Raw genomic sequence first — 60,592 nt, 5'->3', positions numbered from 1 at the left:
TCAATTTGGCAAACGGTGATATAGATATGCCTCTGTCACAGACAAAACTCAATGTCTGTTTTATTGACACCTATGTGTCTGCCTGCCTGTCTGCTAATGACAATAGGCAATACACAACTTCGATCACTGACCACATGCAATTTAACCTTAATTGCAGGCTATATCCCAACACGAGATGAATTCGACGTTCTGGTGATTTCGACGATTGCATTGCACGCGCTATATCGGGGGAGTACGTGTGCGATCGGAGTGCACAAACAGTTTCACTTGTAGGGCGGGTGCCCATTCGCTGCCGTGAGAAGTTTTATTGACAATGGAAATCGGGAAGTAAAGTTATATAAAAAGCAAACAAACATCAAAAGTATTTACCCGAGATCGTTAATACCACTTACGATGCAAAATCAGTTCCCATTATAACAAAAAATATCAAGCGAAAATTCAGTTAGATCAGTCGTCTGCTGGTGACAGGCAATATATATATAGGAAGCCACGTGATCACAACGCTCCCTCGCAGTGCGGAGCAAACAGTATGGCTCATCGTCGAAAACCCACACAAAATACCCGGATGTTACGAGCGGCACAGTTTCGCCGATACGATTTCATCAACGCTATTTTTGTAGGGAACACTTTTTTGTAGGGATATTTTTGTGTGAAATAGATGAATATATCCTTTATCACTCGAGGTTAGTAAAATAAAAACTTTAAATGATATTACATCGTCATGTTATAATGTCTGTTGATTGCAAAATGTTATACACAAAAAATGAGCAACAAAAGCCATGTATTTACAAAACCCAACATCTCTATACACACACAAAGAGTGTATCGGCAAATAAACCAGCCAATGTCTTCGTTACACTGAAGTGCACGCCCACCCGCTCTGACTGGGTTCGGTATCCCGGGTGCTTCGTTTCGAGGGAAGTAAACCTAAGTACAAAGTATTGCACCTTTGATTTGCAATTGTATGCTTATAAGTTTGTGTATTTGTTTTTTCATAATCAGCAATGTGTATTACATGTCATGAATAAGTGATAATTGTGTTTTAATTATGTTTGTTTTTTGATTGCATGTGACCTTTAATGTTGACACAACTACCAAAATATGTGTGAAACCGGTCGCGTTATGTCAAAAGCTTGTTATCTTTCTACAAGAGCTAAATATACTTTTAATTAGTTATTTCGTTCGCCCAATCATGTTCTAAAGTCAGACATCAGACTCAACCATTTAGTAAGCGGTCTTCATAGCAAAAGACGGTTCTTCACTTCTTAGCAATCGTTCTCTCAATGAATAACACGATCCATAAAAGCAATCGTTATTCATCATTGCGAGTACACCTTGATACTTTAAGAGCGTGGACATTTATGCATGTGTCCTATTTGTAAAAATGTACAATAATGAACAAACGTTATGGATAACAACTTCTATTATTTCGTGAGTACGACGTTTCGATACAGATTCTTGTACCGTTGACAAGCAGGAATGAAAACGGTACAAAGATCTGTACTGGTGTAAAGACATTTGAAGTCGGTAGATATGTGCATTATGGCAATGCAGCTATGAATTTAAATGACACTATTTCAACAATGGTAACTTTAAGGTAATGAATTCATATTATGTTCATTTAGAGGTAGATTTATATTGGGCATGGTTGAGGCAAAACCTGTGTTAGATTTGACAGATTCTTCAGCATGTTTGTACTGTTGCCACTTCATGGTATCTTCGTGTAGAAGGTATCGCTACACCTAGAAGTACACTTGTTTTAATACTATCATGTACACATATGTACTGATCCGCTGGGGCGGTGGGTAGCCTGGTGCTTAAAGCGTTCGTTGGACATGCCGAAGACCCTTGTTCGATTCCCCACATGTGTACAACGTGTGAAGCCCATTTCTTGCGTTCCCCAGATACATAACCTGGAAATAAAGCCGTTAAAGCCGCAGCAGCTAATAATAAATCAATGAACAAATGAACAATGACTTTGTGTTACTGAACAAGACTGCTATCAGCTATCTTAAAATCAATACAGGTGGCTTGATTAATTCGGAAATAAGTCCGACTTTGCAGAGTTTTTAATCATGGTATCCAACCTGACATTGTTTCGTTGTCGCAACCCAAAATAGAGGACGCAACGTTTTACACAAGGTCAGGTGAACAATATTCATACATTTCGAATTTATAGAAACAATGTCAAATATTTGTTTATCAAATCCAGAATGTTTCACATTACATTCACCTGATAATTTACAATAATTAGCAAACTTCTGTTATCTGCACAACACATATTTGGTAAAGTATTATTCTAGCCAAATATAACACCAACCTACCACAAACACACAATATACTATTGTATATATGCATACAATATCATGAGTATTATGAATTATTTTAAAACAATATCACAGAAAACTCTTATCTTACATGAAAGAACAAAAATAACGGCGCAGTTGGTTAATCTGTCAACCTTTATCCATGATTCTACCGCCTTTTACTTTAACCTTAAGTGTAGTTGATTTTAACTTTTGTAATATTGATTTCGCGGTTTTTAGCAGTTGGATTTTGCCTATGTAGTATTTTGACATATTTCATATTCATATTCACTGCGTCAGTCTCATGCCATAGTGCCTGTAGCATTGCACATGTTAGTTTTGAATCAAAGCTACATAGTAGAGCATTGGAAACAATACATATTCAGTACAACTACACATTTGCTGGTTGATTTTATTTCATTTCTCCACCTGAGAAGTCCTCTGAAGTCAAGTTGTCCCGTCGTACAACAAAGACGCCGGTGGGGTAACCTTGTGGTTAAAGTGGTCGCTCGTCACGCTGAAGACCCGGGTTTGATTCCGCACATGGGTACAATGTACAAGCCCATATCTGGTGTCCCCCGCCGTGTTATTGATGGATTACAGCCAGGTGTACGTTGACAACACGCTGTGCTGGTAGCACATTACCAGTTAAACTCATACGCTAGTGGTTGGTGTGTGTGTGTGTGTGTGTGTGTGTGTGTGTGAGAGAGAGAGAGAAAGAGAGATGATGATTTTTATGGAGAAGCATGTACAATGTGAATGCCCCCACCCCCACCCCAATTGTATGTACAAAGTAAGTGATCCCCCTGCATGTTATGTACAAAATCAATGATCCATAATGTTTAAAACATTTCTATTTACAAATTTGTTGACGCCCTAGTACATCATGTGTACAAACTTGTTGACCCCCCTTAGAATCATCATTAAACCCTAAATTAAGAACGGTCCCTTACGTCAAACCGACACACATATAAGCCTCCTATGCAGGAAAACGCACCATCTATACACTTGAGACACTTAAGAGCCACGAAACAGGCGGTTATTAGTCGCGACAGCCTAGACATTGTTGGAATGCAGCGAGAAGCTTAGCTCTTCTACATTAGCAACGAAATCATGGTGGCCCAATTTATAAAAAAAAAAAATGGGGTATGAGCAGGAAAATAGTAGTAAATGTCCACAGTAAACAATTTAACATATCATTTACAACAAAATGAAGAAATGCGATATGCTGCGATGGATCTTTTCTCACTGATTAGCTTGGTTTGTTTTTAAGCCGACTTCTCATGACAGGAGTACACTTCTTATTATAAGTTTCTTGTTGTATGAGTGGGATGGCAAGGACATGGCGGGGCATGTTTGCTGTCACCTGGTTTCACCTCTGATTGTCAGTGATCCATTTATACATACCTTCACTGCGATCTTGCCTTTAATACCTAATAAGATGCATAATCGAAGCTGTATACTTTCACTGGCGTTGCCGTTTTACAATTGTGTGAACAAACATTCACATCTGGTGGAATTATTTATATACTGTTTGTATATATCAGCGGGTACACAGAAGAGATTGTCCAATCTTTTGATATCGTGTGAAGCTACACAGATTGCGTCTCTGATTTGAGCGTTAATATTTAGATGGATAAAATGATTTAACAGCAGAGATGTCTTATGGGTGTTCCGATTACCAAATAGCTAGCGGGGGCAGGTGCTGCCAGATGCTGAAATTCTCACGAGAAGAAAGTCAGCGAGATGAACCAGATCTGATATGTCGTCTACGTCATGAATTATTAGATAACTTTGCTTACTTTATAAAAAGGAAGTATAGAGACGATTCTCACATAAAGCTGTTATGGTAATTTATTACCGTTGTCAAGAGAACTGCTCTTTATATTACTTCCATATTATGTGTTGCGCCATTGTGTGCGTGTGTGTGCGTGTGCGTGCGTGCGTGCATGTGTGCGTGTGTGCGTGTGTGAAAGTATACCCATGCAGTTACTACGGAAACAGAACATACAAATCATCCAACATAAAGTAACATCAAAATCATGTTCATTTAGCATCTTGATGTATCTGGCTGTTTATGTAACTAGCCTTCACCTTCTTCACAAGAACATATGTCTCGATGTCTATACAAAAGAAATACAATCCGAAATCGTCACTAAAACATACTATATAAAGTTAAGTAATTTCAGCTTAGAATTGCTTGTTTTCGATGAGTGATGAGCAATGACAACTTGGATTACGAGTATCGTACATCAATTCCCCATAATACAATTGTTATTGTTGTTTTCATGTTAAGGCTCAATGTATGCTGACACTTCAATATATCAAACTTGACCTGTCACTCACGGTTGTGAGAACAGTGCAGCCCGCATCTGTTTCCTATATATCAACCATCCTCCTTGATAGCTTATTATGTTTATGAAAATTGATAAGTAGTTACATATCTGTGTCTTTGGACGCAATTCTTTTTGCGTCAGACTTCCATAATCTGTTTTGTAGCTACAATTCTCTACTCTCATATGCTCAAATGGGCAAGAACCTTGGCTTCTACACTTGACTTCAACTACATGCTGTTGTTAAGGTTAATTTGCTGTTTGTCAGAACGTTCCATGTAGAAATACTCCTTGTCACTTGGTTGTAGTCACGTTTAGATTGATAACGGTGTGAAAATCTACACCAAAATGTCGCTCAGTGCAACAAACAAGACGTTGTCATAAATAAAAGTTGCATGCTTCAATAGTGATTCACAAACTTTTAGAATGGCGATCAAACATTTTATAAGGTGTCTGATATGTTACGTCGGTAATTTGTGGATAATTCTAAAATGAAGTACTGCAGACACGACGTTCCGTCAGGTGTAGCAATCTGGCGTCGATGCTGCAACATTCTCGGTTCGATGGAGTGGTGTATTTAGTAAATTATGTCTGATTGGTATGTCTAAAAAACGAATTCAACAGGGACGTTCAGAATGAAAATAACATTTGTAGCTTGGTGGGTAATTGATGCATCCAATCGTTTCGAGAGTCACGGCATCATCACGCAGAGATGTATTGCATCAAATAAACTAGACTGATTGTGTATCAGGATGATAATGACCAACAACGATTCTCCATGCACCCGTTGACGTAACATCTGTGTTGAAAATCAGAGGTATATAATGAAATTTTCCAACTCAGTACATATTTCTCCATTTTACCATAACCGCGTTATTGAGATTTAAAACAAATACATACTGTGTTGGAAAATCAGAGGTATATAACGTGATTATATACCTCTGAATGTCTTTGCTTAACCAATCATAATCCAGTATTTACTGAAGTCATGGTAGAATCATGACTAATAGAGTTCCATTTTCTATCGAAGTTGTGGCTGCTGACGGCAACATAAACGTTTTCAATGATGCACATATACGCAACGGAAGCAAGGTCCTGGTTCAATGATAACCAATGTCATATGGTGGTGTGGGTGGGTGCATTATGATCTTGAAAAACACAATGTTGACATTTATGTTTGTGCTGTGACAGTCCAGTGGAAAACGTGTAATGCTCCTGCTCCCTATGGAGATATCTGATCGTGCTACTACTGAAACCTTAATATACGCATGATGCTGACTTGAAGTTGGCGTTACATTCATTGACAAGCATTATGTCTCACCTGGTTTACGATTTGTGTGGACTTTGTTCTCGAACATGTGAAACGTGTTCCTGATGGGCCAATCCTGGGCTGGTGTTCTGGCTGTGGGCGCACTAATCGAGATCGACTGTGAACATTTGGTTTTCTTGAAGAAATTGCTTATAACAAATTTGATAATCAATTTCATGTTTGTTTTCTACAGTATACACGCGTAAATTATTAAGCAAAGTTTCAGAAACGCATGTTTCAGATTTTCTTTCTGACAAGCGGTTTGTGATATATCTTGTGCGGCGTGTAAGAAGGATCAGATCATATAAAAACGAAAATAATGCATCATCACTGCAAAGATATCTTTAATTTCCATCTCTGAAAATGAAAGCTAAAGATAACGAAAGAAACGAAACAACATGCAATACCATCTTCGGAAAAAAGAAAGATAGAAACAAGATGGAATTATCTTGAACGGTATCATCATTAGAAAAAGGAAAGAAATAAACAACAGGCAAATATCGTCAACAATAACGTCATCAAAAAACAAAAAAAACGAAAGAAGAAAACAAGAAGGAAAGATCTTTAACGATACCATCATTAGAAATAAAGAAAGAAATAAACAAACAAGAAGAAAGTTCTTTAACAATACCATCATGATAAAGTTACCGAAATGACAGAAACAAAAACAGTAACAAAGATCATTTATTAGGTAAGTTCATGAATGCTTAATGTATTTATTTATCTGATCAAGAGCCTTTGGGAAAAGCTGTTACCATTATGTCCTAAAGATATGAATTCATATGTAAATCAAAGAATAGCAAACGACTGTAACTTCATTACTATTCAGTGCAGAAAACAATGTTTAGTTGTGGAAAGTTTTAGTTCTATCCGACGAGAAGGCAAAGATGTGTGATAGGGATAGTGAACAAACAGGTATAAAACAGGCATACATCAGATTAATAGTGACAAGTGATATGAATAGCGAGCAAACACGTATAAGAATAGGCATACATTACATCATTAATGACAGGTGATAGTGATGCAAGTGCGTATGATCATGCATACATTAGATTATTTGTGAATGAGTTAGTTTAGTTTTACGCCACAGTTTACTCCTGTGGGGGAATCGAACCCGGATCTTCGGCTTTGCGAGCGCAAGCTTTAACCACTAGGCTACCCCACCGTCTCGACATTATTTGTGCGATATGGCTGAAGTACTGCCGATGTGACCCTAAAGATTAACTCACTCACTCGCTACATTCTTTGTGATAATTGACAGTAAAAGTGAGCAAACACCTATAACAACAAGCATACAAACACTATTTGTGACAAATGATGGTGATAGTGAGCAAACACCTATAACAACAAGCATACAAACACAATTTATTTGTGACAAATGATGGTTATAGTGAGCAAACACCTATAACAACAAGCATACACTACACTATTTGTGACAAATGATGGTTATAGTGAGCAAACACCTATAACAACAAGCATACACTACACTATTTGTGACAAATGATGGTTATAGTGAGCAAACACCTATAACAACAAGCATACACTACACTATTTGTGACAAAAGCATGATGGTTATAGTGAGCAAACACCTATAACAACAAGCATACACTACACTATTTGTGACAAATGATGGTTATAGTGAGCAAACACCTATAACAACAAGCATACACTACACTATTTGTGACAAATGATGGTTATAGTGAGCAAACACCTATAACAACAAGCATACACTACACTATTTGTGACAAATGATGGTTATAGTGAGCAAACACCTGTAACAACAAGCATACTTACACTATTTGTGACAAATGATGGTGTAACAACAAGCATACTTACACTATTTATGACAAATGATCGTTATAGTGAGCAAACACCTGTAACAACAAGCATACTTACACTATTTGTGACAAATGATGGTGAAAGTGAGCAAACACCTATAACAACAAGCATACAATAGGCTATTTGTGACAAATGATGGTGATGAAACACGTAAACGATCAGCAATACATTGCATTATTTGCAACAATGACGATACTGTTTCATAATATTTACTGGATAAATAGTGAAACTTATTCTCCTTAACAAATCCAGTTAGCTTTAGCCAAAAGACATACATATACACACACACACAAACAAACAGACACACACACAAACAGTAGTATATAGAATAGCGGTACGAGATCACTTTTGACAAAAGCCTCTGTAAAGCTTTATTTCATAAATAAAGCTTTTATCAGGCCCTAATCTCTTCCGCTATTGTATATGCCACTTTTGAATCCCCAGCCAACTTCCTGGTCACTACGACCGCGAGCCAACACTTTCCTGGTCACGTGACGCTATTGTGAGTGTTAAATATTTTGAATCGCTACTTCTTGAGGGGTAACATTGTGTCGTGAGGTATGATCAATAATTCTTCTCTGACGAAACTTCTCGGTGGCCCATCTTTCAAATAGTACAAGTTCGGTTCGTCGTCTTTGATGTCCACTTTATCTATGTTGTAAGTTTTTACCAACCATGTCGGATCGGTTGCTCGTTTCCGAGTGTCTCCTTCGTGTTCTCCCGGCTGGTAGAGGTACCTCACAAGAACCCGGTCGTGTGTTTGTTTCTCCTTCCCGTGTGATGGTGCAGCCGATTCAGCGGCCACTGATTTCAATTTAATAGCGTCTGCCGTTTTTTTATTGGTGAGACGAGTGATTTCATGAGTGATAGCCGACACCACTTGCGGTAGCTGCGACCCATTCAGTGTTGGGTTTATTTAGACTTATTTCCTGCGCGTACTGGTGCCCGAATAAGCGCTCAGCCAAAGTCCTATTGAATCTGTCGACGATGGCTTGGCTGCGATGAGCTCCGGCCACGCCACGCCTGACTTGGACGCTGTGCTTGGTTGGCAGTTGTGACATGGCACCCATGAACTCACGTCCGGGATCAACTTGCAGCTCGGTGGGCCATGTCAGTGGACTGCGCTTCTATATGCGCTCGAACGCGTGAGCTACCTGGGTCTAATCTTTCCGCTTCTTTGTAGCAGCTGGCCACATCAACGACAGTTAGGGCGTACTTGTATGTTTTACGTCTCACCCTGTCGTGAGGTAGAAACAAGAGGTCGGCTTGGTGAACGCGATTGGGAGCCGAAACCTCAACTTTTCTTCTAGGTACGTAGCGCGGTGCCGGTAGGTAGATTTGCCACAGGGCTTGTTTTCCCAACCACGCTTTGGCTTCGTTTTGTGATAATCTTGCTATTTCAGCAAGCTTGTGTATGGTGCTCGCTCCTTTCCAGTATCCACGCAGCCTCATGGCCTCAAATATTTTCTCGCCGTTGTCGGCTTTCAGGATGGAGTACATCTTGGGCCTCAAGCCGATGTATTCCATGATCGGCGTGCCGGCACATTCGTCCTTCATCATGCCGAGCACTTTTTTGTTGACTTGGCTGCGCATGGGATGATCTTTGGGTGGTCGTACAGGTGCATGTGTTTCTTCATGTCCTCGGTTCGAATTTCCATCAGCATGGAGTCCGTGTCCGTGTACAGCACTTCGCACCTGTCACCGTACTGTTTCTTGAGCTCGTTGTAGTAAAAGTCGTACATCAGGTGCTTGGAGAGGTCGAGGATGCTCATCCCGGTTGAATTTGATGCAACTTTTCCTCATGTGCAGGGCCACCAGATCGTCGGTGAATATCTTGCTCTGGTTGAATGCCAGGCTGGCTGGTTTCCTGAGCTTGTCTTCCTCTTTCGACCGGACTAGCTTCACGGTCACGCATTTCCTCATGTTCTCCGTCGTCTTACCGAACACAGAGTTGTTCATGAGCTTGTAGAGGTTCTTCTTGAAGTCACTGGTGGCCCTCTTTCGCAGGTCCGTGTTCATTCTGATGTAGGGCTCAATCCAGGGGCTTTGGTTGAACTTGAGCACCCTATGAATTTTAGTCAGCCTCATCCCCAGCGACAGGTACAGCTGCAGGTTGCGATAGTGAACGATGTACTTGGTTTCGGCCATCAAGTTGGATACGAGTTTTTCAACGTTGGCCGGCTTATTACCCCCCAGCAAGTTCCGTTGGTAGTCAGACATCCAGTCTGGGTCCACCGTCAAACGTTCGGGAGCCAGGGGGTAGCCGTTGAGTGACTTGTGTAATACTGCTGGATACTCCAAGTCCACTTCGACTATGTAACCCTTCCCCGAATCCGGCGGTATGCTCATGACGTCTATCTCAGCCACCCACTCGAATCCCCGGTTGGGTAGATACTGGCTCATGGCCCAACCATACAGGTTGTTGGCGTCGAGGTAGAGGATGTGGGTGGTGGGCTTGCTAGAGTCGTAGCCCTTCACGTACTCGTTGTTGGCTTTTGCGTAGCGTTTGGAGATTATGGAAATCCCACCTCGCAATCCTTTCTCGATGAACAGGTACATGTTGTAATCGGTGAGGAGTTCTAGTTTGACCCCGGTCTTTTTCAGCAAGGCATCCCAAGAGAGACCGGGGCTGGTGTAGTACCATGCGGGAATCGAGTTGATACTGCTTGAAACATGTCTTTCTGAACGTCTCAAACACGTCGGCCAGCAGGAGTGCGTCCGTTCTCAAGTACAGGTCGTGGTAATCACCTTGGTTCCTGCAGCCCAGTTTCTCCCACATATTCTGGGCGTGGCCGTAATCGTCCTGGGTGATGGCAGAGTTCGTTAAGTTGCTGTAAAACCGGCCGATGGGGGGGACCAAACTGTCGAGAGATGACAGCAGGAACTGAACTGGATCGATGAACCTCAGGCCGTTCAGGGAGAAGGAGATGTATCTCTCCATGATGTTGGGGATGCACGTCAGGATGCCGTCGACCCTTGCGATGGCCTGCATGATCAAGTGAGAGTCGTACCCGCTCAAGTTGTGGAAGACCAAGGGGATGTTGATTGTTTTGGAAGCACATGAGAATCTTTTCAGTGGTGTCCGGACCCCTGTACACCACGGGGGCGTTCGTTTTCCCATCACATCGGACGACCACGTATCCGAACCCACAGGCCTCGTGCTCCTGCGTTTTGTGCGTGAAACTTTTATTGGGGGACGGCCCGATGGTGTCAACGTGTTTGACAAGGGCTTCGAAGTCGGAATTTGAGAACCATTTTTGGTTAAACGAGCGTACCCTACGGCTAGACCGGCGACCACAGTGGCCTGGTATGCGTCGTTAACGAATGTTTTTCCTTCAGACATTATGTATATAATATAAAATATATATTTTAATTGTAACATGATATGGTGGTTGACCTCTAATTGTGGTTGCGGTGTGGGTTTTGGTGCTGATTGTGGTTTATTATATAACATAAAAAATGTTGCCACGGCCGCCGCAGAGTATAATTTTTTTGGGTGGTGCTTAGCTAAACCACCTTTTCTACCAGCGGCGACTCTTTTAGGATTCTTCTACTTGGTGACTTGTGTCAGTTCCTGTGTTGGAGTCGGGGTCATTTCTTGCTTGGCAGCATCCATCTTGTATACTATTATTATTATTTTTTCCCTCTTTAAATTGGCAATGCTTTGCTGTGATGATCGCCGCGGTTACCGGGGCTAAAAACATACTGTATTTGTGGTACAACACGCAGCTGACAGCGCCCAAAGCGTGTTCGATGAACAGGTCTTTCTCGAGATCTTCCCACAGGTAAAGTCAACGTTTCGATGGAATGGAAACGAAAGTACGACGCTAAACTGGTGTAGCAGCCCAGAATAACCACCCACCAGATTATACCCCGGGGTAAACTATAGGCTAGACCAGTTTATACCCCGGAGGTATATTCTGGACCAGGCCAAAGTATACCCCTCCAGCCCAGACTATACCCCAGAGGACGGGAGCCAAGATGAAGCCACCCTGGACTAGACCATACTCTGTCGTCCAGACATTGACCAAAGGTCGTGTGAAGCTACAGAACGTGAAAACCAACAAGATCCTGAACAACACATACCACGCCAGTAACCTCAAAATCTACTCCAATGACCGACAACTCCGAAAGCCCGAGTGATTCAAAGCAACGAAAAAGACTCACAGATGAACTGGAGTCAGGTGACCATACAGACCTTACTACGAAATAAATCAAGTCAACCCGTTTGTTCAACCCTATCCCCAAAAATGCTCGAAGGAATTTGGCTGCTGCATTAGGCCTGAACTCTTCAAAGGACATTTATTACGGAAGATCAACAGACTTGACAGCACCCCGACAGACAGACAGAACCAAAGGCAATGGCAAGTGCTACTTCCGCTGCATCAGTTACAGCCTGACAGGATCCGAAGACAGTGACAGCACTATCCGAGATCGAGTGGTTCAGCATATGAACAATGAGATTGATGATGACCTAAAACATTTCCTGAACCAAAATGTCAATGAGTACATCACTAATTCGGGAATTTCACGAGATGGAATGTGGGCAACAGATGCAGAAGTTATGTCAACAGCCACTCTGTTAAAATGTGACATTTATATTTACAGTGCAGTTGGTCAGTCAATGCAATGGCTGATGTACCCTGCCAGCTTCAGCTTGAAAACTCACACTGATTATGCTTTGTATCTGGAAAATGTATCGGACCATTTCAATGTTGTAACCAGTGTTTAATTGTGTGAGAAGTACAATAAAATTAAAGTAGTATCCTTAATCACTTGTTTTCTGTAGGGGTATAATCTGGGCTAGGGGGGGTATACTATGGCCTAGTTCAGAATATACCCCGGGGTATAAACTAGGCTAGCCCAGAATATACCTTGTGTATAGTCTGGGCTAGCCCAGTTTAACCCGGGTATACTCTGGGACAGGGGTATACTCTGGCCTGTTACACTGGTGTAAATCTGTGTCATGGCCGACCCTATAGTTTTCGTCATCTCAGCCCTGAGCCGGGTTTTGTATCTCACGTACAGCTTATCGATCTCATCAGTGGGCATTTTCTGAATTTTATCTGGAGTGTGGTCACCAAAGTATTCTTTGGCTTTGCTACCGACCGCCAGCGCCACCAGTTTCTCTGGATTGTCATTGCTTTTATCATCCGCGATTGCCACAAGTTTCTCTCGCTTGTCGCCGCTATTATCAGCCTCCACCAACAGTTGTTCGAGCAGTTCATTGCATTCGATCCAATAAAGTAACAAACGATGTTTAATTCTAATAATATAATACCCGATGCACGCGAAACATAGCGAGATGAAGGTTAAGTTACACACGATGAGCACTTCAAAAACTGGCATTGTATAGAATTGCTTATCAATGCTTAGCAATGCTTAGCAATAGGCCACAGGTTGGTCGGTTTTCAACAAGAGTTTGGCGTGTTTCGTTTCGGCGAGCTGCTTCTTCACTCGTTCCCGTTCTAGTTTGCTAGGGATCATGTCGTTTTCTCTCAAGCATTCCTCGAACGAATCCCTGTCCTTGCAGTGAAATAAGGCTACCCATCGCATCTGTTCCCTGAGGTCTTTCAACCTGAGGTCATTGTCAGAAGTCAACGCGATGTTAAACGCCAGTCGAACCGTGGGGAATCAAACCAACAGCTTTTGATTTTTATCTATCTTGCTCAGATTATTTGTGATAGTCACCGACTGATGCACGGCTTTGGCGCCAAGAGGCTCTCTTAATCTTCGGAAAGGATCTAAGTTTTTTCCGTACTGTGACATTGTTATATACACGAAATATAAAAGTTTAATATAATTAATATAATGGATGATATTCCGATGGATGATTTGGGTGCTGGTTGCGCTCGATGAGGGGGATTATGATGAAGACACTTCGTTTGCCAGCAACGTCTTGAGTGACGAACTCGTCAAACAAACCATCAACGATTATTACGATGGTTTAAAACGCGATAAACATTTCGTCGAGCTGCCATACCGAGACTATTCCAAGTTTGTTATTGATAACAAGGGCACACTGCGATTGAGAGCCGATCCAAAGATCGATCTCAGGAACACACGCACGAGAAAACCGCTCGCTCTGTCGACGCTTGTCAGAAAACACGGAGTTAATTTTCTTCAGGACGGATTAAACCTGCAAGATTTTGGAGGCACACGACCCAAACAACTTTCACTCAGAGTAGTTCATGATCTGCAGAACGTCTGGACCGAACTCAGCAATGCCAGGGACGTACCCCAACGTGCTAAAGAAACGTCGGACAGCATTGAAAAACTGATAAGCACGTACTGGAACAAGCCTTTGCCGGGTTTCGCATTTCCTGTTCGAGAACTGCGAGGGCTAGACAAGGCCTTGCAAACCATTCATGGAGAACTCGTCAACAACATGGGGAAACTAAACGAAATCGACGAGCACATCGCTCGAGAGAAAATAAAACTCAGGCAGGTCCAAGACGACGAGTCTCTGAAAACCATCATCGAAAAACGATTGCGTGACTTGCAAGACGAGAGACGGACCCCATTGGAATCCGCTTCCTCGAATCGAGAACAAGGAATTTTTAACCAAATGAGCACAGTCCAACCGCGATACCCCCGACCACTAGCACTGTTTTACTATCGAGGTGTTCTTTATTTTCAACCGCCTCGCGTGGGGAAAGGGGCTGTAGTGGTTGTGGTCGAACCCCCCTAGGTTTTGGGGATGATGCCACTATGCCAGTTTCACCAGTCATCGTAGGCTCGATGGTTAAGACGTTGATATCTGGGTTGATACCCAACTTTTGACTGGTGGTGGCGATGACGATTTCGTTCTTGTAGCCCACCACTTTATGGATTCTCAGTTGCATGTCGCTCTGAGCCATATACAATCCCACACTGAACACGTAGTCGACTTTCGACCGGGCGTATTCCAACACGTTTTGATAGCATTGGATGGCACTCGGTAGATAAACCGGAGCATTAATAGCATCCTCAACGTTGGACACGAACTGTTTCTACGCATTGTAAGCAGTCCCTTTACCCACGATGCTGGAACACGTTTGCGCCTGAGCGCCCAGCACGGCCCACACGTACGTTCGAATCGATTCGTTCAATTGCATTACACCGGCACGAGTAAACCCTTTTGACATGTCCAACATGAACATTTTCCAATCGTCCGCGGGTCCCTGCTCAAACCTCCAAACACGGTAATACTTGCTGTTGTCAAAAGCGCGCCATGAGATCATCTCTCCACTCGTTACTCGTAACGTAAGCATTCTCATACGTTTTACCACCCCATTCTTTCAACTTCTTGCTGGCTTCTACGAGGGGCATGTTGTGAACGATGGGAATACCCAAACCATGGTTCGGACCCGGCAAACGCCAATCCGTCTTCGGATGGATTTCGAATTCGTTGCAAATTCGTTCGTGCGCACGTCCATCGTACGGATTGTTCACTGCATCCCATGCTTTGTCCTGTGGAAGCGGAGCTCTGATTTCTTGTTGAGGATAAACACAGCCCGACGTCTGATCTTGAATAGATTCTGCCAGAACTGAATCGGGTTGTTAGTACATCAATAAACTGTACTCTGAGTCCGAAACATGAAATCTATATCCACAGCCACGACCCTTATAAACTCTGGAAACCAACCCCTGCCGAGATTTCGATCTCAAGTTTTAAGACGACACAGCTGCACAGAATAATAACCAAGATGGGCATGTTTAAAATTGCACCATCTCACAGACACCAGTTTGTCGGGGGCGTCTTTCTCAGTAATTGAAATAGATTCTGCCAAGAACGGATAAGACGCCGGATTCTTTCCTGAATGGCTCTCCACTCCTCCTGCAGTGCAACGCCGAGCTGTTGCAGTTCTGTGGCGGCGGCTAAACGTACGCGTGCACCTGTTTAGGGTTGAGGTCTGGTGATTTAAACACATCAATAAACATGTTGCACTCTGTATGTCCGGGCGTTGTCTGGTTGATCCTGCATCGGGAGAAGGTGAGGCCGTGGTTGATGTAACGGTCTTCATGTTCGGTGAAATCTATATCCATAACGCTTTCTCCGCCAGATCTGTAAATGGGCGCAAAACGTTCATGACGTCTCCATACACACGTTTGTACATTTTAAAATTATTATATAGATGGGGGCGTAGTACAGGTCCAACAACTGGTCTACATATAGACGGTTCCTAATCTTTGAATATGTACGTCACGGTTGGTACACTTACGCAGGTGATGGACCCGGAATCTTGAACGAGTGGTGAATCTGTTCAACTGATGCACTTTCTCCGGCTTGAGGCGATATTTCGGTGATAACGTGGCACGCTCAGCGTCAACTCGAATGTCATGTGTTTTTTGTGCGAAGTCACTCATTTCATGCGTTGTGACGGAATAAGCAATAAAATACACTTATGCGTACCTTAATTACCGCTATGGACCAAAACATCACAGAGTTTATATACTTTAATATGTACAACTTCCAGGAATAACGAGCGGTGTTCAACTCAGAGATAACACGTCAGGTCAACTCGAAGTCACACTCTACGATAACGGACCAACATCAGCGGCAAAACACTAGGCTGCGTCATCAATCACCTCAACCAAATAACGGATGGCTACCACAGCGTGTGCTCGCTCATCGAAGAAATCTTCGAACCCATGGGGGCTGAACTCAAAATGAACGACTCGAACAGTTGTGTTAACTAACAACGGAAAAAACGACTTGAGATTCAGTCGGCCATTGGCTAAAACACTCGGGTTTACGTCAAACGACATACCACCAGAAACCACCGTAACCGGCATGAAATTACCTGATCTCGTTCCACATCGCGAACTATGCATTCATATCGATCAGCTGAGCACGATGGACAACATTCAAGGTGAATGCCCTTTTATACTGTTGAGAACCGTACCGGTGAAAACGGAAAAGTACAACGACGGCAGAACCGAATCGTTTTCTTCACGGCAGTACAAGAAATTAACGCAAGGTATCATCTCGGAATTAAAAATATGTATTTTAGATATAAAAAAACATCCTATTGATATAGGGTACCTCAGCATAACGCTGCACATACGATAATGACTGGCGCCCACGGCCCAGGAACGTGATTAAGAAAATGTGTCAACCTAGCGATCTCCGACCTCGGGGACACTCGTGGATTTGACGACCCAGGAATAGACGGTAAACTGTATGCCTTGCAACTAAAAAATAACACTTACAAACGCATTGAAGTCCCCGCCGGTGGACCCGACAGTAACTTAAGTGATATCGTCGATACCGCAGGAGCTAACAGCAACACTCGGTACACCCTAGTCCGCAGCATGAGGATAAATGGATGATATACCAAGCATTCAGTGGCAAACTGTTCGACCTAGACGACGTCGAGACCACGATCGTCACTCGAAACAAGCAGCACAACACAAATGGTGTTTGGTACTATCTCGAACTGACTGGTTTCTCAACATCACGCTCGGCTCTCCTACGTGTTCACAGAAAACAAAGACCACTACCTAAACGAAGTCGTGAACAACGGAACCCTGCTCGTGGCTTACATCCCGACGCGTAGCAGAGTGTTATCATCAGCGCAGTCTCGAGTATGGCACCCCACATGCTATCGAGTAAACCCAGGGAGCAAAACGTGGGGTTGCAAATAGTGTCTGAACTCGAGGCCGTTGTCAACATCCTGGAAAATCTACCGGATAATTCCACGCTGGTCATCCAAGTCTACCTTGGTGAACCATCATCACGTGAAGTCGAAATCGTGAAAGGAATCAAACTCCGGTGGACCAAACAACAACAATACCTCGTTTGCTCTGTTTACGTGCGGGTGAACGTCGATTCCCACACCAGTCTGCAGGGAGTCACCATTACCGTGGAAGACACGATATCACTCACCAAAATTTTCCTACCCGACAACATACATCTCATGGGGTTGAAGTGCACGCCTGAGACTGTATCAGAAAAACAAATGGAAACTATATTTTATAACATTTTATATAAACAATGAACAATCGTCACCCCAACTTCACACTCGGTGATCTAGGAGGCACGGAGGGATTCGATCGGTCCGGCGGGGAAAGCATTTTGTACGTCCTGCGTTTAAAAGACAACGTGTACGAGCGGGAAGCTCTGGCAGACTTTAAAGAACCCGAATGGTTGATCAACATGACCCTCACCGCACCTTACATCTCTTTAAACGAACATAGACGTGTCACCGAAATTAGAAACAATGGTAGATTGATCGGGTCTTTCATTTCGGATTTTGGGATAGAAACTCGTATAATACCAAATCACATGGGTAACATGTTAGATTCATACTTTTGTCAACGCGTGGTTATACGTCGACTGGGGAATTAGCTCATGTTTAAGATGAAGTGTACGTACATTACGTTGACAAGACGAAGGAATACGTTGAGCACAAACTTCTTTAGTTACATGACAAACAAATACACAAGACATAAAAGAGGTGAGTGGAGTACCTGCTCAACCCCAGGGCGTTTCCTACGAGGGGCATTATCCTGCTCGTGATCGACCGTCCCTACACAAACAGTCGGAATACTGGACTCGTACTCTTTCACTGTCTAGATGTGAGCATACTAAGGATATATATACAGTTTTTGACAACAATGGACAAGCGACGACTCAACAATGGACAGATAGAAAAACAGTAGCACTTCCTTGACCAGTTGATGTGATGGCAGACCCGGCCAAGGGGGAGACCAGTTAAGGTTATAAATGTCATATACAGTGATTAATTGCCTGACAAGTCAATGTACAATGCGGAAGTGATAAGGATTACAGAGAATACAGATTAGCGTCATTTTAATAATGACAATAAAGTCTCACATGTCTTGACTACATAGTTTTTTACTTTTTAAATATATGGACGATGGCTGTCCTGAATTAGTCCCTATAACACTTTGATTCAGAGTTAAGGTTTGACGTACCCGAATCCCAATTGGATCTTATGACTCCACACTCGCCATAGAAGTCTATCTAGGAGACGTTCCTGAGGATACAGAACGACAACTTTACCTGGGTTGACAATACACTGGGACCTCATGGCCAGTGACCAACGTTGCCGTACCGGCCTACAACTGGGGCCGACTCACTCACCGAGTTTGATATTCTCCGAAGTAAGCCTCTATGGAGTTCGTGTAGACACAGATTTACCTATTAACTCTCACCTATTTTCCTGTACGATAATCTAAATATTATCAGCCTCTTGTACACTGATAAAAAAATAAATGAAACACAATTAAAAAATGTCTTATAATATATATATATATATGGCAACTAGCATGGGATTAGGCGCGGTAGGTGTCGTGTTATTGTCCACTATTTTAGCCGCACCCATAGTGCTGGGCATTGAAATAACAGCTGGGTTGTCAGGGTTGGTAGGGTTGGTGTTTAAGTTTGCATCCCGCAGATTACATCGTAAAGCATTGAAACACAATGAAATTAGAATTCTAGCCGAAGCAAAGTTAAACACGATAAGCGATCATATTTCCACCGCACTCACTGACAGTAAAATCTCAGAGGAAGAGTTTCGTTTGGTACTCTCTGAACTCGCAAAATATCACAGAATGAAACAAGAGATTCGAACCAAGTCTCGTAAAAGCACTGCCATCAATGAAGACGAGAAAAAAAGGACATAAACCAAGGGATACAACAGGCCCAACAAGCCTTCATTACGAAAACCAAAGAAATCATACTAAATTAGGCGATTCACATTAAATTGTTTCCCGGAGATCAACATAGCGACCAGGAAAGTGTTGGCTCGCGGTCATAGGTACCAGAAGCCAGAGGTATTGATCATATCTCACGACACAATGTTGCCACGGCTCCAGAAGTAAACACAATAGTGTCACGTGACCAGGAAAGTGTTGGTTTGCAGTCATAGTGACCTGGACTTTGGCTGGGGATTCAAAAGTGGTATGTACAATAGCGAAAGAGATTAGGGCCTGATAAAAGCTTTATTTATGTAATAAATCTTTACAGAGGCTTTTTGTCAAAGTGATCTCGTACCGCTATTCTATACTGAACAGCAAAAGAAACGCAAGTTTCGAAAAACTGAAATCTCATGAAGGTAAGAGTTCATGTTTATGGAACGTTCATGGTAAAGTGACGTAATGATTCCAGATGAGATGATGTCATGCAACTTGACGTCCATACGAACCATTCACACAAACACAACAACAGTGCAACCAAACCATAATTTTAGCACGTACATCGACGGTTATGGATGAAAAGCATGGATTTCACTCTGAGGTATCCTTTATATAGGTTTGTGTCAAAAAACAGTTCAGTATTGACTCTAGGAGGTGTACACGCCACACAAACGATGCCTAGACTAACGACTGAGCAGAGGGGAATGGCCATTGGAAAGTTACACGGAGGTAGCTCTGCAACCGCTGTAGCTAGACAATTGGGTTGTCATCTTACCACAATTACACGACTTGCTCAATGTCATCAGCAAAGCGGGTCGCTGCTGATCGTCGCCGTACAGGACGGCAACGAGTGACAACTCATGCGCAAGATTGGTTCATCCGGGTCACTCATCTAAAGAACCGAACTCAAGCAGCAACAGTAACAACAGCCTTAGTTCTTGGGTCAAGGGGAGCAGTGCCAAGCGATACGATTAGGCGTCGTCTTTGGGCTGCTGGAATCCACTGCCGAATGCCATATGTGGGACCAATTTTGGCACGTCAACAACGCCGGCGACGTTTGCAGCCCTCACACAGCAAGGGTGTAGATGAATTATCTGGCTCAGAACAACATTAACGTCTCTTTCCCCGGATATGGCTCCCATTGAACATTCTGGGACGAAATTGGACGGCGGATAGCTGCAGGTAGACGAACACTCACACTTGCACAATTGGAATAGAGATTGGTGTTTTAGCGGAACCACTTGCCTAAGGCATTCTTTCAGACTCTAGTGAACTCAATGAGGCCACGTTGCACGGCCTGTGAGCAAGCTCAAGGTGTCTATACGCGCTACTAAACATACTGTCACTTTTCGCGTTCAGGGGTATCTCCATTTGACGGACTGTGATCAATTTGAACTTATTGCAATTCAATGTCAACAGCAACTTTTAGCTGTTAAATTGACAGTGTTTTCTATAGAATAAATGATTAGACATAATTTTGTTTGTATTCTATCAAAAACTTGACAAAAAGCCAGACTTTCTTTTGCTGTTCAGTATATATACTACTCAAACACACACACACACACACACACACACACACACACACGTGTGTGTCTTTCGAACACAATACAGTGTTAAGTGCCTTTATACAATATATTAACATAGTTAACATCTGCCTGGAAACGGAACGTCTTTTCTGCGTAGTTTCTGTTATGGAAATCAGCTCTGAATGTCCGTAATCCCTGCTTCTTCATGGCCATGACGCCTGCATAAAAGCCTAAGTATTCAGATTTGTTAGGATATGTCGGAAAGAGATGCCACTCCACACCAAACTGTCTGACTTTGGAGAAAAGTCCAGATGCCGCAATGTCCTTCACCGCCGGCCATTCGCTTGTTTCTATGTCAATCTTCAGAACATCAAGGTGTCTCTATAATGTATAATAGAGAACGTCAACGCCAGAGTATTGATTAATAGAGCAAATAGATTAGTCTAGATTATCGGCAAAACCGATTCGCGTGTGCGTGAAAAAGACACATTAGTGAAGACAATTGTAGATGTGATGTGATGACCCTAGGTAAGCAAGAGGCATTCACATTATAATGTCTGTTTTCTGTTCTTTGTCATATATACGGCCCATACACATACATTGTTCTGTATAACTGATTGCTGAAGCTCACCTTCCTGAAAGTAGAGGTGATATGGGGTTTTACGTCAACTTATGCCACTAAAATACACTTGAAGCGATGTCTGTGAGAGCATGCGTGCGTATGTGATCACCCTGCTGAGTACGGACACATGTGGGTTATTCTACAAACCCACTGAAATAACATGACATAGTTTACACACCACCCTGACACAGTATTCTGTCTTACAAAAACAGTACGGCATCCACACGCACTCACGCACACGCTCACGCCTTCCTCTCCATGTCTGATGACTTGACACGAAAGTATGATGTAACATGGTTCTGTTCAAGTGTCTGAAGATCGACGCGCTATTGTACAATACCCCATATTTTCATCGTTTCGGACATGTGTCACTTTGTCTTCCATGCCAGATGCGCCCCCGTGTCTATGTTATTGTCTTAAATATATCCCAGCACGAGCTGAATTCTACGTTCTGGTGATTTCGACGATTGCATTGCACGCGGGAGAGTACGTGTGCGATCGGAGTGCACAAACAGTTTCACTGTTAGGGTGGGTGCCCAGTCGCTGTCGTGAGAAGTTTTATTGACAATGAAAATCGGGAAGTAAAGTTATATATAAAGCAAATAAACATCAATAGTATTTACCCGAGATCGTTAATACCACTTACGATGCAAAATCAGTTCCCTTTGTAACAAAAAATAGCAAGCGAAAATTCAGTTAGATCAGTCGTCTGCTGGTGACAGGCAACATATATATAGAAGCCACGTGATCACAACAATCCCTCGCAGTGCGGAGTAAAAAGTATAGCTCATCGTCGAAAACACATACAAAATACCCAGATGTTTCGATCGGCACAGTTTCGCCGATACGATTTCATCAACGCTATTTTTGTAGGGAACACTTGATATTTTTGTGTGAAATAGATGAATATATCTTTTATCACTCAAGGTTAGTAAAATATAAACTATAAATGATATTACAGATAAAAAATACGTTTTTGTCTTACATCGTCGAAACCCCCTGACACCGGGGTACTGTAATCTATTCTGAAACCGGTTATCTGAATAGAAAGTACGTGTAAACGTTCATACCCGGCTTTGGTTCAGTTTTCAAACCAACAAACATTTACGGAAGATCAACCTCACAATGCCCAGGAATATGAGCAAAATCTAGATTTTAATAGCAATTACATGCAGTTACTCCTCCTCTAGTCTAGTAATGACCTTTCCATATTCTTATTAGTTTGCGAATGTCAGTTGTAGATACAGGTGTAGAACTTTGCTCTTGGGCAAACACTTCTGACCACCCGCCTAACTACCATGCCAGACTTCCTTGTTCATCATTAAATTTTAATATTTAAAAAAATATCATTTGTTATTACACAGAGTATATTGTTAGTACAGAGGCATTGATATAAACATACCTTTCACTGTGTTTGTTTCATTTTGTCTGTGTGTGCTTTAAGTTTGGACTGAGTTTCTAAAAACTCCCTCTAACTCGACATCCTCTAAACCGACATTTTTCCCCGTCCTGAGCGATGTCGGTTTAGAGGGAGTCCACTGTATAAGGTGTACGTACATTTGTATGACCAAGCATCTCCATGATAGTCTTGAGGCGTCTGATTTTCCAAGTTGTTGTCGTTTTGACGTATATGTCCTTAGTAGGAACATATGTATCGCTGTCATTCCCAGAGAGGCCCAGGTCATGGAAGTGGACATTCTTGCTTCTGTTGAACGACGTCTTTCCAATACTGTAAGACATGGTTTGTAACTGAAAATGTGACTATAACACGCCTCTCGATCATCTTCTTAAAGAGAGTATATTGGGGAAATGGTTATGAAAAGTAAATTGATTAGCAAAAACGAGCGAGAACACCGGGTGTTCTTCTAAAGATTACGTATGCCAGCACCCATAGCTACTAATAGCTCTGACATACAGCCTGTTGGTAATCGACTTTGGATCCTTAGACTAACTGACATTTTAGCTAACTGAGTGTCATTTAAAGACCTCTGCATAGTATAGTCTGTGTGCCGTGAAAACATACCGATGAATTTCACTTTAAACTAAAAAGTAAATCAAATTAAGTGAAATTAAGATTGCACATCCTCAGTATTTTACCTTGCCAAATGAACATTTAAATCTCTGAATTTTGTTCAACTTAGGATACAAGTTGTTTAACAAATCATAGATTCAAATCGCTATTATTGGGTTGTATTACAAGGGGGTAAGCGCAGTAGATGGAACAGTGAAACAAATGCACGTGCGGTACGTGATTAGCGTTAACTTAGACCAACCCTACTTGTCCTCGGTGTTTCATTTAAAGTGCATACCCCCTTGTAATACAAACCAATAATAGCCATCGTTTGTCAAACAACTTTTATCCTAAGTTGAATAAAATTCCAATGCACTCCAATGTTTCTAGGTTTGAACACTTTAACATTCACCCATTGACCCCAGTGAAATCGATGTGGAAATATGGCCTTGAATACTATTTTATACACTCTTGAAAAAGCCTTTTCAGCAGTTCATTTCGATATATTTTGACAGCAATCTTCATAAAGACAAATCCTGTGTTTGAATCCCGTCATCATGTCGTGGTTGGAATATAGTGCACGCAAACGCATCCCAAAATGTGTTTGTAAACGTTTGTCATAAAAAATGAAAATGTTACATGAAAAGTGCATGCAGAAAAGGTTTTCCACGTAATGCACGTGCAATGTATCGGACACATGAGTAGACACATTGACTATAAAAGGCCAAAACCAAATTCATAATTTCATTACGAAATTTACTACGAAAACGAAGATAAAAAATGCCAAGATTGAATTTGCTGACCGAGATATATATATTTGGACGTTTGAAAGCAGGGACGTCCCGTCTGACGTTACAAGACACTTCAACGTTCACCACAGCATCATATCACGATTATGACATCGATATACCCGTTTCAATTCGACCCAAGATGGTCGCAAAATTGGAAGACCAAGAGTGACCACTCCTGCTCAGGGCCGATTCATCCGAGTATTTCAACTACGTCACTGATTTGCTACAGCAACGGACACTGCAGGCCAGGTGCCGGGTCTTCGAAGAATTTCCGACCAAACCATCAGAAATCGCCTGAGAGAAGTGGGAATTCGAGCATATTGACAAAAAGTTGGACCTGTCCTGACACGACTATACCGACAACGACGTGTCCAGTGGTGCAACAGGGTACAGGCATGGAACCTGAGGAGCGCTTGGAACGCGTTTGGTTCAGCGATGACTCAGGGGCTTCGAACCCCACCTTTTGAAAATGACTAAAGACCACATTGAAGTTAGTGCTTTGCATTTGCGGAGCCAATGGGGGTTTGGGGATTCGAACCCCCTTTTGAAAATTTCTGGATCCGCCTATGCTATCTCTCCAAAGCAAACGTGAGCATCCTTCCCTGGCCTTCCAAATCGCCTGATCTGAACCCGATCGAGCATCTATGGGACGAGCCTGATAGACACGTCCGTAAACGTCACCTCAGACACTTGCACAACTTGCCAAAGCGTTGCAGGAGGAATGGCGAAGAATTCCCAGAGCAAAAACCCGATGATTTGTGCAATCCATTCCATGAAGGTGTCAAGCAGTGACGGCTGCAAGGGGTGGTGTCACCAGGTACTGACCTGAACGCCCCCTGACCTGAACGAGTCCACACATGTGCAGTGAATGAAATGAATTAATGCTGACAATGACAACAATACCTATGTTCATCAGTGTGGCGAATTTCCTTCATCTATGTTCAAGTTTAATCGACTTATGTACATTCAAATACGTCTAATACATTTGGTTTTGAAGAGTGTAATTATTATTCTATCATTCTTACCTCGGATCAAAAGAATGAACTTCACAATCTACGGTTCCCATTGCATCATCAAAAGACCAGTCAGTCCAAATCCTTCAATGAAAATACAATGCAACGGTTTAGATATATATATATATATATATATCTGGTTGGGTAGCCGTGACACTGGAACTTGAGTGAATGGATGAAGGTTGGGGAAGGGGCAGCTATTTCACATACTATGCTGCTGTTTAACATAGACACCACAATTGTACTTATTTACACCTTAAACCCAGGCAGGGAAACACCAACTTCTGTCTTACGTCTTTTGTTATGACATGACCGCTAACCTAACTCCACCCATCCGTCCTCTGGGTGCCTTCTGTCGGTTTAATCATGCGGTGGCGATCATTAACGAGGCGGTGTTATTAATGTGTACATCTCACAGGTGTCGGTGCACCCAACAATCTATATCAAATAACCACTAGATGGGTGAGTGAGTGAGTATGGTTTTACGCCGCTTTTAGCAATATACCAGCAATATCACTGCGGGGACACCAGAAATGGGCTTCACGCATTTTACCCATGTGGGGAATCGAACCCGCGTCTTCGGCGTGGCGAGCGAACGCTTTAATTAGGGTACCCCACCGCCCCAAGCCCCCAAGGCAGCATGGAGATATAAGCATGCCCATGTAAGGAAAAGTTAACAAGACATTCATTTGCATGTGTCATAAGGACCAAGAATTACAGATACAAAACAAAAATAAAAACATAAAAAAACGAAACATACAAATAAAACACCAGATTCGCCAAATACAAACATGTACTCTTGGTTTGTGTTGCTCGTGTTTCGCAAAAGGGAAAGTTGGAATGTACATGTTAATTCTTTATACTTACCCAAAGGAATAGACAAGACACGGTGGTTTGACCTCAAAGGTTTTATCGTTACATATGTGCCAGTTGCCCTTCTTCTCAATCTTACTGCATGTGTACTCCGGGGGTTTCTCCCAGTCCCTGTATATAGCGCACAATATGGTTATTAATGCCTCCACACACAAAAGCTATATTGTAATGTCTCCACACAAATCAATTTACTATAATCGTTGTAATGTTATTAATAATCGAACAATGTTTTTTTTCTCCAGTGTTATAGTATAACTTGCGTTTTGGTAGTAGATTAGTGAGTGAGTTAGTTGAACTCCGCTTTTGGCAATATTCCAGCAATATCACGGCGGGGGATACCAGAAATGGGCTTCACACATTGTACCCATTTGAGGAATCGGACCCGTGTCTTCAGCGTGACGACAGACAATTGAACGCTTTAACCACTAGGCTACCCCGCCGCCATCATCATAAGGAGGCGAGTTAATACTTAACGCCCCTCTGATCAGTAAGCAGGTAAGACAGAATGTACAACATGCACTGCAATGAGTGAAATATATTTTGTTTATATTTTAAATAAATACAGTGATAATCGAACAATGTCTGTCCTCCATTATGTTATCATTATATTCTTATAATTACGTTAGAGGACAACGAAATATCCCGCAAATATATTTCACTGAACTGCAGATGATTTGAGGGCTACCAATTGAATAGGACAGTGCCACTCAGATTTCAAACTTTACCTACCACTTTAAGAGGGAAGAAGCCTGCCACCACTCTGTAATCTTTAAAGGATCCTTGTTCTCATTAAGGTGCTCCACAGCGCCTTTCATCTGTGTAGACACTAGGAAGAAGTTGTTAATCTTTAACATTATATACTGAACAAAGTCCAACTTTTCAGACTATGAAAAACTATTATATGAAACACGTACCTGATGGATAGGACTACTATACCGAGAATAAAAAGTTAAGCGCCAGCCTATTTCAAAACTAAGATGTGAAGCTGTGGAGATGTTAGGCTAAAATAATTGGGAAGACCAATCAATATTTAGAGAAGGTTCATCTGGTAACTGATTTAGGGATATCATAAACATTTGCATTTACAATTAAAGGAAATATTGTTAAAGATATGATGGCACTGCTTTTAAAGCAAAATAACTATTCCTTTTCTGCTCATACAACACTATTAAACGTAGGTTTCACTTTTCAAAAATGACAATCATGTGACCATATAACAGTCATTTCTGATTTTCACTTTTCAAAAGAAGGTAACCTTTTTGAGGAAAACAAAAAGCCTGTTTTCCAAAGGCGCAAACATCCTGTTTCCATAATGGTTTTGTTTTTAAACTAAAAGTACTAAACCAAATTATGATAGTTGTTTTTTCCTGTAAGATTTCCTATGAGACAAACTATATTGGCAAAATATACTGGGTGGCGCTTAACTTTTTATTCACAGTATGTATAAAAAAATTATCGATCGAGTTTGATCCAGGAGAGCCTACTAAACATTTCTAGGTGCAATGTAATCCAAAATTATAGGGTTGGTATAAAGTTGGCCCTGCCCCTATGGCAAAATGCATGCAAATTGGTAGAGTGTGCAACATTGTGTGTGTTCCGAAAAATCCCCGATTTTTTTCTTTCTTCAAAATTGATGTTTTCATATAAAGACAGAATTTTCATGTAAAACATGACGATATATGTCACTATTTCAGTTAATCAACCTCCCTGTGTGTATATTTCAGAGGCCATAAATACAAAACACGATATACACTTTGACCATGACAGAAAAACTTAACATAATGTGTTAGATATTCATCGATATTGTGTTCTCATTAATCGATTTCACTGGGGTTAAGCATAGCACTTCGATAAGGAAATCGTCTCGTCACCCCTTCTACACGTTATGTCATGTCGAAGCGTTAAATAATAGATTGGGTGTTTCAAATTATGAACTAATTATGAAATTGTACCATGTATTCTTCTGAAAAAATACATGAAAGCATTAAAAAGGCAGACCTACGAGGTTGTCCAGCAAAACACTCAAACGAAAAATTCCCACACTATAATACCCCCACACGTATGAAAAGCAACAAGGGGCTGAATGTGACTGAAATATATATATATATATAAATATATCTTTATATATATAAAAAGAGGGAAAGTTCAACAAGACCAACACAAAAATTACACAGCATGAATTTCGCTCTAACGCGTCTTACTTCTATCGTTAAATTCGTGTTGTGTCATTATTTCAAGGATTTCTTTACACTTACACAAACAAACACATACAAAATTTCAAATCGCATATAACGTGATAAAAAATGTATATACCTTTGTTCATTTTCTCCATGTTAATATGAATGTAATTCAATGCCTGAAAGTTTGTGAAAATCAAATTTGACAAAGTCCAAGTTCGTCAAAGGGTTTGTTAGACATCCATTTAAACAATACAGTGGCAGTGGAAATGAATTACAGTTGTTTGCTCAGGGTGTGTAATAAAATATTTTCTCAGTCCACCAAAGAAGGAAATAATTCCAAGGTATCCTAGCACTAGATTGCAAGGATGACAATGCTTACTTAACAAGGAAATCGAAATCGAGTCTCACACGAATAGTTGATGCTGCATAATAAATTCATGGTTGAGGGATGGACAAATTGACAAGAGGTCACATATTTCATAATTGGTCATATATGTCCAATGGAATTTTGATGTTATGTACAGAGCAGAGCCATTTGTCAAATACTTATTTTAAATACACACTATCACTGTGTTCTCCACGAATGGCGAATAAGAAACAGTTGTTGTCGTTTTTTGTCCCTAGTACTATTGTTCATTACAAAAGTCATTACTTCTATATTCACATGTATGTGGTTTCAGATATAACTTATTGTAGCATTGTACGCATTGTTACATGTACTGGTGTTGCAACATCTTTAATTATCAAACTATGCATTGTAAAATGGGCCTCTGGAAATAACTGAAATAACTAAACTATTTCCACGAAAGGATCGTCCTGTACATAAAAGAATCGTATCAAAACATCCAATATTTTATAAAAAGAACTTCCATATGTTAGTTTGACCTAAATCAAGGCAAATGTTACTGATGAAGAATTACTTGTTTCACATTTGATGTTTAACGTCACAGTGAGCAATATCCAAGTTGTATGGCGGCGGTCTGAGAATTATCGAATCTGGACCAGACAATACAGTGTCAACATTATTGATTTGCGCAATTGTAATTGCAGGACATGTGTTAACCAAGTGAACAAGCCTTATCACCCAACCTGTTTAGTCGTCTCTTTCGACAAGCATGGATTTTAAGGCTAATCTTCCCGAGTCGCACCAACAACACGACAACGAAGAACGATAAAAAACATTCTAAGCAAACAAAACACGGACCATATGCACTATGACATACTAATGTCCTTCTAAACAAGGAATTATATACATTGATCATAAAGTCCTTTCCATCATGATTGTGATGATGTTTGTTCAACCATCAGAAATCACACACTCATATCGAATTTTTTAAAACAGCAACGCTGCTGCCACATAGTATATGCAATTATCTCAGTACATAGACGTGTCTGGGGTATCACTGTTGGCAGTACATAATCTAGGCTGTTTCAGCCACCATAATATCGAATTTCTATGAGCACAAGCCTCTTGGAATCGATGCGAAGGTTGGATACCTACTAAAATGTAAATTAATTGGTCATAACATATGGACAATGTGCATATTTGCTTCTGAAATTAGGTCGGGCGGATTATGTTTGCAAAGAGAAAATAATGTGAGAGCAACGCAACCTATCCTCAATATTTTAGGACGCCTGAACATGTTGAATTGTGCCTTGACAGTAACTAAAATGAAATCACTCCACCAGTATACTAGTACTACTCATAAACATGAACAATAAATATAACCCATGTAATAGTCATAAAATGCAGTATATTTTGTCTTTAACCTTGCAGCTTTAATATAAAGATGTAATTGGATATTCTGTATTCCCCACACAAAAAATAGCATTGTAGATAGGGTTTCACCGATGACAAACAGCTTGAGAAGTTTTTAAGATATATTATACTCTTAAAATCATGTATAAATCATTCATGTCACCTTTGTTTGATTACTGAAGCCACATATGGGACACATATGAACACATTATTTGTTTGGAGACAAGATAGCTTTGCATAAAAAAGCTATTTTCTAAATGATCTGAAGCCATAATTTCAATGCAGGGGGGCCCAAAATGGGTTTTATCAGTTCCTATGAACAATAACAAGAAGTCTGAAATATCAGTGTGCCATAATGACTTATATATAACTATCAGTTTATTTACATACAAATATTATCAGTTTTACAACAGGTATTCATGATGAAGAAACATGTCAACATTAATCACAAGGTTTTAACTTCAAGGGGCCCAATTAGGGTTGCAATACATTGTGGACAGTAATTCAATTACTTGCCAATTGATTACAAAAAAACCTCATTATTCACAATTTTCTTTGCACATATAAACTGTAGGTCAATTTTACAACATGTACTTATGATAACCAATCATGTCCCACTAAAAGTCACAGGTCTCAACCTCAAAGGGGCCTATTTCAGGTGAAATTACATTCTTGGCACAGCTTGATTTTGACACCAAGTAAGTGTTAAAAGTCAGTATTCAAAAATCTTCAAAAAGTTATTATTCACAACTCATTCACTGCAAGGATATATAAAACATCCACTTTCACTTTTCATCCACATGGTCATCAATCTCTGAATCAGTTTCTGAATCACTGTCAAAAAACTGAAGCATTCAACCGTGTATCACTAGAGTTGCTGGAAACAGGCATATTGTCTTGGTGTCTGCAATACCCAGATCTTCTCTCAACTGAAAAACAGATGAGTTTATATCAAAAGAGAATTCTGTTTTAAACACTTTGATATTATAAATCTATTCAAGGGTAACATTACTTATTTATTTTCAAATGTCAGTAGTCTGGCTGTGAAGGCTTATGCAGATTTAATCACCACTGAGGCATCAGTACTTCCGAAATTCTGTCACATTATATTAGAAAATTGAAAACAAAAAATATTGATTATTTTTTAACACACATATTATGCTTACCTTCAACCTCAAGTTTCACGCTGTCATCTTCATGAAATGACACTCCTAAAATCAGTCCAAGCAAATTTCTCTTATCTGAAAACAAATATTTGAAATCATAAAAGAATTATCATTATGTTCAAGAAATTGGTGCTTTCTAATTTTTCTAATGCTAAATATGTCAATAGTGTAGTTATATAGGGAAGGGAATTGACATCCAATAGCATAATCAATTGTTGAGGCCACCTTTTGATCAATTATAGATATAAGATAAAAACAACTGTTAGAGCACATGAAAACAAAGGTAATCAGTTCTCAGTTTCAATATGACAATTGAAACCAATAGTCATTGATTCTGTTAACATATTTTTAAGAAGAAATAGTGAACGCTTTAATTGATTATGTGTTTTGGTTATCGGTAATTGACTGGCAGCCCACAAAATACCCATGAACTAATTATTTGTTTGATCAGTACACCACTAATTACCAGCCCTGGACAGTTTGTAAATATGTACTTAAAGAAATTACCATACTAACATTTTGAAACAATGCTTACCTTCTCCAGGTTCTTTATTGTGTGGGAACAAAGGCAACGAGACAGAGTGGAAAAGTCAGTGTCTTCAGGCTTAAAAAAAATTTACATGATGTTAATTCAAGTTTGTTTGAACAGTGTAACTTACCAAACTTAAAAATTTTTTATTATAAAATTTGGATTTCATGTGTACAAGTTAAGTTAAACATTGTAAATTGGCTCACCAAAGTATTGAAAAAAAAAACAAACAACCCATCTTTAACCTGCATGTCGGATAACAGAAAATATTCATAGGCTATCACTGTAACCACTAGGCTACAAATTCTACTATTACCACTTGTCACTTTAAGCTTATATATTACACCTGGCAACAATGTGTCACTTGGCGTCTGCTTGCTTTTCATCATCTGCTAGACCTTGATACAATGTTCTTATTCTAGCACATATTAAATGTAGCCTAATATACCCTAGAAAACATCAAGGTCCATTATTTTTGTTAAAATGTGTATGTTTATACACAGTTACATCCTGTGGAATGCCAGTGTTATTTGACAGTGTAAGTTGACACAGAGGGGTTTGCTAAACAGATGATAGACCAAATATGATAAAATTCTAGCATAATTACAAAGATTCTCACCTTTAGTATGCTGCCTGATCATATTGTGAAAAATCTTCTGATGTCTTCTTACTTTTCCAGCAGAGATCAACAGGGTCTCCCCAAAACTACCAACTACCCTTGTTTACCTCAAAGTAATCAGCCTTGAGAGTCCCTTACGATATTGAATTTTTTAATAAACATGCTTGATAAGTTCATTTTAGTGCTCTAAAACATTCAAAATAAATAATGAATCTGGTATAGTTGTGTAAATGTGACGGATAGCTTTCAGAGATATTACTTTACGCCAGTGTTTATTTTTGAGATGTTGTATGGGGCAATTTCATATAACAGAAAAATGTACTTTTTGAGCAAAGGCAAAAGCGTGACCCACCACAATATTTTAGGAGTGCATTTTACTTTACTCTTCATGTAAGGTGCAAAAATTGGGATAAATCATGCTTTTGCTCACACTTTTTTATCACTCTGAAAGTATGAAAATGTAGGTTTTTCGAAGATATTGTAAAATAGGTAAACTTTGAGGTCTTCAAAGAGGAAAAAAACAGCACTAAAACATAAAAAAGGCATATGGTGGTAATTGCAACAATTTATTTTAAAATTTTATGCTAAAATTATCATGTTGTAGAACTTTGAATATCATGAAATTTTGTGGGCCAATAAGGGACTTTATCATACCTTGTCCTTTACAAAACGTTCTTTCAAAAAGAACCTTATACAGTGTAACTCTTTCTTGCCAAGCACTGTAGAACTTTGGAACCTTTTACCGGATGATATTAAACAAAATAATCTTCGAAATCTTTCACAGATAAAATCTCACACAACCCATGTATTACATTTGCATATGATACACATTTCTGGAAACAGATTCTGTCAAATTATGCACTGTAGACTTCGATTAGGATGTAGTGATCTGAATCCGCACAAAGTTAATCGCTTTATATCTAATGACCGTTCTTGTTCTTGTTGAGTTATTTGTGAAGATAATTTACATTACTTTCTTATGTGTCCAAATTATGATAATTTAACAAATGATATGCATTTTTATAGAAATGGGTACAACCTCAAATCAGTCCTATATGGAAATACTGAAGCATCAGAAATTGAAAATTTGCAAATTGTTAAATCTGTTCATTCTTGTATCTTGTCGGCTTAAGATTTAAGAATTAAAGTTCTGAAATGCTATGTAATACATAACTGTAAACCTACTGTAAATGAATTTATTTCATTTGCTCAAATTCAACGTCATTTCATAATTTCTGTGTGTTACCGTTACTGTGTGTTATATGTATATAATAAATGCTTTTGTATTTGAACAGCATTAAGATAAGCATTTGGCTTGTTTGCCAATCCTATTCAACATTAAATGAATAAAATACGTTTAAACCAAATATTCTCAAATCCAAAGGAAATAGCCGATCCAGTTAAAGATGAAAACTTCAGTTTAATTTCCCGTACATGTCATGTCATGATGCCTTTGACTCAAGGGCTAAGATACTGAAAACAAGACGTCCAAAGAAGGAAGTAAGGAGGTTACGCCAGGTCAAAGTTATTCGTATCAGTGAATGAGACGGCCCTTGATATATAACAGGACACGTCAATACATAGTGCGAATTAGTGCTGGTTGCTGGGGACAGTGAATCCACATTGCTAGATATCCCGGTAGTGCAGTCTAGTCAATGTTAAACGTCCGTGTCAGGGAATGAACAATTTTGATTATATGAACTATCAGTTAACGAGTCGTTGAAAGGGTGCGCCGCATTTGTCATAACACGGGAAATGCCAGATGAGACTAATGCAGGGATCATTTTGGACCGCGCCCATGCGCCATACGCGCATTGAAATATACTGAGGGAAACAAATGACGGAACACCTCCTCATGGCAGTGTTCCTTTATTTATTCTCAGATTTCCTCCCACAGCGCTATTAAAAGCTGTTGATGAAAACTGGAAAACATTAAAGGAACCCTTGAATTTTCTTGTGTTCCTTTATTTGTGTCTTCCAGTATATGTAACGGCACATTATGGCGCATATCAATCCCACCTGACGCAATACAACTCAACACCTTGGGCCTACTAAAATGATAAATCGTATTTACCCCATTATTATCATGATGTATATTTTGTCCAGATGACATGGGAAGTTTTAGATAAAATTTACACGTTTCCATTCACGTTATATCTCCTGATCTGCTATGCAGCGATTAAGATTACCGTGACTGTATATTTTGTCGTAAACTAAGCCGGGAAAAAAATCAGCCGTGCATCCGCTTCCTCCAAATCTCCCGGTGATTTGGTTAAAACATACCTTATACAATAACGTCAAACAATGTAGAAAAAGTTATGTTGACATACTGTAGTCAAATTCCAACAAATATGACTAGCAATGAAGTAAGGCATTAATGATAAATGTTACTAACTGTTTTTCCATTCATCTAAAGGTACTTTCAAGGCATCCATATCGTTCAGGTCACCAGGCTTGCAGTAATTAACAGTGAGTTGGCCCACTGCCGAAATATTAACACAAGATCTCGCTGAAAATATCGTATACAACACTGAATGAAATTTTGAATACAATTATTACAATATGCACATGGATCGTACTTACCAAAACACACACACACACACACCTCTGTGTTAAAACAGTGATATTATCAGAAAGGTGTCACAACTTTCCTTCTTCTACAGAGGCCGTGTTGCCTAATTATCTGATGGAAGATTGACAACAGAAGAACAAACAATGTAGGCAATATATTAATTTGTATCCTCTGTACGTGAGAAATACCAACACTCTTGATTTGATCTAAAATAAAAACCTGCTGACCCCCCGACAGGTTTGTGTTTGGCTGCTACTACGTTGCTGGGAAATAGGGCCACTCATTTGTAACGGCATAGGCTCAGGGTCCTAGATCCACACTCCAACATTATACCCGCTTATGTTCTACCAGTGACACGATTCCAGCTTTCCAAATAGTCCCTAAAAGCACGTAAACATTAGTTGTGTCACTGGTAGCAGCATGTTTTCTAGCCTGTGTCAGCCGCTACCATATCGATTTCCCATAGCCACATTTAACAGAGGTACAGATAAGCTGCGTATCTGCGTAACTTACGCAAATATTTATGTTTGTTGCGTACAAGTACGCTTGATTTTTTGTAAATACTCAATAGCTTTGCTCTTACATGCGTAAACACGCAATGTCAAATCTTAGCTTGCGTACCGGCGAATTAGTTCCTGTAATAAAAGTCTGAAAACCGATGTCGACTATCCTTGCATGGTTTCCCTAGCTGAGCGAATGTTGTTACCTCCCTATATACTCCCCCTCCGCACATACTCTTAGGCAGTGTCTGTTACGCGACAGCGATGCCTATAGAACTATATTTACTGATTTCACTGCGCTGTTAGGAGTACATTACCATGTGACTATTTTGTTGAAATATGGCGTACAAACAACGGGTTAGGAAATCATCAACTCCAAAACCTCAAACAAATACTTTATTTATGTACATGCAAGATAAGGAATCCAAACAAGTAGTGAGTTGTATTAAAAACATTCTTATTGTACACTGCGAGGGACCTGGTAGGAAAAGACGACACAGCGGGGATACTGTATCAAAGAAGACAGTGGCCGAATGGAAAAGCAAATTCCCATGGCTTCAGTTTTCCGAGAAAGAAGGCCAGATGGTTATGGCTTGTAGCATATGCCGCAAGTATCAAGTATCTTTAAAGCTGTCAACTGTGTGGTCGTGTGAAGGGACTAGTAACATTCAGATGTCAAGCATTACTCGTCACAAAGATAGCATCAAACACAAACAAGCCAGTGAAAAGAACGCCTTTGAAGACAGAAATGAACTTGAATATGATGATGGTGATAAAAACTTCGCATCTGTTTCTAAAGATGACAGGATATTGTTTAATACAGTATACTATGCTGACTATTCTGAATCGCCGTCAGTGAATACAAATGATTTGTTAGATTTACAGAGACTGAATGGACTTGATGTTAAATACAAAAATTTGAGCTGGGACACAGTTACTGAAATTCTGCAGCGTATTTCAAAAGTGTTGACAACACATGTAGTAGATGATATTAAAGCATCCCCTGTGTTTGCTGTCATGCTTGATGAAAGCACAGACATTACAGTTGACAAGAGACTGTCTGTGTGTGTGCAATACATAACGCATGGGGAAGCAGTCACAACATTTTTGTGTAACACACACCTAGATGATGGATGTGCCCACACAGTTGTTAGGGGTGTTGTGTCGGAGTTCGAGAATGGGACTTAAGTTGAGTAATTGCACTTCACTAGCTACCGATCGTGCTGCCGTAATGATGGGGAAGCGCACTGGAGTCGGGAAATGGAAGCCAAATATTCCCCATTTTGTGTTCAAACTCACAGTGTTGCTCATAGACTGAACTTAGATGCTATCAAGAAGATGGATTACCTACTTAAATACAGAGAGAAATTTAACAGTTTGTATTTCTTCATAACGGAATCAAGCAATAGGACAACAACACTGAAAGAGATACAGAATCTTTTAGATGAACCTGAACTCTCAATCAAGGAAGCACACTCAATCAGATGGCTAGGTTTGAAGTCTGCAGTAGAGGCTGTTTTTGAATGCTATTCGTCAGTGTTGGCAACTCTCTCCAAGTTTGCAGAAGAAAAGTGTGCCTCTTCAAAAGGACTGTTCAAGTATTTCAGTGACTACAAGGTCATCATGACTGCGGCATGCATGTTAGATGTCCATACAGAACTGGCGCTTTTGAGCTGTGAGCTGCAAAAGAAAAACCTGCTGTTGAGTGAATTTGAGCCATTTATTGATTCTACACTGGAGAAATTGGAAGAAACTGATGGACAAGCACTGGTAGATATCAAGGAGAAAATTACCAAGAAGGAAATCTATTGTGAAGAAAAGGTTACATACAGATGTACCATGGATGGTGAGTTCAAACGGCTGCGGCAAGAGTATCTTAAGAATGTTTGCAAAAACATAAGATCCAGATTTCGGCAAGAGGACCGACAAATCCTTAATGACTTCTCTCAAGTATTTGAACTCTGCATGGCTAATGCAGACAAGTCAAGATCTGATGATGCTTTGGCTCATTTGGCTGAGTTTTATGGAACTGAGAAGAATGTCAAAGTTGTTGAGGGGGACAAGCAGCAAGGGTATGAGGAGAATGTACAGAATGTGGAACCTCTACTGAATAGAGCACAACTGATGGATGAGTGGCCTCGTCTACGATCGATGATGAAAGGGGCTTATTCAACGTGCGAATTCAGTCAAGTGTGCAGAAGAGTGATAAATGTTCACTCATCTTTGTTGCCCAACTGTTGCCTATTGGCAAAAATAGGGTTGTGTATGACAATAACAAGTGTGGAATGTGAGCGGTCCTTTAGTGCCCAAAATCGTCTGAAGTCAAAGTACAGATCTTCTATATCATCACAAAAGCTTGACACCTTGCTGAAGATCAAGATGCTTGGTCCCAAGTTTGAAGTCTAAGATTGTACCCCTGCTGTGCATGTGGTTGATACAGAAAAGGCGAAGAAAATCCCGCTTTGAAGCTGACTATAAAGCTAGACCTGTCAAAGTGAGGAAATTTGTTTCACCAAGCGTTGGGTCCTTGGGAGAGACTGACAGTTTTACTCCAGTATTCGAGACATAAACCTCCATCTTATAATTGTTTTGCATCAGTGTCAGACAGTTAAATAATTTGGTGTATAATCATGCATATCTAATCTTTGATGTTTGTATTAAACTGAATGCAGAATGTATCATGTTTTAGTTGTTTTTAACATTCACCAAACCTCAAATATCAATCAAATAAAAATAACAAACACGTAAACTAAAATTTAATCTTTATTATATTGTTACAATTAATTGGAAATGGCAAAATACCCAATTAAGTGTGAGTGAGATGGGTACAATTTATTTGGTTACTAAAAGGAAAATTAGGATACCCTATTGAGATGAACACAAGCGAGTATATCACCCAATGACCCAAAAAGTTATCTGTAGCTCTGGCTATGAGTATAAGCCCTTTGAAATCCTTGGCAAATATTTGGTAACCATTAAATGTTGACGTCAGCGATAAAGAATACCCAGTCTCGACTCTCCTCAGACACATATTCAATTTGGTCTAAAGGGCTAAAAAGTGTGAAAATCACAGGAATGGACACCAGGTGTTCGTGTAAAGGGTACGCATGTCCTGCCCTAAAGGTATCAATTGGAATTCACACAAATTGCCTAAATAATGTAAAACTCACACAGCCCGACGCGACACATCATACTCAGGCCATGGCGAACAAATCAGACAAACAAGCGACTAGAATATTGTGTTGCAAATTTTGAATTACGACTATTTTGTAGAGGAGCAGAGAATTTGCTTACCAGAAAAGAAACATATTTTGGAAATAGATCCCAGAGTGGGTATCGACCCGTGAAGATCCGGGTTAGAATTGATCTTCAGTAACCCACGCTTGTTGTAAGAGGCGACAAACGGGATCGGGTGGTCAGGCTCGCTGGCTTGGTTGACACATGAACCTCAGACACATTATACTGACTCCGAGCCGACCAGTCCTTGTTTTACCCATCAATGCCGAGCGCCAGGCAGGGACCAACAAGTACCATATTTTAACGTATTTTGCTCGAACCCGCGACCTTCAGCTCTCCGGGCGGACGCTCTAGCCACTACACCACGGAGGCGGTCTTCTCACCGACTGATCATGCCAGACAAAGGGGACATAAATTGAAACAAATACGTCGTTTGAATATATGAAGTTTTAATGAAACTTATTCAAATGGTTTGCTCTATGACAATACCATGAGCTAGCCCAAGCCAAACCTGTTTACTGTTTCTTCAATATGATAAATACACACACACAAAAAAAACTTTAACCCTACCACAATGTTGAAACTAAGGTCAGCTTAATCTTTCCCCACCTATATCTAGCTGGAGAATGCCAAGCGACCAGATCATAAACATGCATTTTAAAGGTTAATTTACCATGTTATCTTAGCTCAATGTCCGATCCAAAAGAGTTTTTTCTCAAGGTGAGGTTGGAGAAAGGGAACACATAAAAGTACGAATGACTATACAAGATATACTGTTAGCACAGCCTAATGGATATAGAAGGTCAAACGATGAACAATCTCGATTTTCTGCTGTACATAAAAGCATCCACCTCAGCATAAGGAATGTGAGATATGACGTATTTCCCGATATATCGACAGCTAGTAAAAGGAACACATTTACGATTACAATGAATGGTTGCTTTGTGTGTCATGTGGTGATCGCAAGATACTGACCAAGGGCGTTTGTTTGCGCCCTGGGAAGGTAGTACAGGAAGGTTCACAACGGAAGACAAAAGTCAACGGGAAGAGTTAATGACGACGGCAGGGCTCCATGTTTGTTATAGTTTTGGCGAGTCTCGCGAGGCGCTACTTCTGGTACTAAACTGATTCCCGGCTTCCTTTCCGCGCCAACTTGCGAAATGCGGGACGGAGCCCAGCTTACTTCCGGTACCAGATTTCCGGTGACAAGCGTATATTCAAGAACTAGTTCTGGTTCCAAATTGCGTGGCCGCCAAATATGACTAAGTGTACTTTTTTTTTTGTCACCGGGAGCGCGAAGGTCTCGCGAATCTATAATGGTCGAAATGGTACAAGTTAATGGTAAACCCGAAACAGAACGCACAACGGGACGGAGTGGCCAATGTTCCCGGTGCAGAGACTCTCTCAGTCACTTACACACATGCAGAAGTCGGACGGCAATTCTTCATCGTCGAGGCGACGGCCTTGGCGACTAGCCCGCACAATCTGTCCGCATCTGTCGATGACCTGGGCCCGTCTCTAGACTGGAGACCGTCTCTCCGACTGGTGAGGTGCAATGGGGTTTAACGTCGTACTTAAGAATATTTCTCTCATGTGACGACGTGCATGCGTATGTATGTATGTGTGGCTGCTTGTACTAGCCCAGACTTAAGCTGGTTTTATATTGTTGGCTCACTGAGATACCATGCCGCAGTAAAGCATGAATCGTCCTCTCAGACACATTATACTGGCTCCGAGCTGACCAGTCCTTGTTTTACCCATTAATGCCGAGCGCCAGGAAGGGACCAACAAGTACCATATTTTAAGGTATTTTACTATAGAGCGGTCGGGGTCAACGCTCTCTACACCACTCTAACCACTACACCACGGAATCGGTCTTCTCTCCGACTGATCATGCCAGATAGTGCACTTTGGACATAAATTGAAACAAATAGGGCGTTTGAATATATGACGTTTCAAAGAAACTTTTTGAAATGGTTTGCTCTGTGACAATACCATCGGTTATCCCAAACCAAACCTCTTTACTTTTGAAAAATGTAAATAATTTTAGTTTAATAAAGTTTAATGCAAGTGAATTATCCCAAGTGTGTAGATCCATGCTCATGCTGTAGATCACTGGATTGTTTGGTCAAGACTCGATTATTTACAGACCGCCGTCATATAGCTGGAATAGTGCGGCGTTGAACAACAAACCAACAGCAAGTGAAATACTGCCGTGATTTCTTTCACAGTTTCCACTGTGTTCAACAGAATACAATACAACTGAACTGTTGTTGTGTCAAATGCCATGCCATATTAAAAAGACTAAAGCTTTTCCAACTAGTAAATCTCTAACCCTAATCCTTGTTTGGTCCTCAGGAAGCCATGATTGTTGTTACGTGACTAACGGGACGGGGTGGTCAGACTCGCTTACGAGATTAATGCGTTCGATCGTACACATTTGCGGAGATCGACGCTCATTATGTCAATCACCGGATTGTCTGGTCCAGATTTCATTATGTACAGGCCGCCGCCATATATCAGAGTGCAACAAGCCCACAAACACAAAATTAACTAGTTTGTCATGTCAAGGATAGCTGTGACTTGTTCAGTGGGTCAACGAGCTAAATTGAACATGTACAGTGTTTCAATGAACTTCGATTTTCATCCGAAGCGTAAACAGGGAGCTAAAGGCATCAGAATGGTATGACTGCAAATCAGTTGTAGGTACATTACCAAATAGTTCTCTTTAAACGCATTTTCATTGTTACAATTTTTCTCATTGTTTACAACAATTATTTCAGCCAGTATTGTTTAAGATGCCCAACGGTAAGTACCTATATATTTCTAGGTCTATGTGTGTTGTAAGTTCGTTATCTGCGACTGAGAGATTACCTCTAAGTTTTTGAGGCAGCGATCACTTTTACATTGAGAAAAAGCATTTAATGAGCGAATAGACGGCGGTTGCTAGGACAACCAGTTCACAATTTGCCAGCTTCCTTTTTCTTACTTCAATTGTTTGCTGGCATCTCCTTATGTTCATACAATCACCGCAAAGAAAGATGACGAACAGTCATCAATAGTGCAGTTTACATTCACATAACACGCCAAATCTGACATAAATTGTAAATTTTTGAATGTTGTTAAAACTAACTGGACAGTTTATTGGAACAATACACTGGCTATTCCGTAAACAGTCAAACTATCCATCGACTAAGAGACCTGATGTCGACAGAATAAAAGAAATTTTGTCACTGGTAAATGGTAGAAAGGACACATATTTTTCGCTTCCTCAGCTGATAACAGAGAAAACCCAGGAAATGACACTGACCACAAAGAGTTGGTACAATCTTATCGGCATGACAGTTCACATGCCTCACAGGTACAGCGTGCAGGCTAGTTTTGCAGAAGAACGAGAGATTGTTGCTGGAAAAGAGGTCACGCTGACTTAAAATGCCTCTGATGTTTGTAATGTTACATTATAAGCGACACCCAGATTCTGTTATCGTGATTCATCTCAGCTCAATGATTCCGGTATGGTTATTTGTGTTACCTTCACTTGAAATCATCCGCATGATGGTGTTCTTTGTGTATCCGATCTGATCCTGGGTAATATATAGAACTACAACAGCAAGTAATGCCGCACCAGCAAGAGATATGACGACCGTCCTAGATCCGACAGCCATCTTACCTGTTTGAGCCTGCACTAGCTTATCAGCGTCCTGGTGGATTGTGTGCTGTATACGATACGCCTGCTGTCCTGCTTGTGTATACATGAACTCACGAACTATCAACGATCGGGCGATGTATACGCTTGAAGGTGTTGATGCATGGATGATAGTGAGTGAGTAAGTTTAGTTTTACGCCACACACAACGATATTAATTCCAGCTATATGGCGGTAGTCTGTAAATAATCGATTCTGGACCAGACAACTTAGTGGATATTCGTAAAAAGCGTTCCTAAGGACGTAACTCTGTGGGGTTTGCTTCAAATAATGTAATAGGGGTCGATTTATTGCAATGTTGCATAAATTCATTCGAACATTTTAATTTAATATTGTAATCTAAATACGTATTTTAGGGGGAATAATTTATATGGTAGCGTCCCTGAGGGCTGATAGTTAGTATTATTGAGATAATATTTTAGAGAAATAAGGTGTGACATAGTGCCTTCAACAGCACAGCTCTGTGACATTTTGCATCCTCGTAATGGCCATGAATCATATCCTGCCACTTTATCAGTAGTGGCTGTGTGTCCGTCCGGGTTTCCGCATAGAGGTCCGTCGATAGCGTCCCACAATTACACGGTGGCAGTAAGGTCCTGGTTCATGTTAGACTAAGGCTTAGTCTCTGAATATATATAATTTTGATAGTAACAAACAAGCCCATTTAAATTGAAAAGGAGTCCTAGGGAGACCAGAGATTCAGAACCTGAGGAAATCTAGACTTGCTTTATTTAGGGCTTTAGCACTGCAGAGAGGGCTTGGCAGTAGGGAAATTAATGTGGTTCAGGGACTGTGAGACAGACTAGGTTCGTGTGTGCAGGGTATGTTAGTGCTGTGGCAGTCCAGTGGACATCATATAAATTGCTAATCATAGGTTTGAGACCGCAAATATATTTTCCAACTGATTTGTACCAATGTGAAAGAGGCTTATGCATTAGACGTTTGAAGAGTTGACGCTATTAAGTGAACACCGAATAGTTGATCAGAAGGTACAATCTGTCCCTCTGTCTGCGCATTCTTGAACAAGCTCAGTCTTAATGATCATGACGATGATTTGGAGATTTTACGTGCTCGATCTTTCCGACATGATGCGAATTTCGAACACAAGCCCGCCGAGCTATTCAGTGTTGATAGACGTTGTAATGACTGAAAGCGAGGGCAAATTGAGTAGGGCGTTAAGGTTGCGTATTTAGCGGGGAGGAGGACATAGGGTAGTATTTTTCCTGTAAGTCCCAAGGGAGGTTACACTTTTTGGTGACTGTTGATTGGCTGACTCCAGGTAAATGAAATGACGCCGCATCACACGCGTAGGGATATCGGGATTCCCCACATATAGCGGGTTTCCCTATAGAGAAACTGCTGTTTTCATTTTAGCGTTTTCTAGATCGAAAACTGATATGGGTAATAAAAACAATAACCAACTCGTAAAGGGGAATGTCAGATTATCTTTCCCTCGTTATATTAATTGCGTAATTTCATTGCCAAGGCTCGACCGTCGCCGAAATACCTTAGTTGTGCGTGCGACGTTAAATAATGCAAATAACAACAAGCCAAGGCTTGAGAATAAGTAGTTATTCATATAGCTCGGGAAAGATAATATGTCATTCCCCGTCAGTCGTTAGTTATTGTCTAAACCTCATCAAAGACAGAAAATATTAATAGTTGTGACACCTTTTTATTGAACATCGTTTCTTGTTTCGTAATATAATAGAAAGTGAAACAATATTCAGTTATTAAAAGCAAAGAGTGTGAGTGTCGCGTGAAGTGACAGTGAGCAAACACGTATGAGAACAGGTATGCATTACATTATTTGACAGAGACATATTAGGAAGAGAGGTGACATTCAAATACCTTTATATAACATGTTAACATAGTTAACATCTGCCTGGAGATGGAACGTCTTCTCGGCGTAGTTTCTGCTTTTAAATTTTTCTCTGAACGTCCGTAATCCCTGCTTCTTCATGGCTATGACGCCTGCATAAAAGCCTATGTATTCAGATTTGTTTGGATATGTCGGAAATAGATGCCACTCCACAGCAAACTGTCTGACTTTGGAGAAAAGTCCAGATGCCGCAATGTCCTTCACCGCCGGCCATTCGCTTGTTTCTATGTCAATCTTCAGAATATCAAGGTGTCTCTAAAATAAATAACACAGAACGTTAGAGATAATCAGCCAAAGGCAAAACAGTGATGAACATATTTAGATGGATCACCGAATGATGTGGTGACACCAGGTATTCGCAAAATCAGTATCTTAGCAAGAGGCATTCGTATCATAATGGTTTCTGTTTTTGGCTATAAATACGGCCCATGCACCTCCACTGTTCTGTATGACTGATTGATGAAGCTCACCATCCTTCACGTCGTGATGATGTTTGGTTTATCGTCAATTTATTGAACTAAAATACATTTGGAGCGATGTCTCTGTATGTGTGCGTACACGTGTGCGTGCGCGAGTAAGTTTCTTGTACTAGCCCAGTGAATTAACATAACGTAGTGAACACAGACACTGTGTTTTGTTTCCGAGCTTTGTTATATCCTTGAACGTCGAACACCACACAGAACAGAAAGTTAATTTAAAGAACAATTAAACTTTGTTTTTTGTACTCTTTTAACTATTACATATGAAAGATTTGTGGTTAGTCTTATGCGGAACACCAAATTCATTCTTTAAATACTTGTTGTTAATTAATACTGAGCGATTAAAAGTTGCTAAAAAGTCGCCTGCTTGCCTCGCCCGCCAACGAAACCACAGAGAGGTTACGTAACTCTGTCGCCAGAACACTGCAGTGACGTCATATGAGGTACGATTTTCAGTTAGTTGTATAGAAAGTGTGTAGAAAGCTCGTCATGTTGATGATTTCTCGATGTCGTTTGACATAACGCGGATATCTCAGACAATACCATATACTTGAGTATGATAAAGTGAGTTCTTCACTATTTCATTGTTCTACAATAACAGCATCCCCATTGCTGACCGTCGGGAACTTACTGTCTTCAAAGCATTATTTCCGTTCGCCCGTGTTTGACGGCACGACACTTAGGTATGTAACAAGAATGTGTCCAAGTGTCTGACGATCGACACATCATTGTCTTACATTGTCCCCGTGTCTGCATCATTGTGCGATGCCTCACATTATAGTTTCCCCGTTTCTGACTGTCGGACTCAGAATTATTAATCTTACAATAATTATTTTGAAATCTGAGTCCTCGAATTTGACGACCGTTGGCGACCGTACTATTGTATACGCTTGTATCATCGTGTCTGGGAAAACAATGATGTGTAACATAGATATATAGCCTGATATTTAGATAAACCTAAAACTAAGCCCTGTTATGTTACGTGTCGCGCATCCATTCACAAAGTGTACAAGTTCTTTTAAAGGTCTTCTAGAACTTGGATACTGAGTTATTTCCCTTGAGGGAGTCTACCGGATGTTACCCTTTTTGGGTTTCTCACAAAGCTAATTATATACGAAGACTAAGTCATCAAAACTCCCCGCAATGGCAAAATACTCTTCACGAATATGTCAATTAGTTATGACTATGTCTAATGTTTTGGCGTGTATATGGCAGTGAGTGAGTGAGTGAGTTTAGTTTTATGACCCACTCGGCAATGTTCCAGCTATATGGCAGTGGTCTGTAAATAATAGAATCTTGACCAAATAATCATGTGAACAACATCATGAACATCGATCTACACAACTGGTATGTGTCAACCAAGTCAGTGACTATATTGCAAAGTGGAAGGAGAGTACTGAAAGGTTTTAAAGTTCTGCTCCGGAAAGGAGCAACAACACCAATTAATTTCAGTCGAAGTCAAACTTGTTGCCATGGAAACGCAAAAGATATCTTATTCAGAAATCCCAAACTACCAAAAGGCACAAGTTCACCACCAGACGTATCTATGTGCCAAGTTTGGTGAAGAAATATTGAAAGGTTTTTAAGTTCGCACGGACGGACGGACGGAGCGCATTTAAATACCCCCCGAAAAGCGCGTTGCGGGAGATAATAACGAATACAAGAACGTTACAAACTCGGATCTCATTCCTGAGAACGTCTGATAACTTACGAAACCTAAACACCAGTGAAGAAAAGAACATTTTACCAACCCTGGATCCATTACCGCAGTAGGGCGGCGGGGTAGCCTAGTGGTTAAAGCGTTCGCTCGTCACGCCGAAGCCGCGGGTTCGATTCCCCACATGGGTACAATGTGTGAAGCCCATTTCTGGTGTCCCCCGCCGTGATGTTGCTGGAATATTGGTAAAGCGGCGTAAAACCGCTCACTCACTCCATTACCGCAATCCCAAATTACCAGCCTTGGTTTGCCAATATTACTGAAGCGGCTGACTGGTCCAACGTGCTAGCAAACTGACAGTTTCAAGCAAGTCTTCTCAACATGGCGACAATTCTCAGTTTGCGAGATACATTCAGTATTGAAAAACTGAATGACACCAAAATCTGTATTGTGTAAGGATGCCTGCATGACCATAAGAGTCGCAGGAGTGGGAGACTGAGTGAGTGTAGTTTTACACCGTTTTACGCCGCCGCCATGGGCAATATTCCAGTAATATGACGGCAGGGGACACCAGACATGAACTTCACCCATTGCACCTGTGTGTGTCAGTCTCATCTTAATTGAATTGACATCCAGTTCCTCTTCCTGAATAACAGATATCTACCCTTGACCTATGTTTAATCATATTACTTTGTAAATGACAGTTGTAGATATAACGTGTACGTACTTTTGTATGTCCAAGCATCTCCATGATGGTTTTGAGGCGTCTGATCTTCCATGTTGTTGTCTTGTTAACGTATATGTCCTTAGTAGGAACGTACGTGTCGCTGTCTTTCCCAGAGAGGCCAAGGTCATGGAAGTGGACATTCTTGCTTCTATTGAATGACGCCTTCCCAATACTATAACACATGGTTTGAAATTGTAAATTGACTATAACATGTCATGGATACAGAACAGCAAGTCTGGATTATCTTCCCATACAAATTACTTTGGGCGTACACACCCGTGAGGATTCGGGCTGGAACTGATCTTTAAGAAACCAATGCTTATCGTAAGAGGCGACTAACGGGATCGGGTGGTGAGGCTCGCTGACTTAGCTGACACATGTCATCGTATCCCAATTGGGTAGATCGATATTCATGCTGTTGATCACTGGATTGTCTGGTCCAGACTCGATTATTTACAGACCGGCGCCATATAGCTGGAATATTGCTTAGTGCGGCTTAAAACTGAACTCACCCAGCTCACTTTGGGCGTACAAGTGTGCGAAGTGAAAATGAAATGAAGGGATCTGAGAAAATCAGCGAGGACACCAGGTGTCACGCCGCTGTACATTGCTGGGATTGTTCTACCAGCCAAATTAAATCACCGACAGTGATGAGGGAAGATGAAGAAGACTTCATTGTTTGTATGCACTTCGCCACAGCTGGAAGGATAACTTTAAGCACATCGTTAAGTCATTTAATTTAATTATGACGTATCATTGTTATCTTTCCATAGACACAATGGCTATTCCGTTTGGACGGAGCTCGTTCCAGGAATCACCTAGTTGTGTCTTCAACCCTAGTCGGAACGGTAGGGTAGACTATTGGTTAAAGCGTCCGCTCGTCCGCTGAAGACCCGGTTTGATTCCACACATGGGTACAATGTGTGAAGCCCATTAATGGTGTCCTCCAGATTGCTTGAATAGAGCTAAAATCTGCGTAAAACCACTCTCACACACTCAACTTTAGTCCAATATAAGACTAATATGGATTTAAACTTTTCTTCTTGTTCTGGAATATTATGTGTAGTAAGACATCGTAATATAAATAAAGGCGTTTTAAACAACTGGTGATATATTTGCATTTCAATATCTCTAATCATGTATAATTCAACAAGCATCTGCCGAATCTCTGTGTCATCTATGTAAAATGGTTTCACTGCGTAATTCTGTTGAGTTCTTACCTTGGATCAAAAGAATGAACTTCACAGCCAACGTTTCCCATTGCATCATCAAACGACCAGTCTTTCCAAATCCTTCAATGATATAAAAAACACATCATAGACCACTGAGACACAACGATGCAGTTCATCACATCAAACACCATATGTTCTCCGGGCCGACCTTTTCTTGCTTATCCCGTCAAACCCGACCGACCGGCAGGAGGAGACTATCTGTTGGAGATCGATCACCACCCTACTGGTCGACGCTGGCATCTAGCATCTATCCATGTTTGACACGGCAAGATTACAGTGTCAACCACCATGAGCAATGTTTACAAGGCAGATATTTGCAGATTTACTGGACCTTAGGGTACAGATGCAAAAACATGGAATTTGGAATGTATGTGTTCTTTGTACTGACCCAAAGGAGTAGACAAGACACGGTGGCTTGACGTTAAAGGTTCCATCGTTACAAATGTGCCAGCTGCCCTTCCTCTCAATCTTACTGCATGTGTACTCCGGGGGGTTTCTCCCAGTCCCTGTAAAAAGCACACAATATGGTTATTAATGCCTCCACACACACACACGCACGCACGCACGCACACATCAGCTATATTGTAATGTATCCACGCAAAGCAATTAACTATAATCGTTGGATTCTAATTAATAATTGAACAATGTTTTTTTTTGTTTTCAACCCGGATTATTATATTTCTCGTTTTATTAGAAGATTAGTGAGTTTGGTTTTACGCCGCTTTAAGCAATACTCCAGCAATATCACGACAGGAGACACCAGAAATGGGCTTCACACATTATATCCATGTGGGGAATCGAACAGGGGTCTTCGGCGTGACGAGCGAACGCTTTCACCACTTGGCTACTGCACCGTCCCAATAGATTAGTGTTCATAAGATTGCGAGTTTCAAGTTAAGGCTGACTGGCTGAGTATGGTTTTACGCCGCTTTTTAGCAATATTCCAGCAATATCACGGCGGGGGACACCAGAAATGGGCTTCACAAGTTGTACCCATGTGGGGAATCGAACCCGGGCCGTCGGCGTGACGAGCGAACGCTTTAACCACTAGGCTACCCCACCGCCCCTCAAGTTAAGGCCCTATCGATCAATATGGAGTCTTATACAAAAGAGAACCGATGTACAACATGCGCAGCAATGAGTACTACATATCAACAACTGCAAGTGAATATGTGTATATGCTTGGTAAAACGAGCAATTATTCATTTTCGTTTGTCTCACAAACTCAAAATTTTGTCCTCACTCCTAAACGTTCCAGACTGGCTAGCAACTGTATGTGAAGGATAATATATTAAACTGAACGCTGCTATTGTTATCGTATGACAATACACGTCTGAGGGCCACATTTGCAACAAGGGTTACCTACCACTTCAAAAGGGAAGAGGCCTGCCACCATTCTGTAATCTTTAAAGGATCCTTGTCATCATTTGGGTGCATATGACTCTCATGCATGTGTGAAGACACTAGAAAATAAGTTATTGAACAGGTTTACTTTTATGATTTCATACTTTTAACGAGACAAACTTGTGCTTCTAACTAACTTGTGCTACGACGCAGTAAAGATGGAAATAGTTTTATTGGTATCGATTGACAATGGCAGCAACTGACTGAAGCTTTAGTAAAATAGTCTGGGGAGAACTGTCATGGTCAGATGTTATCGTACGCCACGACAGCAACAGCCAGTCTCTTTGGTTATCCGTCTTTTTGTAAACTTGAGTCTGACAGGTTCCATGGTTCAGGCGACACAAAGGCGAGTCAAGGACTTCTACCAGCGGATCTGCAATTGTACCTTACTCAACGCTTAGTGCGGATCGGAACCCTGTCTGAAAACACAATATTCCTTCCAGCTCTTAATATTCGTGGATCATAAAGGATCACAAGACATTCCACATGGTATCATATCAGCGCACTAGCTGAATATAGGGCTCGTTACTTGGATGCCACATATTTCACTCATTATAGAACACATCTCTACGTTGTGTCACGCCCGATCTGCATACCAAGTATATGTGAACATGGAGATCATGTGTCATTTGATAATTTGCGTTTTTTAGCACCACTTTCGCACAGAAGGTCATCTCGACAACATCCACAATAGCGCAGTGAAACAGCACTTAGCCCTCATTATCAACACAGAAAACATCTTGTCAACCAACTCCACTTACACAATACATCTTTCTCTATTGAGCAAGATGTAATTTCTACATATGGCAAATCCTGATCAAATCTAATACTGTCACGTTTCGTGATACGGCAAGACGTACTGGCAAACAAGGATAAGTTGAGCACCAACCTGACAATTGACACGTATGAGCACTTGCCATTGTTAGAGAAGGTGCCTCAGGTTGTCCGCGATCAAGCGTAGTGTGACTTGCTACACCGACGTGAGAGTCTTATGAGCAAGGCGTGTGCAGCTACGCGCGGAATCAAGTTCATTGTCATGCAATGTACGTGCACTAGCCTACATCTGCTCTACCTTTCAAAACCAAATGGGTTTGCTCACTGCCGTGCACACCCTACTTCTGGTAAACGCGTTCTCTGCGCCGATCCAACTTATCCTTGTTTGCCAGTAGAATTGTAAATAAAAAGAACACGATGGCAAGGTATTGGCATGCATGACGTAGAGATGTCCAGTTGCAACATGGGTGCTAACTTTAACATTAACCACGACATCGTTAGTCGATTTGTTAGGAAACACGTGGACACCGGTAATGTTAAGGATCGTCCAAGATCGAGGAAAACTAATGGCCACCATGATCGAGTCATGATTCGTTTACCAAGATGCAGTTCCATGCGGAGGTTGTTGGTGTGATTAAAGTCGCTATCTTCTTCGCATTACCGACGGGCGTTGCAACAAGCCATGTCACCTGAAGATTTTCATGCATCTGAATCCTTTCGTTTTAGCTCAGTGTGAGGTTTCGGTAACTGTATGTTAGATCCCATGTCCTGGGACACTCAGTGGTCAGCGTTATCAACAGGAAGCACTGGATACCTCGCACTGCCACATTTCCATAACTGTCCCCTTGCCAGTCGTCCAATATTCATGGATGACCTCACCGTTCTGGGGCCGTCATCGCCCAATTGCACAACAACGTCATCGAAGACTGTCTTGGACGCCAAGATGCTGAGACTTTGATGTTTGATTGCCAGTATGAAGAGGAGATTGGCCGATGTTATCAGTTCTGCCAGATGTTATTACCCAGAAAATGTAACCCCAAATATAACTTGAAAACGGAAACGCATAGATGATATTGAAATATGAAATGTAATATATTTTTAAAAAAATTAGTGTTCGTCATAATTTCGCCGTAATAATGGTTTGTGTAAAGGGAACAAATGCTCACTGTAAAAACGCATCTTCGGAAACTTTAATGCATGATTTCTCTCGAAATTGTCAACTTGTATGGAGAAAAATTGGTTCGCATTATGCATGTGCAGTTTTGCTCTTAGGAGATCAATGTCACTTTCCAGCTTAATGAAACTTAAGAATATCGTAATGCCGCGGCTCACTGCTGTAAATCGGAACATTGCCATTGACGTCTGGGGGTGGGGAGCCTCAATCTGCCGTTGTACGTCACCTCCATGTTCACCAGTCGTTTATGGGACCGATATGAACAAACAGTTCTACGCAACATCCGTCTCGAAGTGGGAGAACTCGGATTACAACTGAAAGACAAGATAGGTACATCCGGGTACTTCATTTGCGGAATCGAACTGTCACAGCAGCTGCAACTGCAAGTGCAAGCCCAGTGCCTGGTTTGAAGAAAGTGTCTCCGCAAAACATTCGTAATCCTTCACGAGAAGCTGGACTTAAAACCAGAAGCACTGTACTGCGATGACTTCATCGACTTCGACGGGTCAATGGTGCAATAACGTTCGATTCTGTAATCTACAAAACTGGCAACGTGTATAGTTCAATGACGAATCACACTTTCTGCATCAGTGCCGTGACGGAAGAGTCTATCGAAGTCGAAATGAACGTTTTGCCCAGAATTGTGTCGCCCAAGTTGACCGATATGGTAGTGAGGGTGACATGGTGTGGGGAGACATATGCCTTAAGGATTCACATGGTTCCGATCACTGACCGCCAGAGGGAGTTGTTCTAGCAAGATTATGCCAGGCCTCACACAACACATTCCACAATTCGGTTCCTTCAGAGTGAGAACAGTACAGTGCGTCCATGGCCTTCGAAATCGCACGACCTCAACCCCATCCAGCATATGTGGGATGACCTCGGCCGACGCGTACGTGAACGTCAACCCGCATCCCAAACGTTACATCAACTGTCGCAGGCATCGCAAGAGGAATGGGCCAGCATTCAACAATGTCGTATTCAAAGACTTATTCAGTCCATGCCGAGACCGTGCAGAGAACTTTGACCACTTATGATGTTGAAGTCAACGCCCAATTGGGACCGGACGTCTTCTTTTATTGAAGTTGAGCATTATAACCTATACATGTTAACATACATTGGATCTTCTATACAGTGAAATGTGGCTGCAAATGATCCAGGATTACATGTGTTATCGCACGTTAAATTTAGCAGATTAAATTCGTGAAAACACACCTATGCGTTTCTTTTTTTGAGAATATAATTAACAAACAAAGCCACATCAAAGTTTAGAAAATTGTGTGTGTGTGTGTGTGTGTGTGTGGCGGGGAAGGGGGGGCACTACACTTCAATACACATCGCTAGTTGAGGAACGTAAAGGTTCTTGACACATTCATTCCTACCTTACCGTCCAAATGACTGACTGACTGACTGAGTTTGGTTTTACGCCGCTTTTAGCAATATTCCAGCAATATCACGGAGGGGGACGCCAGAAATGGGATTCACTCATTGTACCCATGTGGGGATTCGAACCCGGGTCTTCGGCGTGACGAGCCAACGCTTTAACCACTAGGCCACCCTCACCGCCCCCCAGATGAAGCATTATCACTTTATATAATGCCTAATAATAATGCCTATGGGTTTTCTATCAGTCTAAATCAAACATTCCTTCTATTCATAATGTCTATGAAGTAAAATTTTCAACCCCGTAAAATATTGCTACAATGCGTATTAACTATTGGCAGCCTCTTCAGTTCAGTAATTCATTATATTGTCAGTAGATTAAATATGAGTAGAGTTTATCATGTATACTGGGCTGTAAAATTGATCTTCAGTAATGCTTGTCGTAAGAGGCGACTAACGGGATCGGGTGGTCAGGCTCGCTGACTTGGATGACACATGTCATCGTATCCCATTTGTGTAGTTCGATGCTCCTGCTGTTGTTCACTGGATTGTCTGGTCCAGACTCAATTTTTTATACAGACCGCTGCCGTGTAGCTGGAATATTGCGTAGTGTGGCGTAAAACTATACTCACTGGCTCACTCGTTGTACTGAGGGGGAGACTGTACTTGACAATAAGAACTGACAACGCAACCGTCACAGTGTTTTCTGGGACGGTCGGGTAGCCTAGTGGTCAAAGCGTTCGCTCGTCACTCCGAAGACCTGGTGTCCCCCTCCGTGAAATTGCTTGAATATTGCTAAAAGCGGCGTAAAATTAAATTCACTCAATCACTCACACAGTGTTTTCTTGACACAGATATCAAAACCGGAATCTCTCACTAGGATTTGGCGCTTCAGAATAAATCAGTAGTTGAAATTCGAGTGAGTGAGTTAAAGTTTTACGTCACATCGGCAATATTTCAGCCACATCGTGACGACAAAAAGTTATATACTAAGAATAAATATATTTATACATTTGTAAAAACATGTCAGCGAAAGACAGTATAACGACTAGATTATCACAAATTAATTAAAACTAGTTTGAGTTCAGTGTAAAATGCTAAATCATTTCAAAACAACACAATATAAAATCGGGCTGTAGATCGCCAGCAACTGAAGGTAGATCACCATGCTAGGGACCATGGGGACTTACATTACATTTAGCAATTTTTAATCGCAACATACCTAATTTGTCCATTCAAAGGTGATCTCTAAAACGGCGTTCACTACGATTTTGGCATTCTGTTGAGAGGTGAGTTGAGGTGAGGTGAAATTGGGTTTAACGTCGTGCTTGAGAATATTTCGCTCATATGACGACGTGCATGCGTGTGTATGTGTATGTGCGGCTGCTTGTACTAGCACAGACTGAAGCTGGTTTGATAGTGCTAGCCCACTGAGATACCATGCCGCAGTGAAGCATGAATACCCCACTCAGACACATTATACTGACTCCGAGCAGACCAGTCCTTGTTGTACCCATTAATGCCGAGCGCCAGGCAGGGACCAACGAGTACCATATTTTAACGTCTTTTGGTTTGACGCGGTCGGGTTCTGTTGAGAGACGAGCCGTTAGTCTACTGCATATGATAAATACACACACATATACTTCATGGTTGCATGTACAGTGTTATGCAAATCAAAAGACAATGGCAGATACATATTCATTTTTTTATAAATTGAGGAATCAAAAGTCCTCCCCATGAATGTAGACCTTTTCTCCAGTTTCATGTGAACAATGAGAAATACATCCACCTCCTTATTCCTACGAAGCTTGTGATAGAAGTGCAGAAATACTTCATACTCTTTGTACACAATGCTCCAGGGCCCACTTGCACAAAGCGATCATAGCGCTACAACCTTCGTAAGTCAATGTTAAAGTATGGCAGTTACGAGCACTTCAATTTTTGACAAATATCACCTCATATTTCAAATATATTTTTTATCTTTAAAAACATCCGAATGACTAGTTTACAGCGTTGTGGACAATAGAGGGCTTTTTCATAAATGTCATCAGTGTTACTACTTCCACGGAAGGGATGTACGTGATATGGTAATTACATTGAAAGCATAAAAACAACGCTTTACCATATTCAATTTATACTATTGTGTTTACAGTCAGTTGACGTTAATGGAAAGGTGGATACCATTTCTCGGTCCATATGGTCTCTTTGTATCAATCGCATAATTATGTTGTTTAAAAACAGGAAAACACAAAGGAATCATGCACGACCGATGAAACACCTGCATAATTATATATATCATCCACAGTTTGAACCGAATTCAGTAAAATATCATTATGACCTACTAATGTGTCAAAACAGTGTTTATATTTCAAAAATCATACATTTTAACAATACACTACAGATGTCGTTGGTGAAACGAAACCATAAGGTCGTGTATGGCTCAAAATTATAATCTTCTGTAAGAATAATTCTGAATAGTAAACTTTTCTCACGGAAAACACCATAACAATTCACGAAAGATAACTAAAAAATCCTAAGAAAGGGACGTCATTTACAGAGATAGGGAAGGGACAAAACAGCATCACGAATACTCTACATGTACATCGGGGATGCTACTGTAGTGGGTTTAAATTTCATTCTTGATCAGATCTTGATTTCAGTAAATATGTATAATGAATCAGGGTAGATTTCAGTCAATATATCCTGAAAATTTCAGTAAATATACATAATTTCTGACGGAATCAGTAAATATGCATATTTACCGATCATACATATTTATAGTAACATATACTGACGTACATAAGAAAGTACACACCTAGTGTTTTGGGACTATTCCCATTAAAACTATAAATATTTTGCTAGCAATGTTGTAATTGGGTACAGTATCTGTGGTGTTTTGGAAACACTCGCACAATGTTTGTGACAAGGCAGAATCAAATCACTTTTTAGATATTAATGCTGTTTTAAAGAAAATATTTTACCAAAGAATCAGGTGTGTACTTTCTTTTGAACGTCAGTTTAGACAGACCGTCGTCATATAGTGGCGACGTTAAACAACAAACAAAGAAACAAAAATCCAACTAGTTCACCGTGTGACGGATTTCAGTATATGAAGGTGTCGTTTTGAACATGTACAGTGTTTCGTTTATATGACGATTAAGCACATAAGGCGTACACAACAACACAGCAAGCGAGTGCATATGAATGGATCACTGAAAAGTTGCTGAAGTTATGAACCCAAAGACTCCTATGAAAAGCAGTTTCTTTGCTTACACTGCTCTATTTTCATAGTTTACTGCAATGATTTCGATTAGTAATATTTAAGGTGCCCAACGGTTTGGAATCAATTACATGTGTAGGTCTACGTTTACTTTTCGGAAATTAAAGCAAGTGAACACGTCAGACACTAACGGCGCTTCTTTACATTCAAACCACACACGCCAATTCTGACATAAAGTATTAATTCGCTGAATTAGACATCTATTTAAAACATGAACATTAGAACGTTCATGAAAACCTGTCTAGTCCGTAAACAGTCAACAACTAGCACTGCCGATGTAGCTTGTGAAACAAAATATTCCTTTCAAAGTGCAAGGAAGATCACATCGTCTCTCTTCCTCAACTAGGGACCAGGAAATTATTCTCACTTCAAAAAGTTAGACCATCTGAGCCTACATTTGTATGGATATGATTACTTTCGCGTGTCTGCTAGTTGGGCTTGTAAACGCGAAACAGTTACTTGAATCAAGGTCATTAACATAGAATGTCACTCAGTACAACCAGAAATTATTGAGAATTTAAAGATTGTAATTTTTTTTTTAAATTTCACTCATTTCACACGTATTAAATGTGAATATTGGCAGAACATAATTCCAGATTCAAAGACAGGTGAACAGTTAGTATTTTGTCAAGTCACCATGGGCAGCAATGCAGGCTTCAATGCGGCGGGGCATACCGCAGATCAAAGAAGTTAGAAAGTCGTGGTCCATGCTGTCCCAATATCGGACCACCTCTTCTTTCATTTCAGCAATATTTGTCAGAGTTTTCTTATAGACACTTTCCTTCATAAGTCTCCAATCATTTTCTATTGGATTTAGGTCAGGGCTAAAGCTTGTCATATATTGGGTCCGAAACCAGGCCTGTGAATGCTTTGAACGATGTTTTGGGTTGTTGTCCTGCTGGGAAATCCAAAAATGTCTATAGAGACATTTGAGAAAATCACATTGTCCCAGTTAAAATTTCTATGCTGTAAGCACCAGTTCAACCTTCGCTCCTTTTGTTCAGGCTTTCATGATCGGTGATGGAATTCCTCGACTTTTCTGCCAACCCATTGCATGGAGCTTAGTTCTAATTGTCTCCTTACAGACAGCCACAGTTTCTCTATCAATCATATCCAGCCTTAAGTTTTCTAAACTCCTTCGTTTGTGTTTAGAAACAAGAATACCAAGCCGCCTCCTGTCACCGACAGTCAATTTTCTGGGCCTATCTGCGCCTCCCTGGTGCTCAATGCCATATCCATTTGCAATATTTTTCAAAACACGATAAACAGTGGACAAAGGGATGCCTGTTCTACTTGAAATCACTTTAGCTGATCTGATGTCCTTGTTATAATACTCTAAAATCAACTTCCTCTTCTCTAAATCATCGATACTGAGGATCACTGGAAATGTCGTCTGCTATCAAGTAAACAAAGGGGGATAACTCTTCACAAACTAATGAAAAAGGATTAACAGAGTTGTCTCTCTTGAATGAAACCAAGCACTTGATAGCTGGTCAAGGTTGTTTATGCTAGAAATCCAATTAAATATATTCCTAAAATTCTCAATAATTTCTGGTCATACTATATGTGAATTGTTCAAACAGGCCTTAGGGCAGTTAAGACAGCCTACAATTACAGGTATGGTTATTTTAGTGTTACCTTCACTTGAAATCATCCGCATGATGGTGTTCTTTGTGTATCCGATCTGATCCCGGGAAGTATATAGAACTACAACAGCAAGTAATGCGGCACCAGCAAGAGCTGTGACCACCGCCCTAGATCCCACAGCCATTTTACCGGTGTGAGATTATCTTTGTCCTTATGTCGCTCTGTACTACGCGCCTCTCTGGTGTGCAGCGTGAGCATGGAATAGCCGACCCCAGCACACGAAGTAAGACCGATTCGTTAATGAGAGCTAACATCTGACTGCCACAAAACAATAAATGCATTCTTATTTATGTTAGGCTGTCAAGGTTCGCTCAAATTTAACTTTGAAACGTATATTCGTCGTATATTGCCCCATATACAAGCACCTTTCACGTCTATGTTTTAGACCGGATTCGCAGACATGCATGAATACAACTTTATATATTTCAGTTAATTTATGTTTCATTGAAGTGTAAACGCACGAAGTAGGAAACACTTCTTCGGCGTTCGATGTTATAATGCATCCTCCGTTACCGGATCAAGATCAGTGGCGATATCGTTGACGAAAACTGATAATAAATTCAATATGGAAATTATGTAGCAGTCACTTGCTTAATCTATTTTGACATAACATAGAATCAACGTAAACATATTTTTCTTGCTGATTTTTTATTCGGAAAGCAGAGGATGTTTTGATCTTGTTCGACTGAATATTTGTTTCTATGTGTTAAAACGCGAGTGTTGGGGAATTAGCTCGCTTGGCAAGAGGTATGACTATACCAACCCACACACAACACAACACCTGAGTAAAATAATAAACAAGGAGTTTATTACACAGCAGTCACAGGATGATTTCACATAATCAATCAATAATGGTATGGTTTATAATTAATTATTAGAACATGTTAACAATGTAATCATCTATCAAAGTACATAAACATCATACTTGGATTCGTTACACATACTACATTATTCATGATACACATTCAAAAGTATACAACGTAATGTGATTGTTCAATACTCTACACACCAACCCAGTGGGCGTTCATACCGCACAAAACAGCATATTGCTCATAACGCAATGTACTAGTTAGGATACACACTCTATACAATCCAGACATCACCCCAGTGGGCGTTCATACAATGTGCATTCTACAACTGTCACTAAACAACATCGTGTTTGCACGTAATGCAATAGTTAGGATACCCGACACACTCTATACAATCTAGACATCGATTCACCCCAGTGGGTGTTCATACAATGTGCATTCTACAACAGTCAATAAATAACATCGTGTTTGCACGTAATGCAATAGTTAGGATACCCGACACACTCTATACAATCTACAATAGCCACTAAACAACGTAGAGTTGATCATTATCAAATAAACAATCCTAAACAGTAATACAGAGTAATTGTGAGATATATTACACGACGCCACGTTCCACATAGACCTAACGGTTGCGCCGAGAGTTGGACATATAGTAAGGTTTCTACAATAGATTACAGTTAATATAGAATAGCAACGGTAAAGATTTGTCAAAGTAGAAGAAAGTAAAGTTTCTTACCTGAGTAAAATAAACAAGGAGTTTATTACACAGCAGTCACAGGATGATTTGTGACTGTGTGTCGTCCCTGTTTTATACCTGTTCCAGTTATCATAGATAATCCCATTTACTGATAAAGATGACGATAAAGTTGTTGTGAACTTCAGTTGCTATATTTAAATCCTATTGCCTAACTCGACTGACGATACGGTGCCAACTGCGCACTTAAGCTACTCTATCTTGACCGGATTATATGATAATTTTCATAAACGTATTGAAGACATCGGTGTTGATGGGTGAGGTTCACATTGAATTTGATTAGCTTATTGCTATCTGCAGACCCAGACCAGATACTGGTTTCGGATGTTCGTTATCAATGTGACCCTTGGCAGCTTGAAGATTGTGAACCGTGGTCAGTTAATCTGTACATGTCCAGTTTTAAATAATATATACTGTCATAATTTGGTAAAAGTTTTACCGTGTTAATATATGCTTGTAAATTATTTTTGTATGGATTAACACCTATTTCTGTGATTTACGTAAGTAGTGAGTGGAGCCCATCATCGCTAAATCCATCTTAAAGACATATGTGTAATTTCCGAGAGCAAAATCGCCGTAATTTATCGATGCATCGGTGTAGTTTGTTTGGTGACCGCCATGTTGGTGGGCAGACGAAAATAGTGCATTAACGTAAACCATGTATAATTGCTTACGGAAAATCAGACACCTGCAGCATAACGTGATACCTCTGAAGTACTTTAATTAACCAATCACAATCCAGTATTTACTGAACTCATGGTAGAATGTGTAATATTAAATTGAGATCAAATGGGCTGCGTTCGATGAATCTCGAAAAAGCACCAGGCCTTATTCTCAATGGCATAAATCAT

General features: G+C 40.6%; 2 protein-coding genes across 2 annotated transcripts; both read right to left on the bottom strand.

Annotated features, from left to right (window-relative positions):
* Positions 1-20,953: 20,953 nt before the first annotated feature.
* On the bottom strand, positions 20,954-42,542 carry LOC124265580 (probable methyltransferase-like protein 24). The gene is made up of 6 exons (XM_046700367.1): positions 42,364-42,542; positions 26,999-27,095; positions 26,264-26,380; positions 25,409-25,480; positions 23,139-23,310; positions 20,954-21,340 (listed from the first exon to the last, which is right to left on the bottom strand). The coding sequence occupies exons 1-6, from the start codon at positions 42,494-42,496 to the stop codon at positions 21,047-21,049; spliced, it is 885 nt and encodes a 294-aa protein (XP_046556323.1). The 5' UTR covers positions 42,497-42,542; the 3' UTR covers positions 20,954-21,046.
* A 1,749-nt stretch (positions 42,543-44,291) lies between these two features.
* LOC124265573 (probable methyltransferase-like protein 24) lies at positions 44,292-58,299 on the bottom strand. The gene is made up of 5 exons (XM_046700358.1): positions 58,167-58,299; positions 48,902-49,019; positions 48,502-48,573; positions 47,282-47,453; positions 44,292-44,673 (listed from the first exon to the last, which is right to left on the bottom strand). The coding sequence occupies exons 1-5, from the start codon at positions 58,297-58,299 to the stop codon at positions 44,380-44,382; spliced, it is 789 nt and encodes a 262-aa protein (XP_046556314.1). The 3' UTR covers positions 44,292-44,379.
* Between the last annotated feature and the right edge of the window lie 2,293 nt (positions 58,300-60,592).

Source organism: Haliotis rubra, unplaced genomic scaffold (assembly GCF_003918875.1).
Source record: "Haliotis rubra isolate DU_JTF1 unplaced genomic scaffold, ASM391887v1 Scf985, whole genome shotgun sequence".
NCBI lineage: Eukaryota > Metazoa > Mollusca > Gastropoda > Lepetellida > Haliotidae > Haliotis > Haliotis rubra.
This window is presented reverse-complemented; position numbering and strand designations above follow the sequence as displayed.

What these genes read in the sequence shown, in the direction of transcription:
- LOC124265580 (XM_046700367.1), bottom strand. Translation starts at nt 42,496, where the DNA reads ATGGCTGTCGGATCTAGGACGGTCGTCATATCTCTTGCTGGTGCGGCA. An exon ending in GCTTCTTCCCTCTTAAAGTG is followed by an intron (nt 26,381 to 26,998) that starts GTAGGTAAAGTT and finishes CGCTATATACAG; the next exon opens with GGACTGGGAGAAACCCCCGG. An exon ending in TGTCTTGTCTATTCCTTTGG is followed by an intron (nt 25,481 to 26,263) that starts GTAAGTATAAAG and finishes TTTTCATTGAAG; the next exon opens with GATTTGGACTGACTGGTCTT.
- LOC124265573 (XM_046700358.1), bottom strand. Translation starts at nt 58,299, where the DNA reads ATGGCTGTGGGATCTAGGGCGGTGGTCACAGCTCTTGCTGGTGCCGCA. An exon ending in GCGGATGATTTCAAGTGAAG is followed by an intron (nt 49,020 to 58,166) that starts GTAACACTAAAA and finishes TGCTTTTTACAG; the next exon opens with GGACTGGGAGAAACCCCCCG. An exon ending in TGTCTTGTCTACTCCTTTGG is followed by an intron (nt 48,574 to 48,901) that starts GTCAGTACAAAG and finishes ATATCATTGAAG; the next exon opens with GATTTGGAAAGACTGGTCGT.